Source organism: Conger conger, chromosome 9, assembly GCF_963514075.1.
Source record: "Conger conger chromosome 9, fConCon1.1, whole genome shotgun sequence".
NCBI lineage: Eukaryota > Metazoa > Chordata > Actinopteri > Anguilliformes > Congridae > Conger > Conger conger.
In genome coordinates, this window is record NC_083768.1 from 36039736 (window position 1) to 36111824 (window position 72089).

The 72089-nt window shown below is 40.6% G+C and overlaps 2 protein-coding genes across 2 annotated transcripts; both read right to left on the reverse strand.

Moving 5' to 3' along the window:
• Window positions 1–9597: 9597 nt before the first annotated feature.
• On the reverse strand, window positions 9598–14791 carry LOC133137472 (lactose-binding lectin l-2-like). The gene is made up of 6 exons (XM_061255773.1): window positions 14660–14791; window positions 14227–14301; window positions 12776–12873; window positions 10566–10688; window positions 9898–10009; window positions 9598–9810 (listed from the first exon to the last, which is right to left on the reverse strand). The coding sequence occupies exons 2-6, from the start codon at window positions 14285–14287 to the stop codon at window positions 9731–9733; spliced, it is 474 nt and encodes a 157-aa protein (XP_061111757.1). The 5' UTR covers window positions 14288–14301; window positions 14660–14791; the 3' UTR covers window positions 9598–9730.
• A 14145-nt stretch (window positions 14792–28936) lies between these two features.
• LOC133137648 (lactose-binding lectin l-2-like) lies at window positions 28937–45958 on the reverse strand. Its single transcript, XM_061255987.1, has 5 exons — window positions 45949–45958; window positions 45594–45691; window positions 32003–32134; window positions 31172–31271; window positions 28937–28989 (listed from the first exon to the last, which is right to left on the reverse strand). Exons 1-5 carry the CDS (start codon window positions 45956–45958, stop codon window positions 28937–28939), a joined length of 393 nt encoding a protein of 130 aa, XP_061111971.1.
• Window positions 45959–72089: the final 26131 nt, after the last annotated feature.

Sequence of the window (72089 nt, forward strand, 5' to 3'; positions counted from 1 at the left end):
TGAGCTTCTCTACATCCCTGCTAAGTCCTCTCCGTTAATCGACCTCTCATTGACTGTTGAGGACTTTGTAGTTTCCTCCTCCCGTACGGCAAAGAATCTTGGGGTGACTCTTGATAACTGCCTCACCCTGGCTCCGCAAGTATCCTCCACTGCCAGAACCTGCAGGTTCTTTCTGTATAATATACGCCGTATCCGTCATCTCCTGACTGAGAAAGCCACCCAGCTCCTAGTCCAGGCGCTCGTCATTTCCCGCCTGGATTACTGCAACTCCCTCCTAGCCGGTCTCCCAGCGTGTGCCATCAAGCCCCTCCAGCTGGTCCAGAATGCTGCAGCCCGCCTGATCACCAGTCAGCCCAGGTCGGCTCATGTCACCCCGCTTCTCATTGGCCTCCACTGGCTTCCCATTGCTGCACGCATCCGTTTCAAGGCCCTAGTGTTGGCATTTCAGGCTGCTAAGGGGACTGCCCCACCTTACATACAATCCCCTACTCCCCAGCTAGACCACTCCGGTCTGCTAGCTCTGGTCGCCTTACGGTTCCCTCTCTACGTGCACCTGGCGGTCGAGCTGCACGTTCACGCCTGTTTTCCGTTCTGGTTCCTCAGTGGTGGAATGACTTGCCTACCACTGTCAGAACAGCAGAATCCCTCCCCCTATTTCAGCACAGACTCAAAACCCACCTTTTCAAACTCTACCTTAGTCCTCCCTCCTGATTTCCCCTGCCCCTCCTTTCTGATATCCCTATCCTTGTCTAACCCCCCCCCCCCAAAAAAAAATAAAAATAATAATAATGCACTTCTGATGACAACTATGTTTAGAACAGCATTTCCTGTGTATTTTGCTAGTTTCTGGATGTGATGCTCTGACTTATGGTAGAACCTATGCACTTGTAAATCGCTTTGGATTAAAAGCGTCTGCCAAATGACTAAAATGTAAATGTAAAATGTAAAACTAAACATTGTAAAAAGTTCTGTACAGTTGTTATACTACAAGCATACATTTGTTAAATTATAGTCCAGTAATTATATAAAAAGTCACTCCCCAAATAAAGATATTGGTAGATAGATTGAGGACGTTTCTGTAGCGCAGCTGTAGCCACATAAAAACCCGCATTCGTCTCCGTTACGCCGTTCCTACAGCAGTAACGTGGACTTGTTATACGTCGAATTGTTCCCTACACTCCTCTGGCGTTATCCACTAAATTGTGACGTTTTCGAGAAATCCCTGTTTGGCTCTCTCACTCAAACCTGGAAGGCAACCCCGCTCTGCTCTGCGCGCCGCTCAGCACTTCGCTCCTGTGACCATATAGCAAAGTCCGTACTTGTGACGTCAATGCTTCATAAATTTAGAAAAACTTTGAAAACCTGGTGTTCAGAGCCATCTAAAACCTACCTCATTATATGACATCGTCTAGCACGACTATCCAACATATTAACACTATTTATATGTCTGAAAAGTAGGAAAAGCATAATAATGGGCCCTTTAAAGCTTATGGTTACATATGTTGAAGGCAACTAACGTATGTTAAACAGAATATAACAACAATGATAATGAAAATAATAATATAAATAATATAAAATAATAAGGATTAATGATATTAATAATTATGTAACTGTCACTTATAAAATAAATATGTACATTAAAATCAAAATGACAACATTCCTTCATAAAATAGTTTCAGGATTCCACCATTGGACCGAGTCGATCCGTGAGGGCAACTCATTCCCAGATGGATCAGAGATATGAAGTTTTTTCTCGTAACCATCAGTGCACCTGCATGGCTCTCACCTTTCTGGCCTACCACAATGAGGGGTTGCATTTAGACACAAGCACCCTTGACAGGGTGCTTCAACGGGGAGATGCACTCTATGCAGAGACTAAACAGAAGCTTGTGTCGGACAACACCTACCAAAGCGACCACTTGACCACAAAGGAGATGCCGAAAAAGGTTGTCACGGATTCAAATTGTTACAGTGTAGACATGGCGGAAGAGAGTCTCGGTCTCTTGAGAGTAGAAAGCCCAATTGGATTTCCCCTTGCCACACAACTGAGGATCCTGTCACAAGCTGTCAGCCATGCATTTATCATTGTAGATCCCGAGTGCATTGCAGTGTTTCGCGACAGATCAGGACGCTATGGATTGTTTGATTCCCACTCAAGATCTGCAACTGGTTTGCCACAAGCTAGGGGAACTGCAATTATGATGACTTTCTGCAACCTCAGTGACATGGTTGACCACTTGCATGAGCTTTTTAAAGCGTGTGGTCCTAATGCACCCTATGAGTTTGTTTCTGTTTCCTTTGAAAGTGACCACGGTTCCAGTGAGACCCCTGGACAGTCAGCAGATGTGACAGTCACAAAATCAACTACAGCAGTACCAGAAGCACAAATGTGTGTGGAAGCCAACATCCCAGGGAGCGAAACTGATAACGGACAAGCAAACAATCTGGACTTCAATCAGGGAGTCAACATAATGCATCACACAACAAAAACAGTGCAGGAGTTTTCCAAACTGAGCAAACAAATGCAAAGAAAAGCTATGCGTAGAGGAAGTGAGTGCAAAAAGCAACATGTACCACCTGGAGACAATGTCCCAAGAACCTGGAAAAGACGACAATATCAGAAACTGAAATATGCCAGCAGTTTGGAATTTCGTCTGAAAAAAGTGCAGGCAATGAAAACCAAATATGCACAAGACTTTGATCACCAAAAACAAAAGAAGGAATACAGCACCAGAAAATACAATATGGATCCTGCTGTTCAGAGCAGACAGAAAAAGTACCAGAGGGAGACGTACAGCAACAATCCATATTGAATTTATCTGCCCCACCTGTGACAGCCACCTGATCAGAGGAAGGATGCCATGCATTGCAGTTGCTAATAACCTGGAGCTAGCACCCATTCCCCCAGAGCTGGATGTGTTAAATGTGCTGGAAAGGCAGTTGATTGCCAAAATAGTTGCGTTTGATAGTCTCCAAGATGATCAGCCGGTCCATGAAGAGGATGCAAAACGGGACAACCCAGATGCTGCACAGCCTGAGGAGCCCTGCAACCCAGAAGGAGAAATGGAACCCACTGCTGACACAACAGATGAACAGCAGCCCAATAACATGGACAAAGAAAAGGAGGACCTTAGACCTGGTCTGGCCCTCGACACTTGCATGCAGCCTCCTGACATCGCACAGGAAGTTCTATCATATGGCGATGGAATATTCAGCATCGCTCCAGCCCAAGGAAATAAACCAGTTGGCTTCTTCACCATACCAAAACCTGAAGCCATGGCCTATCCTGTGCAGTTCCCAACTGGACAGAACACATTGGATGAGGTCAGACAAATTAAATTGTCCCCAAGTATGTACTTTAACACGAGGCTATTCTGTATGGATACGCGGTTTGCAAAGGACCAAAGTTACGTCTTCTTTTCACAGTTTGTAACGGAAACTCACATGGCTACCAACAGCATGTCGATCCAAACACGGAAGGGAAAGAAAAATACCAAGGATGGAAGGAGAATTTCAAACAAGATGCTTCAGGATAAAGAAGAGTTGGAAACACTCATCCAAAATAAGGAAGCAACACGTTTCATGCAACCCCTTAGAGGCACTCCAGCGTACTGGGAGAAAACACTTCGAGATCTTCACGCTATGGCTAGACAGTTGGGCAAGCCAACCTTTTTTGTCACTTTTTCTGCTGCGGAAATGAGATGGCCTGAAGTCATTGAGGTCATAAAAGCTCAACAAGGTGAGGTAGGGGACTTTTCAGAGCTTGACTGGAATGAAAAATGCGAGATTCTCTGGAGCAACCCTGTCACTGTCATGCGCATGTTTGAGAAGAGAGTGGATGCGCTCATGCATGAGCTGATCATGTCACAGCCCATCGGTCCAGTGGAGTTTCAAGCCAGAGGAAGTCCACATATTCACATGCTGGTTTGGATCAAAGATGCACCAGAGATTGAGGATCCCGTGGACTGTAAAGATGTTATCAAGTTCATCGACCGCTACATAAGCTGCCAGATGCCTGACGAGAAAGCAGACCCCGAGCTCCACAGAATTGTGTTCAAGTTCACAGCCAAAATCACTCAAAAACGTGCAGGAAAGGAAATGTATTGTGCAGATTTGGGTTCCCGAAGCTACCCATGGAGAAAACAGTCATCACCTCGGTGACTACGACGGCCAGAAAAAGAAACGTGGGAAAAAAGGCAAAGATTCAAAAAAGACCAACAAGAAATTCATTGGAAAGCAACAAAGGCAGGCTAAGGAAAAGCTGAAACAGCTGAGAGACCTTCTCATGGACCCAAATGCTTCACTCAAGGATTTGTCGGAGTTGCTGGAGAAATGCAAGATGACCCATAAAGAATACCACAAGTATGTTGATTCCCTCACCTGTGGAATGGTGGTCATGATGAAGCGTGATCCTAAGGACTGCTGGGTAAATGGATACAACCCTGATCTGCTGCGAGCGTGGAATGCTAACATGGACATCCAGTTTGTACTTGACGATTTCAGTTGCGTCATGTACATGATGTCGTACATGTCCAAACCGGAACATGAGATGACTGAGCTCCTTAACTCAGTCATTTGTGATGTACGGAAATCAAATGTCAACGAACGAGATGAAATGAAGCAGATCATACTCATACTCTAAGCACAGAGAGGTCAGCGCTCAGGAGTCTGTGGCACGGGTATGCAGCCTACCACTTAAAAAGGGCACGCGTACGGTCATTTTCATACAGACTGATGAGGATGGTCTGAAAATGAGTCACCCCATGAGCAGACTGAAGAATATGGCCGCAGACGAAGAGGATGTGTGGATGTCAGGATTGCCCGAGAAGTATGCAAACAGACCTGCAAACCCCAAGTTTGAAACCATGTGTCTGGCTGAATTTGCATCGGAGTACAGGGTTCTCTATGGCCATCATGGTGAGAGCAGTGGCGCAATACCAGCAGTCGAGGCACCGAAATTGAGCCCGGACTTTGTGAGGAATATGTACCGAAGCCTCAACGAAACCCAAGCGTCTGTTTTCTACACCGTGCGTGAATGGTGTTTGAAACGCATCTGGGGTCACAATCCTGAACCCTTCTTTTACTTTATCTCTGGGGGAGCCGGCTGTGGCAAATCTCATGTCATCAAGTGCGTGTATCAGGAGGCTACCAAGATTCTGCGCCAACTACCCAGGTTTTGCGATGAAGCGGACATGTCCCAGCCTGCAGTGCTGCTGACGGCGTTTACTGGCACTGCAGCTTTCAACATCTCTGGAAAAACCCTGCACTCCATCTTGAAGCTCCCGAGAAATTTGAGACCACCGTATCAAGGACTTGGAAATGCACTGGACGACTTGAGAGCAGCGCTGTCCAATGCAGAGATTTTGATCATCGACGAGATATCCATGGTCTCTAAGGAGCTCTTTGCCTATGTCCATTGGAGATTGCAACAAATCAAAGGCAACAGGAAACCATTTGGTGGGATGTCTGTCCTTGCAGTTGGAGACTTCTACCAGCTGCCACCCCTTGGTAAAGCCAAACCGCTCTGCGTTTATGAGGAGGATGTGCTTGATCTCTGGAAAGATTTCCAGATGGTCAACCTTACAGAGATCATGCGGCAGAAAGACGATCGCACTTTCGCCGAACTCTTGAACAGGTTAAGAACAAAGAAGAAGACAGATCCCCTCAGCGTCAACGACAAAGCTCTGCTGACACAGGCTGTCGCTGAAGTCAAAGACTGTGCCGATGCCCTTCATATCTTCGCCACAAACAAAGAGGTTGATGCGCACAATGCTGCAACTGTAACTGCCCTCCACTTACAAGTTGTAGACATTCGAGCAGAGGACTACAGAAAGGATCCCGGAACCGGACGAATGCTAAGAGCTTTCTTCCATGGCAACAAAAGGGATTTACCGGACAACATACAGACTGCTCAAGGAGCACGGGTCATGGTGATTAGGAATCTGGATATCGAGGATGGGATTGTAAATGGGACTTTTGGAACAATCGCCAATATTGTTACCACCTCTGGAGATGGACCGACGACTGTGAAGCTGATCGGACTTGAATTGGATAATCCCACAGCAGGTCAGAAATTCCGCAGGAAGATTCAAGGGGCAACGGATAACTTTGTGTACATTGAAAAGTTTGAAGAAAATATGGGCAAAAAAGGAGTGGTTCGACGGCGGTTCCCAATGAAACTGGCCTTTGGATGTACAGCTCACAAAGTGCAAGGAATGACTATGAAGTCTGCAGTGGTGTGTCTGAAGCGTGTTTTTGAATCTGGAATGGCCTATGTCGCCCTAAGCCGGACAACCTCCCTTCAAGGACTAAGGATCATTGACTTTGAAGAAAAGAAGATTAATGCTAATCCGGACATCACGACAGCAATGGAGAATATGAGTCACGCTTCATTCCAGAGTACGAGACCGCTGTTGCACTTTGTGAAATCAGCAGACCACACTGGTCCAACGTTGACAATCATCCATCACAATGCACAAGGACTTCCATCGCACATTGAGGACATGAAATGTCAACACGAATTCAGACTTGCCGACATTTTGTACATAACTGAAACCCATTTGTCTGGATCATTAGTTTCACCAAAATTCCAGTTGGAGGGATGTGACATGTTTGCGCGCAACAGGCATGTATCATACACAAACACAGCGGACATGGCTAAAAAAGATGGAGGTGGAGTTGCGGTGTATTACAGGAGCAGTCTTCAAGCAGTGGCCCGGAGATACGTTCAAAATGTGACCGATCTTGAATTTGCAGTCGTCAAAGTTGAGGCTCCAATCAGAGCGTTGATAGCCACTGTGTACAGACCACCAAATTTCAGTCTTGACATGTTTCTTCCAAACATGCATAGTCTCTTGGACTCCTTAGAGATGATGGATTGCCAGCCTGTTATTGTTTGTGGAGACTTCAATGAAGACCTGCTCTCAAGAGGAAAGAAAGCCATACAGGAGTTGTTTCAGTCCAGAGGCTATAGCCAGCTTGTCTCCGCTGCAACGACTGAAAAGCAGACACTGATTGATCACATTTACATATCGCAACCAGAATCTTGCCTTCAATCAGGTGTACTCCAAACGTATTACAGTTATTACAATCCCATCTACTGTGTAATCAAGGATCTCCCCGGTTAGGTAGGAGTGATCCAGCTGGATTGAGAAATCAGTCCTTCCTACGGTTCGCTCATTTCTTATTTTTCCTTTCTTATTTTCGAGGCTAATCCTAGGTGGAGAATACGTTCTCTGTTGGGGGTAAGCTGTTCAGGACCACGTTGATGCTGACGTTTGTTGTAGCTAACTTTTGTTTGAATTTTTGCTTGGCAGTTGGGATCTGGTAGGTGCATTTCTGCCAGTCGGGGTCCTCGCAGTTGCTCCTCCACTCCCGGCTTCTGTGCTAGCCACACTTCTAGACAGCGTGGAACAGACGGAAGTCACGGTAAGCAACCTGTTTTCAAAGTAATTACGCGGGTGTTAAGGTTATCTTTTCAACTTATGTTTATTGTAGCTTGCTAACAGCTAACCATTTCAACTTTCATCTGGCCCTTGGCAGGTGGCAGTTGGGAGCTGCCAGGTGCAATTCTACCACACAGCCCCCCCCCCCCCCCCCCCTCTCTCTTTCTCTGGCTACGGAATCACTAGAGACACACACGTGTGCACCCGCCGCTGGTTGCCTTAGCAATGGCCCTGACACAGAGCAGGCTGTATGTTGTTTGATGTTAGCTTCGGCGCTAGCTTGCGTTAGCTTCGGCGCGCTAGTTAGCGTTAGCTTCGGCGCTAGCTATCTTAACTAACTAACTGACGGTCTGACTAACTGATTAACTAAGTGACTGTTACGAACTGATTAACAAACTAACAAGTTAGCTGACTGACTAACTAACTAACTAGCTAGCTAGCTGACTGGCTAACTAGTCAGCTGACTGGCTAACTAAGCTCAGCTGATTAGTGAACTGTCACTGTAATTTATATTTACCAAAACTAATGCAGTGTAATATTCTATTAAGTTTTTATTATTTTAGAGAGGTGTTGATTTGGTTGTTTGTTACCTGTAGTTTGTGATGCTGTTGAACTGTATGTATGTTCTGCCTCTGCCTAACACGTCTAACTAAGTAATTAATAAGAATAATTAACTAAATAACTAGCTAACTGACTGACTGAGGTTTTTAACTGTTTTATTTCTATGTCCATGTCTTAATGGTTGTGCTAACTGTAACAGGAGGGTGGGTGTGGTTGAGCAGCCCATACTTAGCCAGACAACGCCACCTTGGGAATTGTACCCTGATACTGCCCAGACCACCCTAGCAACCACCCAGAACACCCTAGCAACCGCCCAGAACACCTTAGCAACCGCCCAGAACACCCTAGCAACCGCCCAAAACACCTTAGCAACCGCCCAGAACACCCTAGCAACTGCCCAGAACATGTGTATAGATGAGGATGTCTATTTTTGTGAGGACCAAATTTTGTTTTAGATCTGTGTGTGTGTGTGTGTGTGTGTGTGTGTGTGGCCTATGAACTTATCATAAGGGCAAATACACACACACACACACACACACACACACAAGTGTATAGATGAGGTTCTCCATTTTTGTGAGGACCAAATTGTGGGTTACATCTGTGTTTGTGTGAGGGATGGGCACCAGCAGCAGCACACTTAAAATTTCCCTGGAATTTTTTCTAGTTATTATTATTATTATTATTGGACATATTACTATTGTTGTGTTACCTCAGCTTGGGCCCACTCCATGAGGTGTCCAAAAAATTACTGTATATCACAAGTCAAAAAACTGCGCCACAAATTGCATTGTCCTGTAAAAATGGAAGGGGGAGTTCTAAAGTTTAACATGTTCCTCTGTCACAGGTCTCAACATAAGATGATGACTGTGGTGCAACATTGTTACATGTTTGAGTAAAGCAGTTGCTCAAACAGCAGATTTCCCAATTCAATGCATTTAACCAGATTTTATGACCGGTTTTACATTTGGTGTGAAATTGACCCCAACAGTTATAAATAAACACAAAAATATTGTAATGGAAAAATGGAGAAATGATACAGTATCAATATGAAACAAGGTGAACTGATTTTCAAGAGATGTCAATCACTAAATGGGGTCAAATTGGCCTCAAACATCATAGGAGGGTTAATAATTTCTGTGTGGATTTTGATGTATGCTTGGAGTTATTGTCCTGCTGGACAATCTACCTACAACCAAGACTGAATTCATTGTGCCATTGATCTTAAATAGTATCCCTAGATGATTGGTACCAAAACATCTCCAAAACATCAATGACCCACCAACGTATTTGACAGTAGGTATGAGGTTTTTCTTGTATGAATTCCATAGTTTTTTGGTTTTTTTCTTTAGACCTGATAACACCAAGACACAAACAATCTCAGCAATTCTTAAACTGTGATCCTTGGGTTACTTATGGCCCCCCCTCACCCCCACCATGTTGTTTATTATACGTAGTGACAACAATTCTGGAGCCCACTGTATGTGTGTATGTGGAGAATATTATCAGTAACCTGGTGGTTCCTGCTGGAGAGTGAAAACATACTGTGATACTGACCACAAATTACCAGAGAAATATGACCTTGACACTTGAATAACATGCTGAGGAAGGCTTTATTTGAGGAATAGAGGTAACAGAGATAACTGTAATCAAGGATGAAAAATCAAAGCTTTAAAGCCGCATGCTTCTGACTGGTCAGAGCTGCTTTTCTTGTCATCGCCAGCACCTCACTTCTCTCCTTCTTGAAGCTTGGAACAGACAAATCTGTACCGATTTGAGCAGGGGATGTCATTCCACTTTTTCTGCACTGTGGTTACAACACAAGAGTGAAAAGTCAGTAAGTCCAGTCAAATCCACTCAGCAGTAATACAGAGTTTACTTAGTGTGTGCTTACCAGCCCAGTTTGCATGCACACAGTCCTCGTTTCTATTTAAATTGTTTGGCTCCCTAGAATTCCAGTGGCGAAAGTCCAGTTTAGATCCATCTGACCAAATCCAGTAACCCTCCTGAACAGGGACGACAAAAGTTTGCTTGTGGTGAAGACAGTACTAGTGTGTGCGAATGCAGTCTTATCTTAAAACATTACATTTTTACTTATTCGATGGCAAGTATCAAAAACAATTTTGAAAGACAATGAAATAAAGATAATGGATTTTTTTAAAGCAATTACTACTGTCGTTTAGAATTCAGCTTACTTTGTCTGGAATGTACAGTCTTCAGGTTAAGTTTTTTTTTTAGTTTGTGCTTGAATGTCTTTTCTACTGTTAAATTACAAGTAAAATGCATTCAGCAATGTCAGAATAACATCTCATGTTTGACTGTGAAGTAGAAAGTGCACAATGATGTACTTAAAATGTATTATATAAATAGAATCTTCCATTATTATTTCTTGGCTTGCCATTATGTCTTGTTTCATTGTGAAATAAATTGTCTTATTTGGCACAATGTGAATTAATTAATAGTGTCAGGGTTGGCTGTATCAGTTTCTTATTGATTCCTTTGATTCTCAAGTTGTGTACTGCTGGCTAGTGAGTGTAAAGCTGCCTTCATTAATCATTATACCCTCTGACAGTCTGTCAGTCCTATCCAGAATGGAAGGGTGTTCTTAGTGAGCTTCTGGAGAAAGTTATATTCCACTTGGCTGTGCACTGAGGCCAGGTTTCCTCCTTGTCCAACACAGTATCTCTGCAAAGGGACAAGGGAGATGAGATTTGTCAGTCTTATAATGCATCATATTGATTATTTACCATGAGACAGACAGGTCACGGAGATAGGAATCTGTGCAGTTTGATTTTCACAGGTGAACTGTTATTTTGATAATAAAAAACAACACTGATGGAAATTCATTCAAATCAGCTTTTTTGTAAAAATGTGCAGTCACATAATTCTAATAATTCTTTGCTATTAAAATCAACCATTATTTTTTATGTAGTACTCAAAGACACATTAAGGGATCAGTGCCTTCTTTTTCAAGAACACAGTGTTTACATAAACTATAAAAACATACACAATTGACAAAACACAAAATTAAAACAATCAATAAAGACAAAATTAACAGATGTAGTTGATTTTCAAGAAACAAGAAAAGTCACTTGCGTTTGTTTACCATTGCGCAAATAATCTGAGCTGTGATATTTTAGATATGAGCAGCCTGTTGCAACAGTGCAACATAAGTTTGATCGCAAGTTAGGGTGTAAAGTCAGTACTAAATGTTATGTTGTAACAAGTTAGTTTGAAGCTAATTTTGTGTCTTTGTTTGGTTGCACCCTTCATTCTTACGCTACATCTTTGCTAAGTTCCATGAACCAAAATCATGTCATACTGTATACAGTGACATTTCTGTATTGACCAATCATGCACATTTAAACAACAAACTGCTGTTTGCTTCATGTGCCCTGCTAATGTCATGTGTCAAATAGGCCTAATATAATGGCTAAATTATCTCAACGGCTGCCTATCCTCTAGTCTAGCAGGTGATTCGTTATTCGGTGATTCGTTAATTCACAGGAACTGCGGAATTTGTAATACTGTGCAGGTGTGAAAAAATGCTGTAAAATAAGAATGCTTTCAAAAATAGAAATGTTAATAGTTTATTTTTTTATCAATTACCAAAATTCTGGAACAGAAGAAGTGAATGAACAGAAGAAAAATCTAAATCAAATCAATATTTGGTGTGACCACCCTTTGCCTTCAAAACAGCATGAATTCTTCTAGGTATACGTACACACAGTTTTAGATTTTTCTCGGCATTCAGGGGTGGAGTTTGAGCACCCGTTACCTTCTGGGAAACACAGGCTGGAGATGTTTGTTTGAGACGTTATGCTCCATATTTAGGAAATGGTTACACTGACTAAGTTTTTATTTATTTATAAATGTATTGGTGAATCTGTTGTATAATTGCAATAATAGCCTTAGGCTACATTCAAAGTTGTGACTTATTTGCATTGCTGTCCTGATCTGCACACATTACATTATTGGCATTTAGCAGACGCTCTTATCCAGAGCGACGTACAACAAAGAGAGATTTGACATCATCATGTACCGGTGGATGTGTATATCACTGAAATGTCTGTGAAAATCTTCTGTTCCCCTCCAGTCATTAGCCTTTTCACACAGCGTCCTCCTTTGACGTCCCCTACCTCATTTGACATCATTGATATGAAGGCGCTATGCCACCTTACATAAGGGCATACATTTTTTTTCTAATCCTACTTTTAGTTATGTAAGTGCATTTTTAGTTTCCATTATGTAAGCCATGATTTATATAGCCTACCATTTGATAAAATGTGGAGACCAAGGCTATCTCTGCCTGACCTTTCTGATGATGCTTTTCCCTGCCCCTGATGCTGAACAACAAGCTCATTAAAACTTGGTTCATCGCAAGACAGAAGCAAGGGTGGAGATGACAATCAAAATCAAGGCCTGATTGCAATGCCTGCAGGGCCTGTGACATTTGGAATGGGTAATAATATTTTTCATATTAGGAAATATATTTTTATGGACAAAATGGTTTCTTTCCGCCTTTTTATCCTCTGCATTTCTTGCAAATAAAAGTAAAGCATGTAATTTTACATTAACAATGAAAACATGTAGCCTACAGTGTGTTCAATGTGCTCACTTTCAGATAGGCTACACTAATGATGCTATCTCAGACTTCACGATTATGTTCAAGATTTCTTGAGCCCGCTTTTATAAAGGACCCCTGATGTTTCAGAAACTTGAATGAATTAATGTACTGTTATTATAAGTATTAAGAATGCTGGACATATTACCTCAGCTTGGGCCCAGTCCATGAGAAATCCAAAATACCTGTAGCAGTGATAATTAAAGCTTTTCCAGCCGGGAGGGCAGGCATTCTCACACTTTTGTGCTGACGGATACAAACACAAAGCAAAAAATTACTGTATATTATTTTCCATTGACATGCACACAAGTCAAAAGAACAGCTCTGCAAAGTGTATTGTCCTCTACAGGCAGTTTTGAAATATTTTATTTTTTCTAAAAATGGAACGTCTGACATGTTCCTTTGTCACAGGTTTCAAGATAAGACCATGACTGTGGTGCAACATTGTTATGCATTTGAATGAAGCAGGTATTCAAACAGCAGATTTCCCATTTCAATGCATTTATGCAGATGTTCAGATTTTATGACCGGTTTTAAATTTGTGTCAAATTGATCCCAACAGTTGAAATAAGCACAAAAATATTGTAATGGAAAAATGTGGTGTGTCACCTTACTGTCTCCCAAAGCACTAGTCTTTTATCCATAAATATGACAAATGTGTGAGCAACATCTCATTTTAGAGCCAAAGGAACAGTAATTGAAAGTTGGGCACCTGTATGGAAAGTGCCACCATAATCATTCACAAAGAAAAATAAGAAGCAAAATAAATGTATACAGTTAAAGAGGGTCAAAATGACACAGCACAACACATTTGCCATTTTGGAAAAGGACTTATTATGGAGGGTTATTTTGTAGGTTACACAGTGTACAGACATTATGAGTTACCCATACAACCTGCAAATAATGCAACTAAGACAGGGTAATTGTCATGAGTATCACACATTCCGTGATTTTTTTTTTTTTTTTCTTCACGCAAACAAAAATGTTTTTGCCAGTTCTGTGACATTCGCCATTTTTTTGCGAATTCTGTGATTTCCTCCATTTTTAGTTCGTTCCATGATTTCTCAACTTATGGAAGATAACTCAAGCTCAATGTAGCCTACAGTGTTATGCATAGTATTTTAACAATATTGCCACAGGCTAGGAGAAACAACTACAATGCGCTGGGATAAAGATTTCGATCTTTGTCAGTTATTGCAGTCAGATGTATGACAGCCCCTTTTAACAACGTTGGTAACATTCAGTGATGAGAGGTGCGCCATCAAAGACTGAACCTAGCAATGTACAATATGGTGTAGGAAAAGAAACTTGAAAGACAAAAAATCGAACACAGACTAACAAGTTTTTTTATTAATGCAATTTCAGCATACTCTATTTCTAATGTCTTTCTGTTAAATTAAAGGCAAAACAGAATGCTGGTTCTCATTAAAAGCACCTGCCTATCCATTAACTTTATTCTGTGATTTTTTTATTTATTTTTTTAACACATTTGCCATGACTGCTCTGTGACTTTGTCAATATTTTCTGTGAAGAAAACCCAGCCTTAATCATAACCTGTGTATAGGTAGCCATCTGAGGTGAAATACAATAACTACTCACCAAAAGTTGGGCAGGAAAGAGCAGCCACAAGAATGAGCTTTGCCATTGGGAAGGAGACCATGATGGATCTTGGATCTTCAAGAGTCAGTAGAGACAGAGGATTGAAAGATCTCAATATCAGCCATAATGTAAAGTTAATGGTTCAGTACAAAAGCAAAAACACAATGGGCGCACAGCTCTTATTTTTTCCCAGTTCATTAATAAACAAAAAAGGCATACTCTAAACCAAGAGGACAGGTATAGGACTCATTTGTCTTGAGCAATGTGATGTACTGTTCATGTTTTCCCCCACATTTAATGTCTTGCAGCACACATAGATAGCTATACATAGCTATAGTATATATATATATAGTATTACTATTTTACCATTATTAGTTAGAAGATTGGTTCCAGAACAAGACAATGTGGCCAGAAGGCCTGTTTCTTCTCTTACCTGTAGATACAAGCTGGAAGAAAATAGACAGGTGGGTGACGTAGCTGTGAATGATCTGTAGTTCTGTTCTGATGAACACAGTCCTACTCACAGTGCTCCACTGCCTTTATATAGGGATTTGATAGGGAAAATGTAAACAACAGTTTCACACAGGTGTTTCATAGGAATTGGCCACATGATGACACAATTGATGATGACTATCAGAGAAAGAGGACATGCATAGTCATGCACATTGTCATGGCAGAAAGAAAACAAATAGTGAATCCGGATATCAGCATTCAATGTAAACAGAAAGGTCCGTTCTAGTGAGGTTAATGTTGGGAAACATCTGGCCCAGACACGCAAAATATGAAAAACTTTGTCAGCTCTACATTTTCAGAGCCTTTTCCCTCACTGGTGTCATCATTCTTTTTGTAAGCAGAGATAAATACTGCCTTCACATTTTGCATTTCATATTTATATTTCAAACTAAAAGGAACACGAAGGTGGGTCATTTAAGGCTGAAATAGAATTAAACCTCTTTAAATCTATTTTCATTTAAATCATTAACAATGAAGAAATGTTATCCATAATTTGTACCAGTGTTCCGCCTGTTTGCCCTTCTTTCTGTTGAGCAAGTCAATGTTCTGCATATGAACTAATTATTTGACACGGTCAGTAGTTTGTTCCTGCTTATAAGTAAAGTATGCTATTAAACATGCACAGATGCTCCACATTAACCCCATTTGTTGCCCCCTCCTTATTACCACAAGCCTGAAAATATCATACCCAAAGTTTAATGTTGACTACCCTTTTTATTTCAGGTATGATCCTGGCCTCTGCTGAAAGGTACTCCCTCGGAATTTCCAGAATCACTCAAAATATTACTGAAAAGTAACAGTTTTTTTTAATGGATACTGATGCTGGTGCCTGCGCGTAGAAATCCAATAGGGCCACGACACAAATTTGATGAAAATACCATCACAAATCAGTATTCTGCATTGTATTTTTCATAACTGTGTCCTGGCAGGTTTCCAAAAAGGCCATGTGGACACTCCAAAAGGAAACTTGGTTAACACATCATATTATGGTTCTTTAAAGGTGCAAATTACTCCATATTGTTCCCTACATGCTCATGGAAAAAGTGTGTTGAAATTGGCTTGTTTTCCCTTCCCCCTCCCTCCTCTTGCCACCTCTGGCAGCAGCAGGTCAGGAACATTGTAGAGAATGACCATATTAGCTTTCTACGGTATGTTCCAGAATTATTGACACCCTTGATAAATCTGCACAAAAAGTGTTGAAGCTAAAAAATTATACAGTGATTGACATTAGCATTATTTTCAAACATGCATATGGTAACATGCTTTATGAATGATTCAATGGAATCAACCAAGTCTGACATTAAAGAACAGTATTTTGGCAGATTGAAATATTTGCTTGCACCTGTGGCTTTCAGAACAAGTGAGGTGACCAAATAGAAAACATTGAAACATTAGAGTAAACAGATGAAAAAAATTTAGTAGTTTTCCCGTATGTTTGAACATAAAATATGAATCATTATCCATGTTATTTAATATGCAGCATTTTTTCTACATTTTTATTAAGAGCGCTTATAATTCTGGAGCCCACGGTAGTGTGCTAATCCATGGATTGAGGCCCACTGATTGAATTTTTAATACCTCACTCCCATCAACATGTCAATCACATTCCGCAATTTCAGATGCCACATTTATTATTCAGAATCAGGCCTACTCCTTATTTAAGTTTATTGAATAATAATGAAATATATATTTTTGATATGTATTTTGAATGTTTTAAATGAGATGAAGTTCCTCTCTGAACATGCCCTCTGCTATGGAGTCAAAGCTGTTTTCAATCCCCTCCTCAGAAATATTCACTCAGGCAGGTGATTTCTTCCAAGGCCGCCAAATGCAGAGTCTTCTGTTTTGATACATTTTTGTAATGATTTTACAAAAATGAAATGTGTCTTCAGCATTATTTAGCATGTTGTCCTGGGCCTCATACCCTGTTGTTCATTCATGTACCACAATATTTCAAACTGACAGCAGAAATGTTTAAATATTTAATCCAAAAAGTAGACAAGGACATACAGTTTTTTTCCCACTTTGCTCTCACTTCCCTGACAGCATGGAACTGAAGACAAGTTTAAACATTGAGTGCAAACATTTGAACAACGCAAATGGGACGCTTTCAATATTTGTTTATTGTTCATCAGTATTTGCATTGTATTGTGGGATTATGTATTTTTATTTTTTGTGTCTGCATGTGTGTGGACAAGATTTATCTTTGGCGGCCAGTGGAGTTTTGTCAAGTGATCCACTCTTTTCTTCTCCTAGGTGTTAATAAATAAACATTGCGGTCACCACTTGGCCGAGGACAGCTAGCTGACTCTAAACACGCAAAGGCCTGGGGAAAGACCCCACAGCTTTTGCTATATACAGTATATACAGAGGGATCCAGAATTACTGCCACCCTTGATAAATACAGTATGCTCAAAAATACAGCACAAAAAAATATTGTAAACTAAAAAATATATATAAATACCATTTGTGAAATAAACTTTACTTTCCAACAGAGTATTACATTTTCCAGATATACTCACAAAGATGGCAGCTGTGAGTGTTTTGTGATAAGGTTAGAGAATGGATGCATTTTTTTACTATTCTCCCATGCAGAAATTTTAAGAATCATTGATATTCTTGGGATAACCCTCTCCAAACCGGTCAGAAAATATTTACATGTTGGGAGGGTTAAGTAAAAAACAACAGATCTGACAGATCACAGGTTTTTCATGGGATTTAAATCTGGAGACTGAGATGGCCGTTACAGACAATGGTTTTTGTTTTTACTTAACCCTACCAACATGTTAATATTTTATGACCGCTTTTGGGTTTGGGGTCTAATTGAGCCCAACAGTTTATATAAACCCACAATTATTGTAATGTAAATATTTTGACACTTGGATTGTCGCCTTATTGTTTGCAAAATGACTAGCCCTTTATCCATAAATATGCAAAGCCTAAGGTACAGTTAGTGAGTTTGGCACCTGTATGGAAAAGTGCCACCAGAATCATCCGCAAAGAAATCCGAGTTAAAAGATAAAAATGGGTGTATATTTTCCTACATTGTATACAGTTACAAGGGGTCAAAAAACCCCACACAAGACATTTGTATGCAAATTTGGTTGAGGACTTAGCATAGCAATATGTTTATGGCATATTTACCATTTAATCCCAACAAATTTGAAAATTCTGAAAATCATACAGTATGTGTTCTTGGGTAGGCCAGATGGTCTTAGGCAATCATAGAACCTACAAAAATATGGCCCTGCTGCAATAGCAGTTTTTGTGCAACAGATTTATGAACAGTGCTCCCAAGTACGAACCGTGAAAAAAGATATGTACAGTGAAAAGTATATGTACAATGAGAAATACAAACAAAACAAATGACCACACAAAAACAAAAAAGATCAACTATAGTACAGCTACAATGTGGCTCTTGATTTAACATTTACACACCAAAAAAAACTCCGGACAGAAGGGCTACTTAACCAGACTTAACAAGGCTTAGCCCCTCCCACAGGAACATACCAACTGTATTGTAAATATGCCCATTCTACATAGGTGATTGCAGCTTCTTTTCATATCTGCGCTGCTACCATTAAATAAACTAAAATGACTGCCGTTACTGTCACTGGAATTACATCTCCCATACGGCAGTTATTCAGTGTGTAAAGATTCTCGCGAACAATAGTGCGTTCCAACTCTGGCTGGCAACACGCATGAGCAAATTGGGACAGGCACCACAAAGCCAGCTTGAGTTCTGAGGCTCGGTTTCATCCTCCAGGCTGCTGTGCCCAGAATACTTCCGACTACTCAGTAGTTTGCGTCATGCACAAACCTCCACATGGACAAATGAAAACATGGATAACACACAGAACGCTCTACAACATTTAACAGCTGGGTAACAATAAACTGTAGGAGAAACCAGATTATTAGTCAAAATGTCCCGATACTTGGTGGAATCCATTACACCATTGATTTTAACTAGTCACCCTGGACCTTCGGAATAGCCCCAAAATATTACTTACAAAATATCAGACACCCCTCAATCAGAGGTTATTGTCCCTCCCCAAGAATCTTCAATGAATTTCCACTAAATCACAGACAATGATTGAATGCAATGTTGCCACATTGTTAGCGATACAGAAAAGAGAGAGAGCTGGGCCTGACTTCTGAATAAAAGGCTCCCTTTGGCCAGTGTGGAGAACAGCAGCATTGAGGGGAAAAATGGGATGTGTGAAATAGTTGAAGCAATATGGGATTTTTAATTTTTCTGACAACATTCATCTTGATATTGACATAACACAGCTTATCTTTTTATCCTCCAAAGAATGAGACACATAGACCGCCAGTATGGAATGCTTGGAGATATTTATTAAAAGGGCAAGAAACCAGCTTCTTCAGTGAGATGCTTAACCTTGTTACAGGCCCAAATCAAAATTTAGCTTGTGTGGAACATATGGAAGGAAATTTTCGTTCACAAGCTATATCGTTCCAATTCTCGTCTGTGGATAAAAAATTTGATAGGAATCAGTACATTTTTATAATATTTTTCCTGTAATGATAGGGAGAAGGAGACCATTCTTACCTGTTACCACGCAATCCTCTTCTTTGAAATTGTTTGGTTCACCAGGGGCCCAATTTGTATAGTACACAGCAGTACCATCAGACCAGAACCATGTTCCCTCCTGAACAAGGGAGAGGCAAACCAAATACATTACCATAATACTGTATTCCTTTTCTTGAAAAAAAGCATGTTCACATAAAATATGCGTGAATGTATTACATTACTTTACATTACTGCCAATTGGCAGACGCTCTTATCCAGAGGGATGTACAACAAAGTGCAAACCCATAACCAGGGACAAGTGCACTGAAAGACCCCAGAGGGAAGTACAGTTTCACGTCTGCTTCAGATTTAAGAGCACACACAGATGAGTAATAAAAGGCTATGACTGGGGACAGCAGCAGTCACCACTCAGCGAGGTCATTGCTCTTCACCAGTAATCTTAATCACTTGCCATTAATCAAGTGCAGGCAATGATTGACAGCAATGTTGCCATGCTGTTTGGTGCTGTTTTCAGTGCTGAGATGCAGAGAAATGCAACAGACATTATTATTGTACTTAGCAGGCATGTTAGTTCTTTCAAAGCAATGGGAAGTTTGACTCCATGTAAAAAGTGCAGGTAGGCTACCCCCCTAAATTGAATCTGTAAATGTGCAGTTTCTATTATACTGTTGCACCCAGTTGCTCAAAGACATTCCTTCCTCTCACACAGTGTATCATATCAAACAATTGCTTTAATGGTGTTCACAACTTTTGCAATTATACTGGTCATTGGGACAATCCAATTCCTACAATATCTCCTAAATTGGACGTGGAAATTGTGCAGATCCTTTCTAACAATACCTTGTGGACGTCTGACAGTCCAATCCAGAATGGTTCAACTGTGCCCGATTGCTTTTGGAGTTTCACTTGAAACTTTTGATCTTCTTCGCTCCACACTGAAGCCAGGTTTCCTCCAAGAAGCAAACAGTTCATCTGAGAGAGAGAAAGAGGGAGAGAGAGCGTCTTTTGCTGTGTTTGATCCGCTAAATCTTTCCGTGATTACTTCACCAAGCTTGAGAGGTGTTTGTGCTTTGTCCAATAACCTCTGCTCCATGCATTAAGCTTAAAGCTGACAGTGGAAATAACTTGGATAACCTCACTGTTGTAAAAGCACATCAAGTTGTTCCTACTACCTGTTGTGAATTCCTCTTAAAGGGGTAATAAACCCTTTTTTAATCTAATGAAGCCATGCCACTCAATTTTGTGCAAAATAATAGCAACCCTGACTGAAAAGTTTTGTTTGAGCCACGCCCAAATCCGTGACAATCAGGGTGAAAACATGCATAAACACAAGCAAATTAACTCTGCCCCTCTTGTTGATGCAGGCGGCAAGAGAGGGCACGCCCACAAAAACGTCATAATCTCTCCAGGCTCACGCCCTGAGGGGAAAGGTCTGCCGGTGTTTCCAGGAAATATACCAAGCAGTCAGTTGCATGTCTTTACGAGGTATCATGTGCATTTGAAATATATGCGGGAAAAACATTAAAACGAGAGAAGTTGGAACTATAACCACTGAAGAATACATTATGTTCGTCTGTACTTCTATGCTATGTATTAATCTTCAAACAATTATCAACATTGAAAACTGTGAAAGGGAGGGCTATCATTTATATCGGTTTTTCTTTTGTTAGGCGACAACACTAACTACAAAACTAGCAAAAATGCACTGTTGGGGATGGTTGTCAGATTTACTTTGGTGTTGGTTGCAATATTTAATGTAAAATCTATAGCCTAAAACAAATGTCTATCCCTACACATTTCAAATGCTATCTAGTTATGTCCCACAAAGACATGCACTTTTTATCTAAGCAGTACCTTACCTCGTTGAGAAAGTGTTACTATGAAAGGTTGGTGAAAAAACACGAAACACTAAATAAACTGTTATCTGGGCAACAGTCCCCTCCAAAAGTATTGGAACAGCAATGCCAATTCCTTTGCTTTTGCTGTACAATGAATAAATTCGGGGTTGAGATAAAAATATGAACACATTTTGCCTTTTTGTGCGTTGCTTTAACGCAATATTATGTCTTGTCATGCCTGTTTCAGGAGCTTCCTTTTAACAATTGTGCAATACGGGTGTCTCGGTGGCGCAGCCTGTAGAGCACTGACCGCATGCTCATTGCGAGCCGCGACGTCGGCAGTGCGAATCCGACCGTCCGACATTTGTCGCATGTCTTCCCCTCTCTCTCGCTCCCATTCTTCCTGTCTCTCTATACTATATACTGTCCAATAAAGCTGAAAAAGGCCTAAAAAATATCTTAAAAAAACAAAACAATTGTGCAATACTGTGAATTTTAATACAGACCACACTAATGTAACTAATGACAGTGATGGGATTTTGTCTATATTATTCACATATTGCTGTCGCTTTTAAACAACCAAACTGATACAGGCTACATTTATCAGCTACACGTTTATGCTCTTCAGATATCACGGTTGTTGACAGATAGAGGATGTCATGAGATCATATCTCATGCCTGCACTACAGCTGAACAGCCAAAATGAATAATTTGGACAGATGGTCTGGAGCGTGTGTTAAGGGTATGGATATTTTCTAAATAATTTCAAGTTTATAAATCTCAAAGTTGTGGATTTCAGCGTAGGCGAAATTTATGGTCAAATCTGGTCGTAAGACCTATTTATGCGAGAGGTCACTCACTGGGCCTCATGCATAGATTCTGCATGGATTTTGTCCTAAATATCATTGTATAACCAGTTATCAAATGACTAGATTCTGCACATAAAATACATACAATGTACAGATTTCATTTATCAATCAAATATCCCAAATATCACCATTTAAAGCACTTGGAAGTGGCAGTAAGGCTCTGCTAAATAACATAATTGTTATTTTACTGAACACAAGGAAACTAGCAGAAAAGCAAGTAACAGACAAATCATCTGAAAATTAGAATGAGCAGATGATGGAGGTGAGGCAGAGCACAACTATTGTTTTGTCCTATAACAGTACAGAAATCTGCCTAGTACCTCAAAATTCACTCACAGCGTGCTCCATTCGCAAGGTCTTCTAACAGTGCAGCTAGTGCAGCCATGGTCCCGAATGTGAAAAGCTCACAATTGATTTGAAATGCAATTCGTACTTGTCTTGCAGTGTCACCCTTCACATTTAACTTCTTTTCTGTTGGTTTAACACACTATTTTAATGTATTGGCTCCCATGGGAATGTTCGCATAGGAGTGGCCTGTACCAGATTAATTTCTGTACCAGATGATAATACAATCCACAGACATTAAGGTACTGATATCATTCAGTACAATTTTTATCTATTTTGCACATATTGCTGTCTCTTTTAAACAACCAAACTGATGCATTTGCAATGTCCTGTTTGTACACACTTCTCTGCTCTTCAATATCCATCAAAATCAAAAAAATGTGTCTCCTGCCTGCAATAGGCTACAGCTGAATAGTTACAATAGCTCGCACAGAGATATCCTGGGTACTCCAAAGCCATGTCTCAAGCCAAAGTGAAATTATGGCCCAGTAGAAATGGGCGCTCCACAAGTCACATTGGGTCAGGCTCTGTCATCTCAAGTGATTTTGGGGGGTTTCTAGTGGTAACTTACTGTAATAATTTCGGCTAGCTTACGACTGGGAGTGATAAGCGGTTGAGCCTTGACAACGTTGCATTCATATTAAATGTCAATAAATATTGCTTAATTCAATTGTGAGTTGATTGTATTAAATATATATTGTGTAACATGTGAGAAATTAGTGAACTGATTAGACATTCACAGCTATCGAATACCTTGGACACAATGCATGGAATTACATTTTTAAAATGTTCCTTTGTTCAACACCCCTCCTTCAGTGCAGGCAGACTTACTTCTAGAGTCCTAGGTGACTGGCCGGGTTGCTTGTGCCTTTGCCATAAAAAAAACGCTAAATGCATGGCAGATGGAGTGGCAGCAGATTACCATTAATTTATGGTAGAATACTGTAATTATGAAAACGCAGAAATCTGTGAAATAAATGTCAATTTCAGTACTTGAATGTTAATTACAGTTAAAATATTGGCTTGTATATTGTAGTGTTGTGAAGTTTGACAGGGACGTTATGCAGTTATTTGTCGTTGTCTCCATTACTATTGGTCCAATTCACATCAATCAAAGTGTTTTAGGATCTGAGATAGTCAATAACCATAAACCACATTTCTCAGGAGAACAGCGAAGATTGTAAGGAGATTAACTTCGGGTGGAAGTGGCCACTTCTCGGTGTTCTTTCTGGAATTGGGAGTTTATTATGGGAGACATTACTGTCCACAGCAATGCGTAAATGCTCAAAGTGACATAGTAATACAGTTTAATACAGGCACTGCATCTTTCTTAAAGAAGTGTGAGTTCACCCTTATTTAAATACTAACTATCTACACAGAAGCTGCTGAAATAATACATGTTTTAACTCCATTAGGGACAGGCGATACCACAGAGTTTATTTTCAATCCGATACAAAGTAATATCAAGGCTAGTATCCTGATACCGATACCAATACTTTTAACCCTTTCCATTTTGGCCCCCAGGAAGGCAATTTCAGCCTATTTTGTACTAGTCATATACAAGTGTATATATCTCAAAGACTATTTACTGCATACACATGGTTGAAGGCTTAAATTAAAGAGGATTGTACCATTCATAATTCAATTTGTATATCAGAGCATGTACAGTATACACAAAAGATACATAAAAATACAAAGCAATTACAAAACAACTTGTGTTTTTTTATAGTTTAGCACTGAATATCTCAATTCAGAGTCAAGGACCAACCCAGAATTACTTTATTTTTTGTGCAGAAACTTGCACAAATCTCAATGTGAGTACAAGATTTATTAAAGATATCAACAAAGTTCTCCATGAACTTTCCCAAAACTGCACCTCAAGTGTCCCCAAACCAAAAAATAGAAAACGTCTGCATATCCTTTTGTCCAGACACATGAATGATCAGAAAAGGTTATTTTTCTATTAAACATGATTTTGTAAATGCAAAATGTACAGGAAATGTACCTTTATGTGTGTTTTATTCACATATATTAGAGCATGGTTCATAAAGCATGCGCAAGGTGTGGAAAAAGCTCTCCAAAAAGGATTACTCACCCTGTACAGACCTGTATCACATTTAAAATGGTGATAAACTTTATTTCAAAATTAGGTTTACCAGAGCCGCTTAGCCCCAGTAGTCCCGAAATTTGCAAAACAAACTTGTATTTCTATCAATCGCCGGACATGGAATAAAATTGAGCTAAGAAAAAACAACGTGTTTATTTATGCAACTTCCGAATTGTATATTTTTGTTCTCATATTGGAACGTAATTTTTTGACGTAGATAAATGGTATCAAAGATTGTGAGAATATGCCTTTTATTTTCTGCGTCTGTGACCAGGTCTTGATTGTAATCCTGTAAGCTAGGCTTGGGAGAGCCTGCTGTTTCATTACCTTGCATTGCAAATAAGAGTCTTTTAACAATCTGGCATCGCCAATCTGTGGTTTTATTACATCACAGTTTTTTGTGTGATATAAATATGAATGCAACAATAATTTGAGACGTCAGCATCTCAACAACAGTGGATGGGGTTAAAAGTGTTCTTGTGTACATTAAAAAGGAATGACGCAACAGATAAATCTTCTTTCTATGACTATAAGTACACCAATTATCCACAAAAAAACACTACACCAAATAAACTCTTTCCAATGCCAGTCTGTGTCTTCAATGTGAGCATTTATTTGTTCATGCAGACGAGAGTTGGAATAAATGTACATGGCTGTCCAGTTAGCTAGCATAAGGTGTATGTGAAAATGAGCAAACTAATGGCAATTAGCAATGGATCACATCACAGGTAAACTCACCAGAGGTCAAAATAACCAAATAAATCTTCTTCTTTTTTTATAATCCAACAATAATACTGCTTTGCGGCGCTGCCATCATCTTACACATTCAACCAAAGATGATGTGTGAAAATAGAGATGCTCCACTTGCCCCCAAAATAACCCCTTTCAATTACCCCATCAAGTATTCTGGGAAGAATAACTTCAACCGTGGGAAGGCTAGTGTGATGTAACAGCTGAATTATAGAAATGCTGGGCGGCCATTGGAAATATTCTTTAACTTACATGTGAAAGGGGTTACGAGGATTCAAATAACCTAATTATCACTATATACCTGGATGAAATCTGTTTTCTTGAGAAGCTCTATTGTCCCAGGGTTTACTCAGGCCTCCAGGCGTAAAACTTGTTACGTCAGGGGAAACATCCTTTAAGGCACGGGAAGGTTTCAGAGGGCACGGCCTGTTGGGCCCATTATTCCCTTCGACCCCCCTTTCTTACTCCCTCCCTCTCAGATCTCCCTCTTGCTCAGTCACTAAATGATGTGTACAGCACTGGATGTTTCATGACAAAGTCAGTTTAGATAATATTCATGTTTGGTATTATTCCGATTGTTTCAGTGCGACTGGTGCAATGGTTTCATTTCTGCAACAGCAAACCCTGGACATCATAACCAACCAGGAACCAGGGAGAAACTGTGTGGAGCTCTGCCCCAGTGAAAGCCATGTGCCTCAACCTGCGTTTCCTGGGGAGGCGTGGCTCCAAATTCCAGATGGGTGATCCATTTTTAGGGTTAACATCAAAGGCCAGATTTTGGATTCAAGGACAGTAAACTAAGCAGAGGGAAGGATGCAATCAGACTCCCGTTGCACACCGTGCACGTAATTTCTATGTACAGGGTGTCTGTAGCCAGACTCCCGTATGTAGCTTTTATTACCAGGTATGACTTTTAAGACTCCGTAATTTGGTTTCCTTTCTAATGCTTTTATATTGTATTTGGAACTAGTGTGTAATTACGTATGTAACCTGCCTGGTAAAATAAATTGTTAAAACTTGATCTGTGTGGTTTCACTTACTGACACTCAATGTTATACAGGGAATGCTTGGTTTACCCCCTCGAACTGGTCTAGGGAGGATGAATATTTACGCTTAATGTATCACGGCGTATTGCACCCGTAGACCTATGATGGTAAATCCCACGCCTCCGCGTGGTAGTTCATTCATGTCAAGCACAGCCGTCGCTATGTTGGTCTGCTTGGGTCCCTAGGCTGTAAACAGATATACCCGACAGTAGCTATTCCTGCAACCTCTGTAATGACTACAGATAGCTAGTCAGTTCGTGAGACGTGCACATAACGCGCGATGTGACATGCGGTGGTACCAGCAGAGGATTGTTCAGAGAGTTCTTCTCAGTACAGGATTCCTATAGCGATCAAGTCAAAATTATAATTAAGACATCCACTAAATGTGGACAACTAATCTAAATTATTATTCAAATGGAGTCAGATAAACGATGGTGAATGTATTGGCCCTATTGTGGAAATTCTTGGTCAGCCCGGACCAGTAAAGAGCGGAAGGCAGAGTGGTACTACTGTCTTTGTATCGTGGTTTATTTATTGGCTGATCTAGAATCTCCGCATAGGGGCCACTAATTTTAACCCTATTAATATTCTTTCACCAACACCAGAAGGACAAGCACGCTGATACCTTCAGCCCTCGCTAAATTCCGTTGTTGGGTTAGTGTGGGGTTTTACAATGGTCCCAGTTATGTACCTTAACCACTATGCTACAGGCTGCAGACTGGGTAAAGAAAACACTTGGTATCGATTCTCAAAAGGAAACATCAGGATCAGAAGCATCGATCCACCCATCCCAACCAGAATGTCAACTATCCCTTTAAGATGTTACCTCAGCATCGGCCCAGGTTTTCTTCTCTGAGACGTACTTGAAGCAGTGCAATTCATTGGGTGTCCATCCGGGAGGACAGAAATTCTGATCTTCCTCTTGAGCTGCCATGGAAAACAATCATACAATGGGCAGGTTTCTGAGTTCTGTCAACAGTTTTACAACTAGAAAAGCAACTTCAGGTCCAATTATTGGTTTCAATGAAGCAAATGAGAGAGAGCAATAACCCACTGATGTTTTATATTTGCCACCAAAGCTTTGGATTAGCATGACTCAAGACTTGCATGCATTGCTTATAATATGGGGTAAAAACAATACAAAAAACAAAAATAAATGACTCACCCAATGTCATGCTAGAAAGAACAGCAACACAGAGGAATACTGACAATGTGAAGGAGGCCATGATGGCTCTTCAGCTAGAAGGAGAGACAATCTACATCACCAATAATGCTCAATAAAGAGACAGCGCTATGAATGCTTTATATTATATAAAAATAAGCCAACAATAAGCCTTCTGTTACCTTTTGGCTGCACGTTCGGTTTGATGATTAGGAGAGGAGTTTCCTTGTTTTGGTCTTGACTGAATCAGTCCTGGCCTTATAAATCTTTTGGGTGACTCACCCTGACTGGAGGGGTGAATGTCGCTGCACTCTTCAAACCAGCTGTAACAGTGGTACTACTAAAACTTGCGGTTGGCACCGGCTATGAAAAGACACCTGTGCTCATAACCTCAATCAAACTCAAGCAAATTGTATCAAGGCAAATGATGTGGCTCACTTCAAAGGAAGGAGGGAGTTGCATGACCCTGGAATTAAAAAACATTTGCAACACATTTGCCTGCCATCTGAGAGACACACAGGAGTAACATACAGTGCCATGAAAACACATTTTCCCCATCCTGATTTCCTATTTTATTGTATATTTTCTACACTGAATGTTTTCAAATCTTTAGACAAAATGTAATATTAGATAAAGTGAGCCGGAATAAACACTTTTTAAATTATGTTAACTTTTTTCATTAAATCAATGTAATCAAACATCTATGTCACCCCTGTGAAAGAGTAATTGCTCCCTTACATGTAATAACTGGTTTTGCAACCTGCATAAGAGTAGATACCACCATATTTCACCATGGGTATGAGGGTAAGTTAGTGATGTTTTGGGGCAGTTTTAATTAGGGAGCATGAAGGGGTGACAAGGGAAGACCATCTGTTCTCTTGTCAATCACTCTGTTTCAATACTCTCAGGGTTCAGTCACTGGAATGCATTAAGCATGGGATGTTTCATGACAAAGCAGGTTTAGGGTATATTCATGTTTAGTATTATTTTGGTTGTTTCAGGGCAACTGGTGCAATGGTCTAATTTCCAGAACAGTAAACCTAGGACTTGGTAACCATCCAGGAACCTAGGGAGTACTGTGGACACCTGCCCCGTGAAGGCACCTATCTCCTTCTCCTGACCAGCACCCACCACCTGGAGAGCAATGCTGCTAAATCTGAATTGATTAAATTTGGATTTGGACCATTTTTAGATGGAGATCAAAGGCCTGGTTTCAGCTTATAAGCAGGGGAAACCAAGCGATCTGGGCGGGTCTGTAGCCAGACCGCCATGCACACCATGTGTATAGCTTCTATGTACAAGGTGTCTGTAGCCAGACCCTCATCTTTGTTACCAGGTATTTTTTTGTAATACTTTTATTTCTATTTAATTTGTAATTGAATGTGATTAAGTAAGTAACCTGCCTGGTAAAATAAATTAAAACTTGATCTGTGTGGTTTCACTTACTGAACACTCAATGTTACGCAATTACGCGGTGTATTGTACCCGTAGACCTCTGTCAGTAAGTCACTCGCCTCCGTGTGGTAGTTCATTCATGGTGAAAACCGTCGTAGCTAAGGTTGGTCTTCTTGGGTCTCTGAGCTGCAAACAGACATACACAAAGCTAGCCCTGCTACCTCTGAAATGACTGCAGATATCTAGCCAGCTCATGGGACATGCACATAACGTGCGATGTGACATGTCGTGGTACCAGCAGAGGACTGTTCAGGGAGCCCGTTACGGTACAGGATTCCTGTAGCGATCAAGTCCAAATTACAACTAAGAAATCTACCAAAGGTAGATAACTAATCTAAAATTACTATTAAAATGGAGTCCGATATAACAAAGGTAGATTTATTGGCCCTATAGTGGAGATTCTTGGTTAGTCGAGACCAGTTGAAAGCAGAAGGCAGAGTGGTACTACTGTCTTTGTAACGTGGTTTATTTATTGCCTAATTGAGTTTCTCCGCATAGCTGTCGGTAACATTTAACCCTACTAACTTTCTTTCAGCAACACCAGAAGGACAAGCACGCAGACACCTTTGGCCCGCGCTGAATTCCGCCGTTGGATTAGCATGGGGTTCCACAGTAACATGACAGGCAATAATAGAATAACAAGAGGGAAATGAAAATGCAAACTGCGTACACATAGACCAACACGTAAAAAATACGACTCCGGATTCGGAAGTGGACATGTGCACAGAGTTGGAGATGTAGTGTTAGTAAGAAACAAGTGCAAACACTTTGCTGAAACTAAGCAAGTAATCAGGGATAGCATAGGAACGTGGAGCTATAGAACAGCATGGAAAATAGGAGATAACGTTAGTGAGTTAGTTATGTGATGAAATCTAAACTACCCAAATTAAGTGACTGTTAGTTTATTAGTTAGACAGACAATAAGTATATATCAATATAATTAGTACTGTACAATGTCTAAATTAGTAGTTGTTAGTAAGAATAGTGCTTTACAACATTAACTAGCGAAAGAAGCCGGTAGTAATGCTTAAAACTCTTGGCGTTTTAACTGGAGGCAGAGGATGTGTCACATGAAAGTCCATGATCAAAGTCTTACGCAGAACCATCCATCCATCCATCCATCCATCCATCCATTATCTGAACCCGTTTATCCTCAACAGGGTCGCAGGGGGGCTGGGGGGCTGGAGCCCATCCCAGCATACATTGGGCGAAAGGCAGGAATACACCCTGGATAGGTCACCAGTCCATCGCAGTCCATCGCAGGGCACACACACCATTCTCTCACACACACTCATACCTACGGGCAATTTAGACTCTCCAATCAGCCTAACCTGCATGTCTTTGGACTGTGGGAGGAAACCGGACTACCTGGAGGAAACCCACGCAGACACAGGGAGAACATGCAAACTCCGCACAGAGAGGCCCCAGCCGACGGGGATTCGAACCCAGGACCTCCTTGCTGTGAGGCGGCAGTGCTACCCATTGCACCATCCGTGCCACCTCCTTACGCAGAACAAATTTAAAAATAAAAAACCTACAACACGCTGGATGCATAAGTGTGCACAGCCTTTTATAATGGGGACTGTAGTTGTGTTCACAACGAACCAATCACATTCAAAATCATTTCAAATGTAACTGGCATACACTTGTCATCAATAAAAGTATAACCCTAAATAAAGATCAGCTATTCCTCTTGGATTTCCTTTTTTCAGGGTTGCATCGTACTGGGATAAACATGTCCAGGACAGAGTTCACAAAATATCTACAGGATCACAATGTTGAAAGGTAGCAATCAGGAGAGGGGTATAAAATAATTACGGTACATTCTTGGCTCTGCAAATGCGGTAGTTTTCTTGATGCTAACAGTTGACAACATTGTGCTATGCTATCATCATATCACCATGGCACCATTGTACCATGAATAAATAATACATATTATTCAATATAATATTAATGGTGTATTGTTTATTTATTTTTCATGGAAAAAAGTAGTTAAGTTTATGGAACTGCTATTAAAAACTCCATTTTTCCGATAACATTCATCTTGATATTGACAAACCACAGCTTATAATTTTATCCTCTAAAGAATCAGACACATAGACCGCCAGTATTGAATGCTTGGAGATATTTACAGTGAGATGCTTAACCTTGTTACAGGCCCAAATCAACATTTATATCGTTTGGCACATATAAGGAAATTTTTGTTCACAAGCTCCAATTCTGGTCTGTGGATAAAAAATGAGAGAGGAATCAGTACATTTTTATCATATTTTTCCTGTAATAATAGGGAGAAGGAGACCATGCTTACCTGTTACCACGCAATCCTCTTCATTCAAGTTGCTTGGTTCACCAGAGGCCGAATTTCTATAGTACACGGCAGTACCATCAGACCATAACCATGTTCCCTCCTGAACAAGAGAGAGGCAAATCAAATGCATTACCATAATACTGTTTTCCTTTTCTTGAAAAAAGCATGGGCACATAAAATATGCGTGAATGTATTACATTACTTTACATTACTGCCAATTGGCAGACGCTCTTATCCAGAGCGACATACAACAGCGAAGTGCAAACCCATAACCAGAGACAAGTGCACCGAAAGACCCCAGAGGGAAGTACAGTTTCACATCTGCTTCAGATTTAAGAGCACACACAGATGGGTAATAAAAGGCTATGACTGGAGACAGCAGCAGTCACCACTCAGCGAGGTCATTGCTCCTCACCAGTAATCTTAATCACTTGCCATTAATCAAGTGCAGGCAATGATTGACAGCAATGTTGCCACGCTGTTTGGGGCTGTTTTCAGTGCCGAGATGCAGAGAAATGCAAAAGACATTATTATTGTGCTTAGCAGGCATGTTAGTTCTTTCAAAGCAATGGGAAGTTTGACTCCATGTAAAAAGTGCAGGTAGGCTACCCCTAAATTGAATCTGTAAATGTGCAGTTTCTATTATACTGTTGCACCCAGTTGCTCAAAGACATTCTTTCCTCTCACCCAGTGTATCATATCAAACAATTGCTTTAATGGTGTTCACAACTTTTGCAATTATACTGGTCATTGGGACAATCCAATTCCTACAATATCTCCTAAATTGGACGTGGAAATTCTGCAAATTGTGCAGATCCTTTCTAACAATACCTTGTGGACGTCTGACAGTCCAATCCAGAATGGTTCAATTGTGCCCGAATGCTTTTGGAGTTCCACTTGAAACTTTTGATCTTCTTCGCAGCACACTGAAGCCAGCTTTCCTCCAAGAAGCAAACAGTTCATCTGAGAGAGAGAGAGAGAGAGAGAGAGAGAGAGAGAAAGAGAGAGAGAGCTTATTTTGCTGTGTTTGATCCTCTAAATCTTTCTGTGATTATTTCACCAAGCTTGAGAGGTGTTTGTGTTCTGTCCAATAACCTCTGATCCATGCATTAAGCTCAAAGCTGACAATGGAAATAACTTCACTGTTGTAAAAGCTGCTACCTGTTGTGAATTCCTCTTAAAGGGGTAATAAACCCTTTTTTAATCTAATGAAGCTGTGCCACTCCATTTTGTGCAAAATAATAGCAACCCTGACTGAAAAGTTTTGTTTGAGTCACGCCCAAATCCGTGACAATCAGGGTGAAAACATGCATAAACGTAATCAAATTAACTCTCGATCCAGGCGGCAAGAGAGGGCACGCCCACAAAAACATCATAAGATCTCCAGGCCCCCGCCCAGAGGGGAAAGGTCTGCTGGTGTTTCCAGGAAATAAACCAAGCAGTCAGTTGCATGTCTTTATAAGGTATCATGTGCATTTGAAATATATGCGGGACAAATCTTAAAACGAGAGACGTTCTTTTTGGAGAAGTTTTTACATATGTTTTACATATTCAAAAAGCATTTCAACTTATTGATGTTTTTGGTCTATACTTCTATCCTATGAATTAATCTTCAAACAATTACCAACATTGAAAACTGTGAAGGGAGGGCTATCATTTATATAGATTTTTCTTTTGTTAGGCGACAACACTAACGACAAAACTAGGAAAAATGCACTGTTGGGGATGGTTGTCAAATTCGTACTTGTATTGCAGTGATGCAATTGCAGTGTCCTGTTTGTACACACTTCTTTGCTCTTCAATCCATCAAGATCAGGAAAATGTGTCTCCTGCCTGCAATAGGCTACAGCTGAATAGTTACAATAGTTTGTACTTGCACTGTTATGCCAGGGGGAACAGAGGAATCAAAAGCAGACAGGTGTGAAGAAAAAATGGTTTAATAGCAAGAGCAGGGTAGACAGAGTGGAGTCAAAAAACAGGCCAGGGTCAAAAACCAGGGGGTCAGTCCAACAAGGCAGAGGTACAGATATCCACAACAACCAAAGAAGAGTCCAGGGAAGCAGGAAGGGGTCAAACACGGGAAATCCAAACAGAAACACAGCAAGGGCAAACAAACAAGGCACAGGGAAACAAACAAGGCTCAGGAAACAAGGCTCGGGAATAAGGAGGCTAGAACTGGGGGAAGGAAAAAAGGGCTTGGACAGGACAAGATGAACTAGCAGGGTGCAACTGAAAAGGACAGGTATAAATACACAGGGGAATGAGACAAACTAGGCAGGCGTGCTAGTGAGGGCAGTCTAACAAATAAACATCAGGTGAGACACATGAAAGGGTAATAGCACAATAACGAGGGGGAAACGAAAACGCGGACTGGATTCACAAAGACACACATGTAATACAAACGGCTCCGGACTAGGGAGTAGACAATTGCAGAGAATAAGGAGATGCAGAGATTCAGAGAGACAGGTGCGAATACTTCGCTGAAACTAAGCAAGTAATCAGTGATAGAATAGGGAGGCGGAATTACAGAACAGAATTGAAACTGGAGACGCGTTAGTAAGTTAAGTGATTTAAATTACAAATACCCTAGTATACCCTAACTAGTGAATGTTCGTTTGTTAGTTTGACAAACATATTAGTGTGTTAGTATAATTAGTGCTGTACAAGTTCTATGTTAGTTGAGATTAGTATATTAGTGCTATGTACAAACATGAAATGGAGAGAAAGCAGGAAGTAAGGAATGCAAGATTGGAAGGAAAGTTGAACCCCGGAACTACCGTAAACACCTGAATAGTGGGGGACGCAGACAGGGGAGTGACTGGGTGAGTAAACATTCAGACTCAGACATTACAGGGGAAGACGAGTGCAAAGACTAATGAATATAAACAGAACCAGACATGAATATGAAAAATAATAAATTACAAGAATAATGATAATAAACAATGATGAACTAACACAGGACAGAGCACAGGAACATAACATGCACAGAGATATACTGGGTACTCCAAAGATGTGTCTCGACAGAAAAATGTCTCAAGCCAAAGTGAAATTATGGCCCAGTATAAATGGGCGCTCCACAAGTCACATTGGGTCAGGCTCTGTCATCTCAAGTGATTTTGGGGGTTTCTAGCGGTCACTTACTGTCATCATTTTGGCTGGCTTACGATTGGGAGTCTTTACAACAATGTTGCATTCATATTAAATGTCAATAAATATTGCTTAATTAAATTGTGAGTTGACTGAATGAAATATACAGTACTGTGCAAAAGTTTTAGGCAGGTGTGAAAAAATGCTGTAATGTAAAAATAGAAATGTTAATAGTTTATTTTGATCAATTAACAAAAAGCAAAGTGAGTGAACAGAAGAAAAATCTAAATCAAATCAATATTTGGTGTGACCACCCTTTGCCTTCAAAGCAGCATAAATTCTTCTTGCCTTCAAACCACTTGCACAAAGTCAGGGATTTTGTAGGCATATAGTCTGGTGTGCGATTAACCAATTACACCAAACAGGAGCTAATGATTATCAAATTAATATGTAGGTTGAAACACAATCATTAACTGAAACAGAAACAGGAGGGTTAAAACTGGGTGAGGAACAGCCAAACTGTGCTTCCAAGGTGAGGTTGCTGAAGACAGTTTAATGTCAGAAGTCATACACCATGGCAAGACTGAGCACAGCAACAAGACACAAGATAGTTATACTGCATCAGTAAGGTCTCTCCCAGGCAGAAATTTCAAGGCAGACAGGTTTCATGTTTAGTTATTGTCTTAGTCATTCTATTGTCATTTTATTGTCATGTCACGTATTATGTTTGTCTAGTCTCGCCACGTTCATTGTTTAGCATACACTTTATTGTGTCTTTCTGCAAACCTTGCGTTCATGCTTTCTCTCTCTCCTTTGCTGATGCTCATGCTTCCCTAATTTACATTTTCCCGTGTCTTCTTACTAATCTACTAACGTTAGATCAGGATTGGGTAATACTAACATTCTAACCATGTGTTCATGTTTACCTTATGTTTCTCGTGCATATCATTTACTAATTTACTAATGCTAGGTCAGGATAGGTTTATTACTAATTGTCTTGTTAACTTGTCAGTCCTCTACACCTGATTTCCATTCGCAAGCTGCTCTCAAGCTAATTGTCTACACCTGTCTACAGCTCAGTGTTCATGTCATGTCTTTGCAAAATTGTTACCTCCTGTTTATCAGTGCACTTTTGAGCATTTTTCCAAGCCATTGCCTACCTGTTTTAAGATCCAAGCCTGTTTATTGACCATCGTTATTGACTCCTGTTTTGTTGACCATTGCCTGCCTGTACCACAAACTCTTGCCTGCTGTTTTTGTGCTTTTGCCCTGCGGAGCGGACTCCAGTCTTGACTCTTGCACTGCCTTCGACTCCAAGCCTGCACTTCTGCTCTGCTGACAGTTTTCCTGCTTACTGGACTTTTTGCATGGTGTACCGATTTCGAGACTGCCTTCTCCCTCAGTACTGTACTTTGGTTTTGGCTGGATTTTCTGTGTATGAGCTTTGCTTGTTGGACAATCCATTAGTAAAGCCCTGACGGGACTTTATCATAGCTTTGTTGTCTGAGTCGTGCAATTTGGGTCCAACCTCCAGGCACCCGTCTCATTCCAGATGTGCTGTCCAAGCACTGTTGAAGAAGCACAAAGAAACGGGCAACGTTGAGGACCCTAGATCCAGTGGTTGGCCAAAGAAACTTAGTGCAGCAGATGAAAGACACATCATGCTTACTTCCCTTCAATCGGAAGATGTCCATCAGTGCCATCAGCTCAGAATTGGCAGAAACCAGTGGGAACTGGGGTGCAGAAAAATGGCAGCAGGTTCTCTGGAATGATGAGTCAAAATGTTAAATATTTGGCTGTAGCAGAAGGCAGTTTGTTCACCGAAGGGCTGGAGAGCAGTACAAGAATGAGTGTCTGCAGGCAACAGTGAAGCATGGTGGAGGTTCCTTGCAAATTTGGGCAGCATTTCTGCAAATGGAGTTGGGGATTTGGTCAGAATTAATGATCTTTTCAATGCTGAGAAGTACAGGCAGATACTTATGCATCATGCAATTGTAACGGGTGGTACGGCACCCGTGTGGTAGGGGAAGACTACTGAATGCTATTATCTCCAGACGGCAGGGATATACAGGATCACGTCCTGACCCCACTGCACAATGCAACTTGGCCCTAAGCTATACTGTGAGGGAGGCAGTGAGGGCTTCAGGGTTTTTAACTGTCACGGTTTACCTGAAGGGGTTATGGCCTAGTGTGTGTGCTGGCATACGCTAACACCCGGCTATTTCCCTATATCTCCTTCATAGCAGTATTAAGGAAAAGCTGCCCCTACTCTGGAGAGTATTCATTAATTGACATTGTAAGAACCAATTGGTTAAAATGTATTATATTAATAACATTTTTAAGCTGTAGATTGTAATGGAAAATGTTTAAAAGTAACAAAATTACAGTTCAGTACTCAGGTTTAACATATAGGCTAATCTTCTACTCTCATTAAACCTAGTCCCACTGGTGAGATATTTAAACTAGCTTACCACTGAATAGCTGCACACTTTCTGGCAAAACCCAACCCAGTACATGTATAACACCTATGTACTTACACTTAGAACTCACACATTGGCACACTTCAAAAATAATATTCAATAAATTCAATACCTTCAAGCCATTACATTCTGCTAATCAGATGTAGAACCAACATTGGACCACTGTTACCCTAAAATAAACTGAATGTCAGATAACAGATATTCATTAACCTATTAGCTTTAAATAGCTCATCAATAAAACTTAAACGCAATTTGAAGGTATTGATCACAGGTGACAGATGAAATACACAACATTATGCAGGAACATGTTATAATGATCAGAATGTCCTAATTACTATGGCCATCCACAGGTGAGTGTTTAGTGTGTTGAATGTGTAGAAATAGGCGCTGAGAGCAGTTCAGAATGTTCACGTTGACTGGAGCACCATTTAGAGGGGTGTATGTGGTGTAGTGTGTGTGCGTGTGTGCGTGTGTGTGTTACGAGTGCAGTAAATAGTCCGCAAAGTTCACATTGTCCGTTGCACCCGCGATGTGTGGTGTCAGTGTTTGCCCGCCAAGTAGCAATGCTAGTCACGGAGCTCGTGAGCTGACGTCAAGAGTGCAGTAAGCAGTTCGCAACATTCACATTGACCGTTGCACTCCCTTGTCAGTGGAGAGACTCGATTGGCAGGCAAATAGCTTATCTCTATCCAGCCAGTAGGAGAATGCCAGCTATAAGTGCCATACACACAACTTGCGCTGCAGCAGAGCAGAGGGTTAGCAGCTAGCCTACTTAGCTGAGACTGGAGAGAGCGGGAATCTTCTCTTCAGGATAGCAGGCTACCGTGGTATGTAACGTAGCAGGCAGCAAAATAACAAAAGGGACAAAACCCATATAGCGACGTCCGGAAGCACGGGATATACTAAAATAGATACTTTTGCTCTACTTTAAACTAAGCATTACTTAATAAACATCCGACTCGTCTTCACGTCTTCGCTGTGCTAGCTGGTTAGCTTCAGCACAGCAACACAATTCGCTCACGTTAGCAGCCTCCACCGTAATGTTGTCCCGTCCTCTTCGGAAAGTGTTCTCAAATCTTGCTCCTTTCTTCAGGCAGGATCAGACCGCACTAACCGGCACTTTAGGGCGCAACTAATACGACCGAGTGGTAAACGTGTAAAAATATCGGAATCAGCCGATTCACACAACTGCCTTCACGCTCGCGATGTTTCTAGTTTTACTACTCTCTCCCTCTTTGCGCATGTCCTCGCTCGACCACCGTTCCTCCGCTCTCATTGGCTGATAGCTTTTTGAGGCATTCTGTCCTAAGCTAGGGGAACTGGCATGGGCAATGTAGTGATATCGGAGGATGTGTGGAATTATGTAGCTTAAATGTTCAGTGTTAGTCTGTTCATCCACACAATACCACCAGGGAGGCATCTGATTGGCTCCAAATTTATTCTGCAGCAGGACAAGGGCCCCAAACATACAGCCAATGCCATTTAGAACTGAAGAAGGAGTCCTGGAAGTGATGGTCCCCACAGAGCCCTGATCTCAACATCATCAAGTCTGTCTGGGATTACATGAAGAGACAGAAGATCCTAAATCCACAGAAGAACTGCGGCTAGTTCTCCAAGACGTTTGGAAAAATCTACCTGCCGAGTTCCTTCAAAAACTGTGTGCAGGTATACCTAGAAGAGTTGATGCTGTTTTGAAGGCAAAGGATGGTCACACGAAATATGGATTTGATTTAGATTTTTCTTCTGTTCATTCACTTCTTCTCTTCATGCATCTTGTTAATTGATAAAAGTAAACTATTAACATTTATATTTTTGAAAGCATTCTTATTTTACAGCATTTTTTCACACCTGCCGAAAAACTTTTGTACAGTACTGTATATTGTGTATGAGAAATTAGTAAACTAATTAGACATTCACAGCTATCGAATACCTTGGACACAATGCATGGAATTATTATTTGTTTATGTTCCTTTGTTCAACACCCCTCCTTCAGTGCAGACAGATTTACTTGGGGGAGCGACATGGCTCAGGCAGTAAGAGCAGTCGTCTGGCAGTCGGAGGGTTGCCGGTTTGATCCCCTGCCCGGGCTGTGTCGAAGTGTCCCTGAGCAAGACACCTAACCCCCAAATGCTCCTGACGAGCTGGTCGAGGCCTTGCATGGCAGCCAATCGCCGTCGGTGTATGAATGGGTGAATGGAGAAGCATCAATTGTACAGCGCTTTGGATAAAGGCACTATATAAATGCCTGCCATTTACCATTTACCATTTACTTCTACAGTCCTAGGTGACTGGCCGGGTTGTCTGTGCCTGTACCATTAAAAAATGCTAAATGCATGGCAGATGGAGTGGCAGTAGATTACCATTAATTTATGGTAAAATTAAAAATATTAATAATATATGGTAAAAATAAATGTCAATTTCAGTACTTGAATGTTAATTACAGTTAAAATATTGGCTTATATATTGTAGTATTGGGAAGTTTGACAGGGACGTGTGCAGTTATTTGTCGTTGTCTCCATTACTATTGGTCCAATTCACATCAATTGTTTTAGGATCTGAGATAGTCAATCATGCGAGTTCTTTATCCAGAGGTGAAGACCTGGGTCAAGAAACGCAACCCATCAACTGCTGCAGAGGCCGCCACATTGGTGGAGAATTTTGTCGCAGCACACAAGGGCCCCAGACGCTATCGCTACGCTGGAGTGCTGGATCGTCAACCCAGGGGTAAGTCTGATGGTACTGGTAGAGGAGCTGGTTCTGATATCCCTAGCCACAATAGCAACACACCGCCCATCCCCGCAGACAGGGCCAGGTTTAAAGGCATAACTTGTTTTAACTGTGGTGAGGAAGGTCACAAGAGCCCCTCGTGCCCCACCAGAAAGCCTAGGGATAACCGCCTGTGCTATGTGCCCATCCCCACCCCACCCTTTGAGACCCTAGAAGACAAGGGACCCTGTTATCACTGTTGAATTAAATGGTAATCCTGTCACAGCACTTGTAGACACAGGTTGTTCACAGACACTGGTACAAGCAGATCTAGTTCCCCTTGAGTTTAGGAACTGCAGCGATAAGCTTACTATCCATTGTGGTCATGGTGACCAGAGTGAGCACAGTACAGCTGATGTATATGTCAGGGTGTGTGGACAGATATACTTACTCAAGGTAGGGCTAGTTCCAAAACTCCCTTATCCAGTATTGCTGGGTCAAAATTTCCCTGTGTTGCCTGAGTTGGTGAACAAAACTGCTTGGTGTGGTGTGGTTACCAGAGCTGTGGCCAGAAAACAGCATATTGACATGTCAGAAATGCCTTATTATGGTGAAGATGTTCCAGCAGAGCCCACATGCACTAGAGAAGAGAGGTGTGATAAGCGCAAACAGACAGTTGGGGAGATTATAGAACATTCAGACATGCAGTCAGAGTCAGATGTTGATCCCCCAAGTTTGACTGATGCTGACATAATGTTTAATGGTGATTTTGCTGAAATGCAGCGTTCAGACCCCACATTGGCCCAATTGTTTAAGAAAGTCCAGGGTGGGGCTTGCTTCGTTCCTGTGCCTGGTAAAGAAGTCTTTGTCATAACAAGTAACCTCCTTCACAGACAGAGTGAGGAAGGTTTGCAGCTAGTTGTCCCTGCAAAGTACAGAGAAGAGGTGCTGAAGCTAGGTCACTCAATACTATGGGCCGGTCACCTGGCTTATATGAAAACACTTCGGAGAGTCAGTAAGCGTTTTTATTGGCTAGGGCTTTTTGCTGAGGTGAAGAGTTATTGTAAGTCCTGTCCCCAGTGCCAGTTGTCTGGAGGCAAAGGCCTCACTCATGCCCCTTTGATTCCCTTACCTGTTGTTGACACCCCCTTTAAGAGGATTGGGGTAGACATAGTTGGTCCCCTGGAAAGGGGCAAATCAGGGAACAGGTTTATTTTGGTCATTTGCGATTATGCTACCAGGTACCCCGAAGCCTTCTCCCTAAGAATAGTCACAGCGGAACAGGTTGCCACTGCCATGTTACAACTCTTCTCTAGGGTAGGGAAGTATTCCCCATGAAGTATTAACAGATCAGGGCCCCAACTTTATGAGTAAAACCCTTAGGCAGGTCTATGATCTGTTAGGTATCAGGCGAATCAGAACCACTCCTTACCACCCACGGACCGATGGACTTGTTGAGCGTTTCAATCAGACCCAGGTGAACATGCTCAGGAAGTTTGTGACTGACACCGGAAAGGACTGGGACCAGTGGTTACCCTACCTGCTGTTTGCGTACAGAGAGGTCCCCCAGGCGTCAACGGGATTCTCACCCTTCGAGCTGCTGTATGCACATCCGGTCCGTGGCCTGTTGGATGTTCTGAAGGAGACCTAGGAAGGAGAGACCTCAGGCAAGATGGATATCATCTCCTACGTCTTGAAGATGAGGGAGAAGCTGGCAGCTGCAACCGCCATGGCTCTGGAGAACCTCCAGAAAGCCCAAGAAAAGCAGAAGGCATGGTATGCCCGATCCGCCCGTACATGCTGTTTCCAACCCGGTGACAAGGTCCTGCTGTTGTTACCCAGCTCTGACAACAAACTGCTGGCAAAATGGCAGGGGCCCTACACTGTGACCCGGAAGATGGGACAGGTGACGTATGAGTTGCACGTGCCAGACCGCCGCAAGAAGCACCAGGTTTTCCATGTCAACATGCTGAAAAAGTGGAGAGAGAGGCCGGAGCCGGAGCCACAACTGCAGCTGCAGCTGGACGTGTCTGCAATGCTGATCTGAGCAGTCCAGGAGGAAGAGGAGTACAGCGAGTAGTACTTACCTGGCCGTGAGGGGGAGAGCAAGCTGGACCTGAGTCATCTGCCAGAGGATCGTCAGCGTGAGCTCTGCAACATCCTGCCAGAGGGCCTCTTCACGGAGCGACCAGGACGAATTGAGCTGGTGGAGCACCGGATTGTGCTGAAGGATGAGGGGCCAGTGAGACAGCCATCCTACAGTTCCAGAGCGCCTGCTGCCGGTCCTAAAGGAGGAGCTGGACATGATGCTGGAGCTGGGGGTCATCGAGCCATCCTTCAGCGAGTGGAGCAGCCCCATCATACTGGTTCCCAAAAAGGACGGTCGCCTGCGATTCTGCCTGGACTTCAGGAAGGTCAACACCCAGGCAGAGTTCGACCAATACCCTATGCCAAGGGTCGATGACCTGGTTGAGCGCTTGGGTAAGGCCAAGTACCTGAGCACCCTCGACCTTTGTAAAGGCTATTGGCAGGTGCCATTGGCTGAGGGCAGTAAGGAACTGACTGCCTTTAGGACACCTTTTGGGCACTTCCAGTTCACTGGGCTCCCCTTTGGCTTGGATGGGGCACCTGCAAGCTTCCAAAGGCTAATGGACAGAGTCCTCAGGGGGACTGAGGACTTTGCTGCCGCCTACCTTGATGACATCGTCATTTACAGTTCCAGCTGGGAGGCACATCTGCAGCATCTACAGCAGGTCCTCTCCTTGGTGAAGGAGGCGGGCCTCACCATCCACCCAGACAAGTGTGCTTGGGCCAAGGAGGAGACCTCATACCTTGACTATGTGCTGGGCCAAGGTGTCATCCGCCCACAGGTGGGGAAGGTGGAGGCCATCATGGCCGCCGAGCGCCCTACCACCAAGAAGCAGGTACGCTCCTTTTTAGGGCTGTTGGGTTGGTACAAACGCTTTATTCAGAACTTCTCTGAGAAGGCTACTGTACTGACCGAGCTGACCCACAAATGCCAGCCAAACAAGGTGGAATGGACTGTGGAGTGTGAAATTGCTTTTAAAGACTTGAAGGACTCCTTATGCCAGGAGCCTGTGCTCCTCAGCCCAGACTTTGAAAAGCCTTTTACGGTTCAGACTGATGCTTCTGAGCACGGTCTGAGTGGACAACTCCGACCAGTGGGTTACATCAGCTGTAAGTTGCTGCCAAGGGAGTGCAACTACTCTACGGTTGAGAAGGAATGCCTAGCCATCAAGTGGGCACTGGACTCTTTTAAATATTATTTGCTGGGGTGCAGGTTTACTTTAGAGACTGACCACAGGGCTTTGTCTTGGCTGGGGCGAATGAGGGACTCTAACGCCAGGATCACAAGATGGTTCTTGGCAATTCAGCCATTTGATTTTGAAGTGTTATATCAAGCGGGGAAAATGAACTGTACTGCTGATTTTCTGTCAAGAATGCCACAGGGGGCATCTCCAGAAGGGGGGGGGGGAAATGTCACAGACTGACCCGTGATGCTTACGCAGCGCATAGGTACAGGCAGCCATTTACTGGCATATCTAGAAGGCAAATGTTTGTACTTTATATTCCACTCAAAACGTTCGTTCAAAACTCATTGTTATTTCCATATCTCATCTGTATTAACTTTATCTACTTTCAAGAAATGCAACTGTACACACTGGCTGTTAAAAACATTCTCATTTATTGGTTAAAACTTTACAATTACATCACCCTATTCAGTTTACTCACCACCATACCGCCTCACACTTTACTTCCTGGTTGGGAAACCGAGGGACACTGCCACTAGGGGTAAAAGTAGAGGGGTTTCCCGGGGTGATGTTGGGTCTGACTATTTTGACAGGGGTGTTTTGATATTCTTTGGTGAAATGGGGTTTGTATCTGTTTAGAAGCAATTTTGGTGAAATAAATTGGTAGTGTGCTTTTGTTTATTTTGTGTTTGTTTCTTTGAATTATTATTTTGTAGTAACGATAAGATTATGGAGTTAATTGCTTTATGTTACACAGTGGGGTTATCCAGTAGGTGGGGCTACAGCTATCTCTAGGCTGTATTAGGCCCCATGGCCTCAGTTTTGGGAGAGAGGTGGACAAGCGTGTCTGTATGAAAATTGGCTGTTGTTGCACAGGGTCTAGAGAGAGACATAGCCTGGTGAACTTATGCCTGTTTATTTTGATTTTGATCAGTTTTGATTTAGCATTTTTGAGTGTTATTACACTGTAAATATTTGCACATACTTTTGGAAAAGACAAATAAAAAAGGAAAATAAAAAAATAACACTTTTGGAAATCACTTGGCCTCATCTGTCCACTTCGCCGCCGTTCATCCTGCCACATCCCCCTGATTTAAATACAAACTATTTATACAGAAACTGCTGAAATACATGTTTTAACTCCAGAAAGTAGGGACGGGCGATACCACAGAGTTTATTTTCGGCTAGTATCCTGATACCGATACCAATACTTTTAACCCTTTCCATTTTGGCCCCCAGGAAGGCAATTTCAGCCTATTTTGTACAAGTCCTATAAAAGTGTCAATATCTCAAAGACTATTCACTGCATACACATCGTTGAAGACGTAAATTAAAGAAGAGGCTTGTACCATTCATAATTCAATGACACAACAAATGTATGTCATACAGTGTACACAAAAGATACATAAAAAGACATTACAAAACGCCTTATATGTTTCATATCGTTTAACACTGAATATCTCAATTCAAGTCAATTGTCAGTTATTTTTGTGCAGAAACTTCATCTCAATGTGAGTACAAGATTTATAAAAGATATCTACAGGCATTCAAATTCTCCATGAGCTTTTCCAAAACTGCACCCATATCTCCTCAATGTCCCCAAACCAAAAAATACAAAACATCTGCATATCTTTTTGTCCAGACACATGAATGATCAGAAAAGGTTACTTTTCTATTAAACATGATTTTTTAAATACAAAATGTACAGGAAATGTACCTTTACCGTGTGTTTTATTCACATATATGAAAGCATGGTTTATAAAGCATGCCCAAGGTGTGGAAAAAGCTCTCCAAAAAGGATTACTCACCCTGTACAGACCTGTATCACATTTAAAATGGTGATAAACTTTATTTCAAAATTAGGTTTACCAGAGCCCCTTAGCCCCAGTAGTCCCGAAATTTGCAAAACAAACTTGTATTTCTATCAATCACCGGACATGGAATAAAATTGAGCTAAGAAAAAACAACGCGTTTATTTATGCAACTTCCGAATTGTATATTTTTGTTCTCATATTGGAACGTAATTTTTTGACGTAGGTAAATGGTATCAAAGATTGTGAGAATATGCCTTTTATTTTCTGCATCTGTGACCAGGTCTTGATTGTAAACCTGTAAGCGAGGCTTGGGAGAGCCTGCTGTTTCATTACCCTGCATTGCAAATAAGAGTGTTTTAACAATCTGGCATCGCCATTCTGTGGTTTTATTACGTCACAGTTTTTTGTGTGATATAAATATGAATGCAACAATAATTTGAAACATCAGCATCTCAACAACAGAGTGGATGGGGTTAAAAGTGTTCTTGTGTACATTAAAAAGGAATGACGCAACAGTTCAATCTTCTTTCTATGATTAAGCACACCAATTATCCACAAAAACACAGCACCAACTAAACTCTTTCCAATGCCAGTCTTTATGTCTTCAATGTGAGCATTTATTTGTTCATGCAGACGAGAGTTGGAATAAATGTACATGGCTGTCCTGTTAGCAAGCATTAGGTGTATGTGAAAATGAGCAAACAGACTGACAGAAAGCAGAATATAAAAGATCTAATTGCAATTAGCAATGGATCTCATCACAGGTAAACTCACCAGAGGTCAAATTAACCAAATAAAAACATTCAACCTAAGATGATGTGTGAAAATAGAGATGCTTCACTTTCCCCCAAAATAACCCCGATCAATTAATCCATCAAGTATTCTGGGAAGATACTGAAACAAGAGCAACTTCAACCGTGGGAAGGCTAGTGTGATGTAACAGCCAAATTTAAAAAATGCTGGGCGGCCATTGGAAATATTCTTTAACTTACGTGTGAAAGGGGTTACGAGGATCAATCCACCCATCCCTACCAGAATGTCAACTATCCCTTTAAGATGTTACCTCAGGATCAGCCCAGGATTTCTTCTCTGAGATGTACTTGAAGCAGCGCAAATCATTGGGTGTCCACCCGGGAGGGCAGAAATTCTCTTCATCTTCCTCTTAAGCTGCCAAGGAAAACAATCACACAATGGGCAGGTTTCTCAGTTCTCTGTCAATTATCAATTGTTTTACAACTAGTAAAGCAACCTCATGTCCAATTATTGGTTTCATTTCAGCAAAAGAGAGAGAGCATTAGCCCATTGATGTGTTATATTTGCCACCAACGCCTTTTGGATTATCATGACTCAAGACTTGCATGCATTGCTTATAACATGAGGTAAAAACAATACAAAAAATACAAAAATAAATGACTCACCCAATGTCATGCTAGAAAGAACAGCAACAGAGAGGAATGCTGACAATATGAAGGAGGCTCTTCAGGAGGATGAAGGATGGCTCTTCAGCTAGGAGGAGAGACAGATACATCACCAATAATGCTCAATAAAGAGATAGCACTATGAATGGAAGGAGCTCCTGTGGTGCTTTATATTATGTAAAAATAAGCCAACAATAAGCCTTCTGTTACCTTTTGGCAGCACGTTGGGTTTGATGATTAGGAGAGGAGTTTCCTTCTTTTGGTCTTGACTGAATCCGTCCTGGCCTTATAGATTGTTTGGGTGACTCACCCTGACTGAGGGGTTAGGGTGAGGTATGGGTGTGGCGAACACTGTGAATGTTGCTGCATGTTCTCTTCAAACCAGCTGTAACAGTGGTACTAAACTTGCGGTTGGCACTTGGCTGATACCGGCTATGAAAAGACAACAGACCTTGGGAATCTGCACAGAAAGACAACAAAAGAAAGACAAAAGCTTTTGCTCATTTTCACAATTTACGTATTGTTCCCCATTCATTTCTATGTACATACTGTTTCATACTAGTCTCTGGCTTCTGCATGAGCAGGATGTCCCATGCCACACCTTTCATATGGCAAAACCCATGAGACTGCTATTTTTGGCCACTTCCATCTCCAGCTCTCTATGCAGACACCTGTGGCCATAACCACAGTGAACATTAGTTTGGGAAGATCTCATGTCCTCAATCAGACTCAAACAAATTGTCCATCCATCCATCCATCCATTATCTTAACCCGCTTATCCTGAATAGGGTCGCAGGGGGGCTGGAGCCTATCCCAGCATACATTGGGCGAAAGGCAGGAATACACCCTGGACAGGTCGCCAGTCCATCACAGGGCACACACACCATTCACTCACACACTCATACCGATGGGCAATTTAGACTCTCCAATCAGCCTAACGTGCATGTCTTTGGACAGTGGGAGGAAACCGGAGTACCCGGAGGAAACCCACGCAAACACGGGGAGAACATGCAAACTCCGCACAGAGAGGCCCCGGCCGACGGGGATTCGAACCCAGGACCTCCTTGCTGTGAGGCAGCAGTGCTACCCACTGCGCCATCCGTGCCGCCCCAAACAAATTGTATCAAGGCAAATTATGTGGCTCACTGCAAAGGAAGGAGGGAGTTGTGTGAGCCTGGAATTAAAAAACATTTTCAACACATTTGCCTGCCACCTGAGAGACAAATGAGTAGCATACAGTGCCATGAAAATTTTCCCCCATCCTGGTTTCCTCTATTATTGCATATTTTTCACACTGAATGTGTTCAGATCTTTAGACAGCATGTAATATTTGGCAAAGTGAACTGGAACACAAAAAAATCATTTTTTAAAATTATGTTTTCGTTAATTTCATTGACAAAAAAACAAAATCTATGTTATGCAATGGCCAGCTCAGGCACCGGACCTTAATCCAATCAATAACCGGAACTGAAGAGGGTAGTTGATATGGGCAAACACAAGAATGTGCAAGATATTGCAAGAATCAGCATAGCAGAATGGTCCAAAATCCCTCAAAATGTGTTCCTTATCCTTACAGGATAACAGGCATTACAGGAAAACTGTTATCCTTACCAGAGGTGGATGCATCAGGTACTAAACCAGGGGTGCCAATAATTCTGGAGCCCACTGTATGTTGCTGGAGCTGACAATACAAACTGATGTCAGCAGTTTTGACTCATGTATGCAGCCTTTTGAGTTTGGAATATCTATTTTGTAATATATGCACACAACATTTATCCCTGTTATTGTGTACATACTTGTGTACATGTACATGTACATACTTTTTTTCTGTTCCAGTTTTATCATGCAAGGTTCGATTGAATTATGTGAAGTTTCCAGACAGTTGGCCGGCTCTGGATGATGCTTATATACAATTTTGTTTTATGCTAAATGCCAAATTATGATGCATGCTCTCATATTAATTTCTTCCAACACATCAATTTCATATCAATAGTGTCATATGCGGTTAGTACAGACCACATTATCGACAATTTTTAAAAGACAATTTTTGGATTAAAAATGTAAATGCTAAGAAATATTGGACTCACAAGCTTTTGATCAGTTTCACTCCCGCTGTTTTCCCGCTGAACTGTAATTGCCAGGAATGTCCTACAGAAAAACATAAATGAGTTGAAATGTTTTTGAAACTTTTTGACAGAAAAAAACTGGATAACAAGTTATAATAACAATCCCTTATAAGTCATGTATAAGTTACTGATGAACTAATCATGAACAAATTCTCCATGTACAAATGTGTATTAAACTTTGTTATGCATGGTCTACCCTTTTTAGTTTCTTATGTGTTACACATGATCTGTAAATGTATAAATGAATCATTTATGAACCATTTAAGTTTTTTACAGTCACTAATCTTTCTCACCTGTTGAGCATGAGCAAGCAAAGACACAAAAAAATGTTTATGGAATGATGACAAATTTTATTGCATGAAATTGCAAAAACAATTCAACTCAAAATATCCTGCCATGAAGTTCTCTTTTTTGGTAAACTTCTAAGCACAACCACACACCTTCCCATGTAAGCATTTAAACATGAAATTCTCCTAAACATAACAGACAAATTATGTATATTGCCAATCAACTGTTGCCCCCCACGAAACACTCACCTGTTCAGCTAAACATTGTATTCCCTTCAACAGAACACCCCTGATCACCTGTTACCAAATAAACTATTAGGTCAGTAGGAATAGAGTTTTGCAATCTCAAGAATGAGTCGCCATAGGAGCCCATTAGGGGCAAAACATTGATGTTATTCAAATACTGACAGGTGGTCTACCTGTAACTTATCTGTGTGGTTAATATTTCTCTGTATGCAGCACTCCTGTTTCCAAGAAGAGATGCTATGCATCAGACCTATGTTCAGTGTAGTCCAGTTTGAAAGACTCAGATGTGACATAAACCTTTACACCAATTTACTTTACACAACTTACAAATAACATTCACTATAAACATGTACAAGTGCATCTCAAACAATTAGAATATCATGGAAAAGTTAAAAAAATTTCCAAACAAATGCAAAAAGTGAAACTTTAATATATTCTAGATTCATTACACATAAAGTAGGGCGGCCTGTAGTGTAGTGGTTAAGGTAAAATGACTGGGACACGCAAGGTCATGGTTCTAATCCCAGCGTAGCCACAATAAGATCTGCACAGCCGTTGGGCCCTTGAGCAAGGCCCTTAACCCTGCGTTGCTTCAGGGGAGGATTGCTTAGTCTAATCAACTGTACGTCACTCTGGGTAAGAGCGTCTGCCAAATGCCAATAATGTAATGTAACATGAAATATTCAGAGCCTTTTTTTGTTTTAGGACAGCCCCTATCCCAATGTTGGATGCATCCACTTCCACAATGAACTGGAGGGAGGGGTCCGGGTTAATGAGGATAGGGGCTGACATAAATCGTCCCTTGAGAGCAAGGAACGCTTGGTTAACTGTTTCGTTCCACTGAGACTTCTTCTTGACGGAGGTGAGAGCAGTGAGGGAGGCTGCGATGGTTCTATAGTTGCGAATAAACCTGCGATAGAAGTTGGTGAACCATAGGAAACGCTGTAAGTCCTTATGGCTACCCAGTGGCAGCCACTCCACCATCACAGTGACCTTCTTGGGGTCCATGCAGATGTTACCCGCAGAGACGATGTACCCCAAGAATGAGGTAGTGTGGCAGTGGAACTTGCATTTATCAGTTTTGACAAATAGTCGGTTTTCCAGGAGACGATGGAGAACTTTGCGGACGTGCGTAACATGCTCCTCTTTACTACGGGAATGTATAAGAATGTGATCCAAATATTAAAAAAGGAACTTGTTAATAATACCCCCCAGGATGTCGTTAACTGAATTCAGGAACACGGCAGGAGAGTTTGTAAGTCCGAATGGCATAACCAGGTATTTCCCGTAGCCAGTCTTCCATTCATCTCAGATACACACCAGATGATAAGCACTGTGAAGATCCAGCTTAGTGAATATGGTGGCCATGAGGGGGAGAGGATAACGGTTCTCGACTGTGATGTCATTGAGAGCTCGGTAGTTGATACAGGGGTGCAATGAACCGTCCTTCTTGCCAACAAAGAAGAATCCATGATGGTATGCATTGCACTGCTGCCACACAATTGGCTGATTAGATAATTGCATGAATAAGTAGGTGTAATAAAGTAAAAATGTACCTAATAAAGTGCTCGGTGAGTGCATATATAAGGCCCGAGCAGGTATTCACACTCATAGATAGATCATAATTGTTTCAAAACATTCCAACAGTTGAGTAAAGAAATTTCATGTCAATAATATGTGCTACAAAGTATGTACCTATGCAAATGTCGATATGAGCATGGCGTACATGCAGATGTGCAATGTATATAGATGTGTATAAGTATTTGCAGGAGTATGTGTGCATATGTGTACAATATCTATGTGCTCACATGTGTAACTTGCATGTATGTGCACAGTATGTGCACGCCATATGTTGTGAGATCCCAGGTCAAAAAACAGGCAGCAAAAAGGTTTTAAGTGCAAAAACTGAGGTTAATTTATTTTCACAAAAACAGGGAAGGGCAAGGGGCGATGACAAAGAACAAAGAACACAGCTGTTTCAAAGCTTTTGGCTGGTGGGTTCCCAGTGTCTAAACTTCCCTTGGCTTAGGGGCGCAGCACTACTCCAGGCCAGTGGCAAACTAAATGAAAAATCACACACCATTCGCACAGACACAGAATTCACCATAACGCACCCCCCCAGTTCTGGAGAATTCCTGTGTTTAAAGCCCTTGGCCTCATCACTTAACGCAGCCCATCTGTGCTTGAGGGGGTGTGGCCAGCAGCAGTTCACCATCACCAGGTGGACCTTGTTGGGTCCTGATGAGCTTCAATTATTCAATTATTGTCCTGTAAACTGGTACTCCGTTTCCCTTCAGGGTCCTAAAGCCCTCCAGCATCTCAGTAGGGAAATACCTTCCCTCAATCACCTTACCCAGAGGTATTCTCCAACGGCAGGCCCTTGGTGAGGGCCAGGTTGGCCCAGTGGTACCCTGAGGGCACATAGGGGTGCCACAATGTATGGACTGAATATGTACATATAAGGGTGTATGCATATATGTGTGTAATAATTATAACTTATCCTTTCTCACAATGAAAGTGTTGTAGGAAGGAAAGGACAGAGCCCAGTCTCATTGTGGCTTAACTGGGCTGAGGTGAGGGAAGGCAGGGGATATGTCAAAGAAGTTTATAAAAATAATTGGTGAAGGGTGAAACGTGGAGGGAAAAAAAGTTTCATGAAATCCCGATTTGCATCTGACAATGTTCCAAGACTTGCATGTGGTTCATGCGCGGTGCTTTCATTTGATGCCAAGATGGCTTTTGATCGGCTGGAGTGGGGGATTTTTTGGAACATAAGCATTTTGGAACTGCCCTCATTCAAACGATTCTCATTCAAAGTTTTATATATCAAACCTTCTGCAATGGTTCTCACAAATAATATTTGCTCTTTGCAGTTCTCCATTTCCAGAGCCACTCATTGTTGTCCCCTTCTGTTTGCACTCATTGTGGAGGTGCTGCCTCAATCAATTCACCAATCGATATCCATCAAACCAATAAGTGTTAACAACATCCAACATAAAATACCCTTGTATGTAGATGATATCCTGTAACTTGTTAATTATGTAATTGCTTCGTTACCACATATTCTATCCACTTTGAATGATTTTAGTACTGTATCGGGATACAAAATATACTGCAAAAGCAGACAAAACAGCAATGATGCCCATTAACTCAGGAATAAATAAAAATGTCCTGCCCTCACATATATTAATTGTTAAAGTCTTTAAATATCTTAGTTTTCATATCCATCCTCTCATCATTTGGATTACATTTTATTTGAACAATGTTAATTACGTATTTATGTTTGAGCAAGTGAAATGTGTGAAAGGCATTTATATTATGTTTTGTGAACTGATTAGGTTCTACATATCTAGAGTTTAAGGGTAGTTAGATGTCATACATGCAAGGATACGTGAGTAGTGTGGATAAACTTAAGCTTTTGGCCATAAGTAGCAGACTTCAATAAAGAACAGACTGTCAGGGTTGGGAGGTAGTACCGGTCGTGGTACTATTGGTATTATTTTCACCGGGCCCTCTTAGTGCCAAGGGAACCTACCTCCTGAAGCACTCGCAGACTATCGGTCGATGCTTTGGTATCCACTGTTCACTTTGGCGCAAAGCTGGTAAAAGCACGCGGTAGACTCGGTTGTCATATGAGTCAGGTATCGTGCTGGTGTGGGTTTCTTTCACTGGTTAAAGAAAAAGGTAAGGAGGGTGCTCAGTTCGTTAGTGCAGTGTGCACGTTTTTTTTCCTGAGCTGCGTCTCATGGTTATATATTTTCGTGCCTGGTGTTTTTGCTCGGTTGTACTTATTTTGTTTCCCCAGACTGGGGTTTTCAGTGCTCGCATTTCAGCGGGTTGTTCGCCCTGTTTTTGAAGGGTCGCTTTATTTTCTGATAGCCGTTTTGGGTGTTACTTTTGATTTGACCGGAGTGTCTCCAAATTCTTTTCTGTTCCCCCCCTGTTCCGGGAGAAGTCCCCTTCCGTATCTATGTTCTCCCTGTTCCCTTTTCTCCCAGGATTTTGTGGTATTAATATTATTAATACTTATAAGGTATCACCCTCAGTCGCTCCTGGGATTTAAGTCTGGAGATTGAGATGGCCATTGCAGAGCGTGGTTGTTGTTTTTACTCAACCATTTCTGTGTGGATTTTGATGTATGCTTGGAATCATTATCCACCTGGACAATCAAGACTCCATATTTGACAGTAAGTATGAGGTGCTTCTCCTTGTATGCATTCCATTTTGCTGCCAAACATGTCAATGGTACATTACATTTTGGTCTCATCTGACCATAGCACTCTCTTCTAGTCATAATTGCAATGCGTTTTGGTAATCTCAAGATGTTTGGTTTTGTTTATTGTGCTCAGTAAGGGCTGTCTCCGTGGCACCCTTCCAAAAGGTTTGCTGGTATGGAGGTGCCATTGTATGTTTTTTTTTTTTTTTGTTTTTTTTTTGACTTGGTGATGCCAAAACACAACCAATATCCGGGTTTCTTAAACTGCGATCCTTGAGTTACATATGGCCTCCCTCACCATGTTCCTTACTGTCCGTCAGGATAATATGCTCTTTGCAATCATTCCATATGTCTTATGCCTTTTTTATTGAACTTACAATGCTAAGTGGTATGTTTAACCATGTATTTATGTTTTTGTACCCATTACCTGACTTGATGGTCAATTACCATCTGTGTCTTCTGAATTGACAGTTCTTTGGATTTGTCCATGCTTATGGCTGAAGGGATTTTGCATGCATTGTGAAACTAGTGAGACAGGAAACATTTAGCTTTTGGTCTCACTTTCCTGGCAACTTGGAAGTTTAAACATTTTGTACAAACATTTTAACAGCGGTAACCGGATGCTTTGCCTGTTTGTGTTCTGCACACTGGATGGATTTTTATTTTTGAGCACGTTTCCCGGTAAGACGGTCAATATTTAGTTTTGCAGCCATTTGAGTTCCTCATCATTGTCACTGTCATCAGATTCACGGTTTCCTTCATCTCTAGGTGTTACAAATAAATAGTGTGGTAGCCAATCTGCTGACAACAGCTAGACAACTTAGAGAAATGACAAACAGAAGAAAGCAAGAACACAATCAGCTAAATCTTTTACTGAGTTTCACAATTTACTTCATTTTCACATATTATAGTCACAGTCAAATAATAAGTGATGTATGCTGCCACACTATATGGAAAAACACTTGGGCTTCTATGTTTTTATTCTCGGATATGAGATGCCCAGTTTTAACAATGTTACATTAATGGCATTTGGCAGAAGCTCTTATCCAGAGTGATGTACATTTGATTAGACTAAGCAGGAGACAATCCTCCCCTGGAGCAATGCAGGGTTAAGGGCCTTGCTCAAGGGCCCAATGGCTGTGCACATCTTATTGTGGCTGGACCGGGGATCAAACCAGTCCCAGTCATGTACCTTAACCACTATGCTACAGGCTGCCTCTATTTGCATTTTACCCCCAATTTGGAATACCAATCTTGTTTGTAGGCCAGTCTCAGCACTGCAGTATCCATAATTTTGAAACTGAAATTGAATTTGAATCACCACAATACACCATCATGCTAAACTGGCGTCCAATCAGCAGGACAGGTCCTCATTGCCTCTGAGATCAAATTGCAGGTCCATGATTGTCCTGATGTGCCTATTCTGTGGTCACTGGCTTATGCATTTCCTGCATGAACAGGAAGTCTCATGCCCACACCTGTCATGTGACAGCCCCTCAGACTCCCCATCTCCAGCTTTCTGTGCAGACGACCGTGGCCGTAACTATTGAGAACGTTTGTGTGGGAAAGTGGGAGAGAGATTCGCTTTAGCCAATTAAACAGTGTGGTTCACCGTAAGTGTAATAAGGTGTTGTGTGACCCTGGAATCATAAAACATGTTGTCCTGCTGCAGTTTGAGAGACAATTGAGTAACATAGCTGCATCTGACTGCTGAGGGCCCCCTGTTGGTCAATGTGGTGAACAGCAGCATTGAGGAAAAACGGGATCTATAGCTTGTATAGCTTGTGCTGCTGGTCAGGTTCTGACATGGCAGAATAACAGGTGAAAAATGAGATATTGTAGAATAAATAGTTGAAGAAATGTGGGGGACAGCTGAGTGCTCCCAGTAGAGAAGAAAGTGTTAAATCACAGGCATTACACCAGTCAGGCACATTGAATTGAAGTGTACCTTCATATAACAATGAGATGCGCGCACACACTTACACACAGCTATACCTGTCTACATGCCTGCTGAACCATCTCTTGGTTGATGGCACTCTCTGTCGCAATCCCAGAGAACTGAACTCCTCCCCCAGAACAAGATGCTGTTCACTACATTGGCCACCTGGGGGAGACAGATACCTTATGTTCCAAGCCCACCAGCTGGCTGTTTATGCACATTTTCTATGCTTTGTAGTTCCTCATGGTTAAGTGAGATTAAGAGTGTTCATGTATGTGTGTGTGTCTCTGTGAGTCTATGTTTCTGGTATTACGTTCGCCTATGGCTCCTGCAGGTGTAGCCATTTAGTGGCAATTAGATCTGCACTTTACTAGTTAACTGTTAGTTTGATGATCAGATGCGCTTGTTGCTTTGCCTGTGAATACATTGGTTGATGCTCTTCTCATCAAGATATTTTGTAAATCTGGCTTCCATAACAGTGCAGTGCATAGCTCCTGTTGTATTATGTTTGTGTATACTATGCTTGCTATCCGATCATCGCCTGCTTTGTAAGTGACAGTGGTTGCTGTATCATCAACGTTTATTGTGTAAATCTGGCTTTTCTATGAGCCAGTGCCCTGCTGCTGTTTTGTGTGCGTGTGTAGCCTATATTCTGCTTTGCTAGTGAATAATGGTGTCAGTGCACACTGTATTATCATCAAAGTCATACAACGTTCACCCACCCAAAAAAAAGAGGAAAAAAAAAAAATATATATATATATAGCGTCATAACCACAGCACCCCCCACTTAAAACATGTTCCCACGGGTATGGGTACATTCCTCTGTTGTTTGTCGTTGAGATTATTGACAATGGAATGGGGGTAAAGGAGAATGTTCTGCGGTTGATCGTCATGGGGATTGTTGGCAGCGGTTTGATGCTGGCAGTAATGGTAATGGGGGTTCCAGCAATTGCGCTGGGGTAAAGTGCCTCCTGGATCCGGTCCCTTTGGTTTGGGCCCAGGGCGGCCTGTAGCGTAGTGGTTAAGGTAAATGACTGGGACACGCAAGGTCGGTGGTTCTAATCCCGGTGTAGCCACAATAAAATCCACACAGCCGTTGGGCCCTTGAGTAAGGCCCTTACCCCTGCATTGCTCCAGGGGAGGATTGTCTCCTGCTTAGTCTAATCAACTGTACATCGCTCTGGGTAAGAGCATCTGCCAAATGCCAATAATGTAATGTAATGTAATGTCCTTTGATGGAGTTAAATTTGATTTTCAATGCAGCAGTATTCATTATGCTGGAGGAGTATGGGAAATAACCAAACTGTGAGACTCCTTTGCAGGTCAAGCTACCCAGGTCAAGAACACGTCTTAGAAGTCACAGCCTTATGACATAGCCATGAAAGCATTACAAGATGAATTATAGAAATATGTCCCAGAGGTAGCTGCCACAATGCATTCTATTCTATTATTCTATTCTATGTCAGTATCATTATAATTACGATAACAATGACTTGTTTGTGATGAGAAATTTATTGAGAAATCCACTGACAACTTACTCCACATAGTGTGACTTACCCGCTCTGCACACCCTCTACTTAACTGTTTATAAATAAGATCTGAAGATGTAATTAATACATATGTGCCTGAGACTTCATTCTGTTATTTGTGTATGACATTTATTCCATTGTGATGTATTGCGCCCAAGAAATGTAAGAGAGTGAAAAGTGTAACAATATGCCACACTCTCCCCTACATGTGGACATTATGGGGTATTGCAAATGCAGTCCCTGTTGGAGAGTCTGGACAAAACAGGAGATGATACTGGCCACAAGTGATCAGAGAAACATGACCTCAACACTTCAATAACATGCTTAGGAAGGCTTTATTTTTATCTGTTACAGGAGGTCATGGAGGTTGAAAAATCAAAGGTTGAAACATGCATCCTTCTGACAGGTCAGAGAGCTGCTTTTCTTCATGGATGCCCGCACTTCACTGTGGTGCTGCTTCTGGATACTTAGCGCAGATGAATCTGTACTGGTTGCTGCAGGTGATATCATTCCACTGTTTCTCCGCTGTATTTACAACATGAGAGTGAGAAGTCAGTAAGATCCAGTACAATCCACCCTGCAGTAAAATTGAGTTTGATAATACTTACCTCCCCAGTATGCGTGCACACAGTGTTCCTGTCCCCCGGAATTGTCAGGCTGAACAGCATACCAGTGGGTGAAGTCCACTTCAGAGCCATCTGACCACATCCATGCACCCTCCTGAACATGGAGGAAGAAAGAGGAAAAGTACATGCTTGCGGTGATGACAGTACTAGTGTGTAATAGTGCAGTAAAATGCAAAATATAACATTTTCAAAAGATAATTTATTTGTGCTGGAACGGACTTGCAGCACAAAATTATTTCACATAACGCCTTTATTTATTTCTGTTTAGATAACAAGGGCAACAAGGTTTCAAAAGACATTGACACTGTGGACCACTTTCTCTAAATAACGATGCTCCACAATGATCAATCTTCACTCATAGAGCACTTTATTAGGAACATTTTTACTTTATAACACCTATTTATTGATGTGATTATCTAATCAGCCAATTGTGGCAGCAGTGCAATGCATACAATCATGTATATACCAGTCAGGAACTTCAGTTAATGTTTAAATCAACCATCAGAATGGGGAAAAAATTTGATCTAAGTGACCGTGGAATGATTGTTGATGTTAAACAGGGTGGTTTGAGTATCTCAGAAGCTATTTTTTCTGTCTTTTAATATTAGTGCAACTACCCATTCCAGAAACCATTTTTCTACGAACGGCACAGTCCTGGAGGCATTTGCCCCATCTCTTCTCCAGAGACTGCTTCTGATGCACCATCATGATGTAAATCAAGACATTATCTCAGTGTTCTCATTCCAATTAAAGCATTGGCAGTTCTAAGTGGCATTTAAAATACAGCTTATTTTGTCTTGTTTTAAAGCTGATATAAAAGGCAATTGTGTTTGTGTGTGAATATGTATTTTTACTGTTAAATTACATTAAATGTATTAATTTGACAGCAAAACAGAAAGTGTACAATTATGTACTTAAACTTAAAACTTAAAAAAAGACGAATATCAAGACCATATTTTCTGTGACATTAACTGTTTTCACATACTTAATTGTACAATGCTGCTTCTGATGCACCATCATGATGTAAATCAAGACATTATCTCAGTGTTCTCATTTCAATGTAAAGCATTGGCAGTTCTAACTGTCATTTAAAATGCAACTTATTTGTCTGCAATGTAGAATGTCTTGTTTTAAAGCTGATATAAATATAAACCATATTCTCGGTGACATTAACTGTTTTCACATTCTTAATTGTACAATTATTCAGTTATAAAAATAAAAAAACTGTGATCAATACTCTTCCATAAACCAACATTTGTTGAATAATATATTCTTATAAATTGACTATTAAATGTTCTATAAACAGCTGATGCCATTCTGTATTTATATTGTAATTTTTTTTTTAATTGGACTCCATCAAAATCCTAATTCATTCCATTGATTCTCTTCCAGAAATGTTTGAGTGGTGTACCACCGGCTAGTACCTGCTGGACGTCTGTCAGCCCTGTCCAGTACGGAGGGTCACTTGGATCAGAGTCTTTATTGATTTTCCTGATGAACCTTTGTTCCTCAATGCTGTGCACTGAGGCCAGATGACCTCCTTGCTCCACACAGTGACCCTGCAAAACAACATGAGACATCTGTCAGTCTGTTATATTTTATACGCACAGGACACAGAGATGGGAATTTGTACAGTATGATATGTCTGACAGGAGAAAAATGACAACACATAGAAATTTAAATCAGCTATTTTGTGAAAATGTGCATATAAATATTTTCAATTTAATAAAATAAAATTGATATATAATACTACGGTAGCTGTTCTTTACTTTGCTTTGAAAGTGCTCATTGTCTTTGGAAAAAATGCATGTAGACATGTAAACATCCATTTTATGTATAAGCCACTTGTAAAAGAATTATAATATGTTATATCATTCAGTTTAATCAAAAGCAACAGGACCCTTTCCATCCATAGTCAACTTCAATAGAAAGACAAACAAGAGCCATGATAACCACACTGCTTTTATTTTCTCCCACAGTGTAAATAAAAACAGTGCTGTGAAAATGATTTGCCCCCTTCCTGATTTCCTGCATATTGCACATTTGTCACACAGAAGGGTTTCAGCTCTTTAGACAAAATATAATAGAGAGAAAGAGAATCTTTGTACTGGAATTTTAGCACGCCCTGTTAAATTAAAGGCAAACAGGCATTTTGTTCTGGGATAGACTGGATCACTCATAGCAGCAGGTAACTTGATTTTCTTTATTTTAATTTGACCATTATTTAACCAGGAATACCCACATTGAGATGGAGATCTCTACTGCAAGGGGACATGAAAACAGATTTATTTGAAACTTCATGCTGACTACTTCTACCTTCTTCAATTTTCCATGATTTTCAACAACTTTTTGTGACTGCTCCGCCACTTCAGGAAATACTTTCTGTGACAAACACCCAGCATTACTAATCCGTAATCTATATAATTCTCCCCTTAAAATTCATCAGAAACAAAAAAATTTTTTATTAACAATATTAGCTTTACAATATTAGCTTTTAAAAGAAACTCCAGGAGAGATATGAGGATAAATCTTCAATGAACAAGCATTTTTGCATGACTTCATCATCGGGACATCATTCTGTAAACATTGCTAATTTTCAGCTGCCCTTGTGTATTTCTTGGCAAATACACTCAACAAATTAGAAAATAAAGAGAAAAAGAGAATTACGGATAAATACAGTCGTTGGTTCACCTACATGTGAATTACATGCCATTAGGCAGACACTCTTATCCAGAGAGACGTACAGTTGAGTAGACTAAGCAGGAGCAATGCATGGTTAAGGGCCTTGTTCAAGGGCCCAACAGCTCTGCGGATCTTATTGTGGCTTCACCTGGGATCGAACCACCGACCTTGGAGGTCCCAGTCATGTACCTTAACCACTACGCTACCCTAGCTGCCACCCTTGCAGCTATCAAATATATTTAATTCTCAAAATAAATACAAGCTAGACTTTGGCTTACTTTGAGACAATTAAGGAACAAATGAACTTCATCAGTGAGGAGAGTAAAGGCTGAACATTATATCATTTAATTTACTAACTCCTGTGCAGATCCTACAAAGTTCTGGAGAAATTCTATCTGACATATCATTTGACTTGACTTTGTTTTCACTCATGGTTTCAAGTGTCCAATTAAATCGTCAAATGGTCTGTATTTATATAGCACATTTAACCAACAAGCTGTACAATTGGTGGCTCTCATTCACTCATGCACAGACATGAACGGCAACCAATCATGCTCAGGGACACTTTAACACACCCAGGGCAAGGGATCGAACCAGCAATGCTCGAACTGCCAGACAACTGATCTTACCTTCGGAGTGAATGTCACCCTATGTCACCTTAGTTCAACCATAGTGATAACTCAGGGTAATAGTTTTAAATAGTTGTTACAATTGTCCTTTTTTTAGCTTTTCTTATTTAGGAGATATATGTATCATTGTTTTTCATTGATTATTAACATTTATTTTAATTATTTTAATTTTTAATTAACATAACATAAGATAACATAAGGTAATGGCGAGAACAGGCCATTCAGCCCAGCTTGTAATGTTTTAGTTAGATTATTTGTTTATTCTTGTTATTTATTATTATTCATATCTGGTTATCTGTCATCCATTACAGTTCATTGCATTCGCCTTCCCCTGATATGTCTGTGTCTGTATGTTTCTGAGCGCAAGTCACTCCCCTGTCTGCGTGCTTCACAATTCTGGTGGTTTCTGAATTTTCCTCAGCCCTCTGATTTCCTGGATTTTTAATCCCTGCTTTTGTTTACTACTTTCCTTTTTGCGTCTTGATTTGGCACTGTGTCTTGTGATCTGTTGGCTTGTAATTTGGAATGTAATAAAGACAACGTTTTTGGATATCCCTTGGTCTGTGTTTTGGTCACCGGGACGATATGTAACACCAGAATTGCTCGCCTTTTCCTTCCCCGAAGTGTACCTACTGCCTAGTTTGCCTAAAAGCTAAATAGAATCTAACACCAATTGTTGTCTAATTGTTGTTGCTTTAATGAATTCTGTAATCTTGATTTATTATTATTATTCCTGCAGAGTTTTTTTCATTTTTTAAAGGAGATACGAGTGCAATTTGTGTTACCTCAGCATCGGCCCAGTTTTTTTTAAGTCCGAATTTCTTGAAGCAGCGGCCATTGAAGCCTTCCCAGGCTTCAGGACAGTGGGCCTGGTGGTGACACTGTTCCGACACTGAGGGATGCAAAAAAAACAGTGACAATGGGGATCAAATGCAGTGTTACCAAATTGTGGTTCAAGTGCCAGCCACTCACTGCTGGGTTGTGTAGCTGGGTCACAAGATAAATATGAAGGAAATAAAAATCTACTTTCACACAAGTCAGAATGTAAGCTTTAATATTACATTTTCATTTCAAATACCAGACATACGCATGTCATGTCCAGGGCTTAACGTAACTCGACATCAAAGAATGTTAAATTCCCATTCCCTCCTTCTTTTATTTTTTAGCCTAAGGTGTGACACAGAGAAATGACATTGAGAGATGTCTGTAAATAATGCATCATAACCTGCGTATAGCGAGCCATCTGCAGACAAAAACACTCACCTGAAATTAGTGCAGAAAGAACAGCCACAAAACTGAGTTTTGGCATTAGGAAGGATATCATGATGGATCTTCAGGTCTCAACTAAAGAAGAGGATTAAAATCACCATGGAGCCCAGTTCAACAGTTTACCCTAAAAAAACATATGCTAAAAAAGGGATGGCCCACATTGAAAGTACTATGGTACACACAGAAATGACAGTATATTTTAGCGCATTGTAGCATTCAATTCACATTAAACACCTTGTTCAATGGTACAATTGAAGTCATCCAGCTCACAATCAAACACACAATCTTTCAGTTACATACCCAGTTCCATACAAAAGACAAAAGCAACAAAAAAAGAGAGAAAATGTGAAAATATGTATGAGACCAGAAGGCCCATTTCTTCTCTTACCTGTAGATACCAGCTGGAAGGAAATAGACAGGTGGGTCTTGTTATGTATGAGCTGTAGTACTGATCTGCAGAATGATGAACACGTTCTACTCACAGTGCTCTACTCTGCCTTTATGAAGAGATTTGATAGGCAAAAGGTAAACAATAATTTCACAATTGTTTTGGAATTTGATACAAAAACTGACATATCTTGTCGAAGCTCATTTTCATGGCCAAACAGAAGAAAATTGGGAATCCGGATCTCAGCACTCAATGTAAACAGAAAGGTTCTTGTGAGTTTAGTGTAGGTTTACATCAGTTTCAGGTACTCTGTGGAGGCATTTGTCAGCTCTACATTTTCATATTAATTTATTTTATTTTATTCCCGCCAAATAATATATATACAGTACTGTGCAGAAGTCTTAGGCACCCTAGTCTTTATTATATATATGCTTATTTTTTTGTGTGCGTTAGTAAAAAAAATAACACATTTGAGATTTCCAAATATTCATTTTACAAAAGATTACATTTTACAGAGACATTTTTGTATTTAAGTTAAAAAAAACATATTACTGTAAGCAATTGATTACTTTTTACAAACAAACTTCATCAAGGCTGTCTGAGATCAGAAGCAAGGAGCCAACCAAAGTCTGCAGAAGAACTGTGGCAAGTTCTCCAACATGCTTGGAACAACCTCCCTGCTGATTGTCTTATAGACCTGCAGGACAGCGTTGGCTATCTCAGAGAAGTGATGTAGTTTTAACGCCGTTGGTCACAAAAAATATTGATTTGATTCAGTTTTTAACTATTCTGCCAAAATACTAAAATGTAATGTAAAATGTATAGTACGTTTATTTAGGACCTTTCATTGAATTATTTTTGAAAGAATCTTATCTGTATAGAATGTTATGCAGGTCCCTAGACTATACTGTATATATATATATATATATATATATATATATATATATATATATATATATATATATATATATACAATACCACTCAAAAGTTTTGACGCCTCTTTCTGCTTTTTCCTATTAATTTGTTTTATTTCCTGTTTGTAATCAAGCAATTCATATGTGGTCAAAGTCCAGATTCTCAGCTTTTATTAAAGGGAATTCTTGTTCATATTGGTTTCACCATGTAGTTTCTACAGTACTTTTTATACATAGCCCCACATTCCAATGTTTGAGACAAATTAACATAATGTCAAATTAAATAGTCAAATGTTTTGTATTTGGTTGCATATTGCATGCCATGACTTCTTGAAGTCTGTGTGACCTATCAACATCACCTGAATCTGGATAGCATATATTAAGGTTGTCGTACAAGTGATACAAAAATCTCTTAGCATTTGAATGGATCTCTATGGGAACTGGGGGGTGGGACTAGATTCAGCTGTAAATTACACCAAATCAGTATGGAACACATTTTTAAATAGCACTGTGCCATCAAGGGTCTAAGGTATCAGATGGGCCTCAAACCATCCTGCTGCTGCCAGATATGCCATGGATACTACAAAGGACATTTATCCTGACTAATTTTCCTGTTGAATGGAAGAATTATTCAGGAGAAACAACCCTTGAAGTATCTACTGTATATCTAATAGCAGCATGGTTGTTTGAGGCTGGTTTGATACCTTGGACCCTTGATGACTTAAAGCCATTTAGCCAACAAATGTGTTCTATACTGTATCAGCATAATTTACAGTCAAATCTAGTCCAACCCCCCAATTCCCATAAAGATCCATTCAATTGCAAAGTATAGTATCTTATAGTATAGCTTGTAGGACAACCTGAGAAGAAGATATCCAGACTCTGGTGATGTTGATAGGTCACAGACATCAGGAAGTCATGCTATGCAATGCAACCATATACAAAACATGACTATTTTAATTGACATTATGTTAATTTTTCTCAAACATTGAAATGGGGGGCTATGTATAAAAAATGCTGTAATTACTGTAATTACTACATGGTGCAACCAAAACCATATAATAAAATATGAGAATCTGCACTTCACTTCATATCTGACCACATATTAATTGCTTGATTACAAACAGCGGAAATAAAACATTTATCAAAAAAGCCAGAAAAAGGCACGGTGTGTCCAAACCTTTGACTGGTACTGTATATATATATATATTATTACATTGGTAATTTTTAGAAAGAGATAGAGGAGGAATAAAACATTATGAAGCCTTTGAGAGGGGGTTAAAGAAAACAGACTACATGGTAATTAAAGATAACAATATGTAAAAACATAGGAGAAGAAAAAATGAGTGTGACTTGTGTGTGCACAATTGTGTAGACATTCGGCAACAGACGGATAGACAGGTGGGTGAATAGACAAACAGACCGATGGACAAGTGGGTAGATAAGGCAGGATTGTTGACTGGGAGCCTTGACTGGGTAGCATGGAAAATGGGAGAGAATAAAAAATACAAATAAAGTGAGGGATACAAATATTAATAACACATTCCTAAATACAGAAAAACAAAAACAATAATAAAAGGAAAATATGCATGATTGCGGATGGGCTGGATTGGAATATGGTATTGCATGGAGAGTGTTTCTGGAGTATGTGAGTATATGGGCAATGAGTGTAGGTTTGGTATTTTGATTTGGTTGGTTGATTGTAGAGAGGACTCCTAGTAGACAGAGTAGAATGCTACAGCTACAGCTCATAATGAGAAATATTTTGTCCGTGACTTGTTTCCAGAAATGGTGAGTTGGTGGGCAGAGCCAGGTGGAATGGAAGTAATTATATGGGGTGTTCAAAGATCAGTGAGTGCAAGTGTCCACGAATCCCATTTAATAAATTTTTTGGTGGTTGATATGTGTTCTGCGAATTACCTGATATTGTATTGGTGGTCATTGTGAAGGTGTTCCTACAGATTTGAGTCCAGAAGTCGTAGCAGAGTGAATGTCGTGTCTAGGAAACGACAGAGTCCAAATCTTCAATTTGTCGAAAAACATCTTCGCGAGGGAAAAGATGACACCAGGCAGTAAGATCTTCAGGAAAATCAGACTTTATTAGCAGCAGCACATGAAGCCGGATCAGCTCTCCAGAACTGAACCTCGACTGTCGTTTTTACACCCATTTTATACACAGTTACTCCACCTACAACTCCTCCTCAAACATCATTCTGGCAAATCACCCACTCTGTTCTTATCGTAACTCCTCCCAACGCTCCTCCCACAATGTCATTGTGGCAAATTGCCAACAGTCCTTATGCTCTGCCAACTCTGTACAAAGTTCAGGGCGTTCTGCCAACTAGAACAAAGTTTGTGTCCTCACTTGACCCCGCACCTGCTCTTGGCAAACTACCAGACCTCATGAAGTTCTGGATGCCCTCCCTCTAACACGTCATCCATACACGTCACTCGGTATCTTTCGCTTTTATTAGACAAACTAAGCAGCAGTAATCATTGAAAATATACAGACAAACTAAACATTTCATTAATATTCACTTCTAATATACTTTTCTAATATACAGACATACTAAACATTTGATTAATTATTCTCTTCTAAGGGAGTAAATGTACGTAGCATTCTTTACTCTCATTTCAACAGTTTTCATTGTGGTTTCTTGCGTTTTCATAAGCTCAGCTATAATTAATGTTCTAGGTCAAATAGATACACTTCTGGCATAAAACATCGAGAGTCCAGTCATATCTTGCTTGCTCGTGTCCTTGGTCTACACAGTTCAAGACGGGCCCCCCCCCCCCTCTGCCAGCTGGCTGCTGTGTAATTCTAGCACAATTTAGCAGTTAATCAGTTTGAAACTATACAGGGTACATATCATACTTTAATACAGATATATTGATAAACTTTTAACACACATCGTCAAGAGTTTTGGAGGAACCAGTCTGCTCACTAAGGTGGAGTCTGATTTTGACTTGTGATTGGTTATCATGCTTTTAGGAGGGAGATCTTTTTTTCTGTGAATTTTCCCCTACATGATAAGTCTTTTTCCCAGGCTTGGTTGGGGAGGGATATTGTTAGGTCTGTGGTCGATATTAGTTTGTTAATTTCATCCATTAGTGGAGGTGGATGTAAGTTCTTGTTCATTATTTTAATTTGACATTTTAAAACAGATTTTAATTGCAAGTACTGATGGTATTGTTCTTTCCCAATATTGTACTTATGGGCCAAATCCTGGAAGGTGATGAAGATGCTATCCAGAAAGATGTGTTGAAGATGTGTGATATGTGGTGAAGGAAAGTGGTGTTTTGTTAAGCAAGAAGTCAGGATTGTGCCAGTGTATTTGCATGGGTTCATTGTGAATTGAAAGTTTTTTTAATTTTCCACCAAGCCGTCAGACTTGTTGAAATGGCAGTGTTTTTGAAGCAGTTGTGGCATTTAACAGAAGTATTGAGGAATGGCAGATCGAGATGGAAATGTCTTTATATGCTGATTCTTCAATTGCTATCCATGGGTTGTCCTGTTGGTTGGAACAATGATGGCCCCTTACTGAGGTCTCTGCAAAGATACAGAAAAATGTTGTATTTACCATTTAATGTTTTATATTTATACTTCTAGAAAAGGACAATGGAAGGGGGCTCAAATGTCTTGGAATCTGATTTCAGTAATTTCTAATGAAATAATTTCCGCCATACATTTTTGAAGTAGTCAGCCAGTTTCCCAGTCTTTCTTTCTGTTCAGCACTTATTTACCCACTTGTCCAACTTACTTGAGCTGTATTACGAGACCAAATTATATAATGCAGGGTCTCTTTTGTGCTTAGAGATCTGAGTTTAAGGCAGTAAGTGATGGAAGAAAGAATAATTGAGTCTAGATAGCTATCTGAGGCTGAATGAGTAAGATGAGGCTGAATTTTCTTGAAAGAGCTGTTAGTTTCTTGATATGATATACTGTTGAGTAACAGCAAGGGATTTGGTAGCTATGGTGATGGTATCAAGTGTAGAAAACTGCTTATATGGAGAATGTGATATGGCACATCCGAGCAGAAAGCATCATTTGGATGAAAAGGATGAACAAAGGGCAAGAACAACTACAATGACCCCCTACAATGCAGCATTGTAACTGTTAGCTAAACCAAGTCCAAACACATGACTGCTGATCATCATGCTAAATATATTATTCCCATACTATCCTTGTGTTTTGGATGCTTCCTTCCATCTAGATTCCGGAGTCATTTACACTACAAATGGAAGGACATTCCGTTCTCTTGATGTTTAAATTCAGATGATTATGTTTGAGTCTGGGGGAGGGTTTTCATGTCACTATTGAGTTTTGTATTTGGGTTCAATCAGAGTTGTACGGTATATAACCATGTCATCAGCATACAGAAGGCAATGGGAGTTTGTGCAAGCTTCTGGGAGAAAAAGCAGAGGTCCTCATTTTGGGCCTTGTGGGACTCCAAGAGAACACAGGAATGAGTCGGCATGGGTTGTGGCTATTCATACAGACAGGGATTGGTTTTGGAGGTGAGATCAAATGGTACTGTCAGGTTCTCTGTTTTTCTTTAGTCCTCAGCATTTTGGCCTTTTGTTAACCTCTGTGCTTTCCGTAGTCTGTCTGTCTCCCCATTCATTCCGTGTTATTAGATTCCCCACTCTCTCTGTGGGCTGGAGCGATGTTTAACCATAGTTCTTTCTTTGTTTTGTAGGACACTATGGTCCTCAAACTGGAAAATAATTTCTCCAACAATATCTCCATTTCGGGACCGCTTCTTTCTTAGGTTTTTTCCCCTGCTATAGCTTATGTTGTTTTCATGTTGTTGTGTTTTGCTTGTTGGTGCACTTTCATTGAAAACGTCAGCTAATCAGTGAAAATAGTTAATTACAACAGTAATGTGATGGTGCTTCTGGCAAGTCAACCCTGATTGCAAAGTCATTTAAGCCACCATGACAAAGATATTAAAATAATGTAAATAGAACATGACATGCCAAAGAAGGTGTATTGCTAGGTGGCGTAACGGGACAAGGTGTGATACCACAATCTGATATCACAAACCATATATAATATTTTTATTATAAACTTTATTTGACTAGGAAGTCACATTGAGATGAAAACCTCTTTTACAAATGAGTCTTAGCCAAGACATGTCATGGTGGGAGGTAATTCTCACTGGTGCCACTAGATGGCCGAGGATATTGTTTTCACCTGTTCCTCGTTTTCTCCAGGGGAATTACCTCCCGGGAGAGTATTTAAGACCAGCATCGACTAGTTTTCAGTGCTTTTGTGTTCAACCGTTCGCCCTTGGCACAAAGCCGGTAAAGCGCCCGGTAGACTCTAAACCTATACGAGTCAGGTACGGTGCTGGTGGATAATTCTCTCATTGCTAAAAAGGAGAAATATCTAAAAGGTAAGGAAGGCGTACAGCTGGAAGTGTTGTGTGTGCTGGCGCCTTCCTCAAGGGTTTTGCTTTTCTTTTGGACTCGTGTGAGTCGATGGTAGAGGGACGTTGTCCCCGGTGTTGTATTTTGGTTTGCATTTTTGTCCCGAGCTGCGCCTCGAGGTTTTTATTTTCGTGCCTAGCTTTTCTCGCTAGGTTGTATTTTCTTTTGGTTTTCACTCAGTGCCCAGCTATTTGGCACGGTACCAAAGTTATTGGTTCGCCCTAGTTATTTAAGGGTTGTTTTACGTTCTCTAGCCGTTTTTTGAGCTACTTCCCTGGTTGCGATTTCTAAGTTTGGTTTGTTTAATTTCCTTTCCTCCCATTGTTCCGGGAGAAGTCCTGTTCCTAGCTGGGTATCCCTATTCCGGTTCTCCCTGGGATTTAGTGACTGACACGTTCGCGTGTTGGTTAAAAAAGGTTCTACCTTTGGTCGCCCCTGGCTCTCCGCTTAGCTTCCCACGCTACAAGACAGGGTCAAATAGCAGCATAACACAATCACAATCACGAGACCATTACAACAGTACTATCCATAAGTATGTAGGTATATACAATTCCAAGAGCATTACAATACACACAGTATGACAGAACAAAACACATGGCGGTGAAATGAACACATCAGTGTTACTTAAAATGAAGTTTTCAATCTACAATTTGATACACAAAGTCCCTGTAAATATGTAAAGGGTTTTCAGAAAGCAAAAAAACTATTCTTTATGAACTCTAATAATCAACAAGCAATTCACAAATGACAACACATTTGTCATACTTGGTAAACCCTCACAAAAGTCCAAGCAATTTGTGGACTACCCTTTTCAGTTGTTTCACTTACCAGTTTCACATATGTAATGGTTAGCTAGGTAACTAACTTACCTAGCTAGCTAGTTCCAGGTAGAAGCGATAGAAACATGGATAAAAGACTGACCAATTTACACATTTGCCCCATCTCTTCTCCAGAGACTGCTTCTGATGCACCATCATGATGTAAATCAAGTCATTATCTCAGTGTTCCCATTTCAATTACCCAACCTTTATAGCATTGCCAGTTCTTACTGTCATTTAAAATGCAGCTTATTTTGTCTGCAATGTAGAAAGCTGATATACTACCCCTGGCAAAAATTATGGAATCAGCATACTTAGAGGATGTTCATCCAGTTTTTTACTTCATAGCAAATAAACAAATCACAGATCTGACACAAAACTCATTTTGTTTAACAGCTGAACATTCATGAAACATACCTCAAACAAATCAGATTAATATTTTAATTAATAATTTCTTTCCAGATCAAGTAGAGGAAAATATATGGAATCACTCAATGTTGAGGAGAAAATTATGGAATCACATTGAAATTTGTATTTCTAAATCAAATACCAACACTAGTCTGAATATGCAAATGAGCTGTTGGACTTGGCTAATTAATTGAAGGGAAACATGGCTCCAAGAAGAGAGCTGTCAATTGAAACAATGGAAAGGATTTTGGCTCAGACTCAGGCAGTAAGAGCAGTCATCTGGCAGTCGGAGGGTTGCCGGTTTGATCCCCCGCCCGGGCTGTGTCGGAGTGTCCCTGAGCAAGACACCTAACCCCCAAATGCTCCTGACGAGCTGGTAGGCGCCTTGCATGGCAGCCAATCGCCGTCGGTGTATGAATGGGTGAATGAGAAGCATCAATTTTACAGCACTTTGGATAAAGGCGCTATATAAATGCCAACCATTTAAATAAAGGATTTTAAATAAATGCATTCATAGGCCCTGGCTAGACTCCCAAGAGACCCTAGTCATTGGCTTACTTTGAGACAATTAAGGAACAAATGCATGTCATCAGTGAGGAGAGTAATGGGTGAACATTATATTATTTAATTTACCAGCTCCTGTGCAAATCCTACCAAGTTCTGGAGAAATTCTATCTGACATATCATTTGACTGTTTTCACTCATGGTCATTTTGAGTATGGACTGCATTTATATAGCACATTTATCCAACAAGCTTTACAATTCATGCCTCTCATTCACCCATGCACACACACCAACGACAACCCATAATGCGTAGGGACACACCGAGGCTGAGGGATTGAACCAGCAATGCTCAAACTGCCAGACAACTGATCTTACCTTTGGAGTGAATGTCACCCCCTTAGTTCAACCGTAGTGACAACTGAGGGGAATTGTTTTTAATAGTTGTTATAATTGTTATAATTAGCTTTTCTTATTTAAGAGCTATATGTATCATTGTTTTTATTAACATGTACTTTAATTATTTTAATTTTTAATTAACATAACATAACATAAGGTAATGGTGAGAACAGGCCATTCAACCCAGTACTCACAGTACTCTACTCTGCCTTTGATAGATTTGATAGGGATAAGGTAAACAATAGTTTCACAAAGAAGTGTTTTGGAATTTAAGACAAAAACTTCTGTACTATATATCGTGTCAAAACTTATTTTCATGGCCAAACAGAAGAAAATTGGGAATCCAGATCTCAGCACTCAATGTAAACTGAAAGGTTCTTGTGAGGTTAGTATAGGTTTACATCAGGTCCAGGTTGTCTGTGAAAGCCATTGTCAGCTTTACATTTTCACAGCCTATCATATTCATTTCCCCCTTTTTTTATGTATATTTTATTTGGAACTCGAGTGTAATTATGTATGTAACCTGCCTGGTAAAATAAATTGTTAAAACTTGATCTGTGTGGTTTCGCTTACTGACACTGAATGTTACACAGGGAATGCTTGGTTACCCCCTCGAGTTGGTCTAGGGAGTATGTAAATTTACATTTAATGTATCACGGCGTATAGCACCCGTAGACCTCTGATGGTAAATCACTCGCCTCCGCGTGGTAGTTCATTCATGTCGAGAACAGCCGTAGATAATGTTGGTCTTCTTGGGTCCCTAGGCTGTAAACAGATATACCTGACATGCGGCGGAACCAGCAGAGGACTGTTCAGAAGAGTAAATCTCAGTACAGGATTCCTATAGCGATCAAGTCAAAATTATAAATGAGACATCTACCAAAGGTAGACAACTAATCTAAATTATTATTCTAAATGGAGTCAGATATAACGAAGGTGAATGTATTGGCCCTATTGTGGAGATTCTTGGTCAGCCTGGACCAGTCAAGAGCGGAAGGCAGAGTGGTACTACTGTCTTTGTATCGTGGTTTATTTATTGGCTGATCTAGACTCTCCGTATACGGGCCACTAATATTTAACCCTACTAATATTCTTTCAGCAACACCAGAAGGACAAGCATGCTGATACCTTCAGCCCTCGCTAAATTCCGTTGTTGGGTTAGCGTGGGGTTTTACAAAATAATCAAAATAATAACCTTAAATTGAGTGATTTTTTAAAAGTCCAGAAAAATCTACTTGAACTGTTTTCAACATTGTACTATATTTATGAAAACCACATTCGCTGGTATCCGTGCTATTAAATACGTGAGTTTTCACAGTGGTTATTTAGAATTATGGAATAGCAAACTCCAAAATATTCATTATTCAATACATGGCACATTTGAAAAATCCATGAAAAGATTCATTCAAACTGTTTTAAGGAAACATTATGATAATCTCAAAGATCATTAACCCAGGTGATATCACATGATATTGATTATGTGCATTTTTATTAGGGGTTGGCATACCTGGCACACCTCCACCATATTTTCCATTAATTTTGATGCATGGCATTATTTAAAAAGCCATAAAAAACTTTCAATTAAATTCATAGCACTTGAAGAGCCCCATGCCAGGTATACAGTGGCTTAAAACCACTTCACTTTTTGCACACTTTATTGTGTTGTAGCTTTCATTTTAAATTACATTGTTGCTCATCTACACTCATCCAAACCCATAATGAGAAATTGAA

Coding starts and splice junctions, on each gene's coding strand:
- LOC133137472 (XM_061255773.1), bottom strand. CDS start 14,287: ATGGTCTCCTTCCCAATGGCAAAGCTCATTCTTGTGGCTGCTCTTTCC. Junction 10,689..12,775: donor TGGACTGGGCCCAAGCTGAG/GTAATATGTCCA, acceptor GTCCCTTTGCAG/AGATACTGTGTTGGACAAGG. Junction 9,811..9,897: donor TGTGCATGCAAACTGGGCTG/GTAAGCACACAC, acceptor TTGTAACCACAG/TGCAGAAAAAGTGGAATGAC.
- LOC133137648 (XM_061255987.1), bottom strand. Junction 32,135..45,593: donor AATCCTGGGCTGATCCTGAG/GTAACATCTTAA, acceptor TCTCTCTCTCAG/ATGAACTGTTTGCTTCTTGG. Junction 28,990..31,171: donor AGAGGATTGCGTGGTAACAG/GTAAGCATGGTC, acceptor GTCTGTTTGCAG/CTCAGAGACCCAAGAAGACC.